This window comes from Anoplophora glabripennis, unplaced genomic scaffold, assembly GCF_000390285.2.
Source record: "Anoplophora glabripennis isolate ALB-LARVAE unplaced genomic scaffold, Agla_2.0 scaffold877, whole genome shotgun sequence".
Taxonomy (NCBI): domain Eukaryota; kingdom Metazoa; phylum Arthropoda; class Insecta; order Coleoptera; family Cerambycidae; genus Anoplophora; species Anoplophora glabripennis.
In genome coordinates, this window is record NW_019416987.1 from 41,767 (window position 1) to 105,883 (window position 64,117).

The 64,117-nt window shown below is 31.5% G+C and overlaps 2 protein-coding genes across 3 annotated transcripts; both read left to right on the forward strand.

Moving 5' to 3' along the window:
* Window positions 1–17,470: 17,470 nt before the first annotated feature.
* On the forward strand, window positions 17,471–55,004 carry LOC108914272 (peptidoglycan recognition protein). Its single transcript, XM_018720046.2, has 2 exons — window positions 17,471–17,624; window positions 54,032–55,004. Exons 1-2 carry the CDS (start codon window positions 17,558–17,560, stop codon window positions 54,739–54,741), a joined length of 777 nt encoding a protein of 258 aa, XP_018575562.1. The 5' UTR covers window positions 17,471–17,557; the 3' UTR covers window positions 54,742–55,004.
* Window positions 25,129–41,026, forward strand: LOC108914271 (peptidoglycan-recognition protein SA-like). 2 transcript variants are annotated; one of them, XM_018720044.2, is made up of 3 exons: window positions 25,129–25,374; window positions 30,485–31,195; window positions 39,649–41,026. In XM_018720044.2, the coding sequence occupies exons 1-3, from the start codon at window positions 25,164–25,166 to the stop codon at window positions 40,329–40,331; spliced, it is 1,605 nt and encodes a 534-aa protein (XP_018575560.1). In that variant the 5' UTR covers window positions 25,129–25,163; the 3' UTR covers window positions 40,332–41,026. The 2 variants fall into 2 exon arrangements, with proteins under 2 accessions (XP_018575560.1, XP_018575561.1); XM_018720045.2 differs by having other exon boundaries at window positions 30,485–31,206; window positions 39,649–39,769.
* Window positions 55,005–64,117: the final 9,113 nt, after the last annotated feature.

Below are 64,117 nucleotides of genomic sequence, written 5' to 3' on the forward strand. Positions count from 1 at the left end.
TCAGTAACGTAAACATAGGAAATTCGTGACCTGTTTCACTCTGTAACTTTTGTCAGTGAAAATCATTTCAATTGTTTGTTATATTCTGAATTCTTAAACGATTTTAATAAAAAGGAACGTCCTTATATTTACGCTGCCAGCGTAAATTTTAAGGATATTAACCGCAGCGTTATCGTCAAAATGTAAACTAAACAATATCCGCTGTTGCGACAAATGCAATAGTTTCATTGTGTAAATCATTCATCGGATTACGGCCATCACTCGGCTGATATTCTGCTCGGCTACGGCGCGGTAAGTGTGCTCCAGCCTTTACAGGTGCGGCCAATATTATAATTATTTTAACTGTAATCTCCAGTGCCTCGTTGTACATCAAAAACAGACATCACATAACAACAGAATTTGCTTTGCAATAGATTTATCTTCCAACATAACGGATACTTATTTCTGATTAATTTATTCATCATTATTTCTAAGTAACATTCACAGATCGCAACTTATGAGGCAGTTGTCAGTTTGCGTGGTGAATATGTGGTTTACGTGTGAATATACACTATGTGCCATAATGATGGAACAAACTTCATATTTTTTTCAGTTAAAATTTAAAAAAATCGCTGAAACAGCTCTATTTTATAATCGCTCTATATTTTATAGTATAAATGAATTCTAAAGATGAAATCAGCGATTAAGGTTATAGGTATCTACTTTTTTGTCATAGTTAAAAAATGTAAAAAACTGTTTTCTATGTCATACTGAAGACTATTTCAAACAATTATAGCTTCTTCTGTACTTCAAAAAACATACCTACTCTTTATTATCTTTTTCTACCTTCTTTAAAGCTTTTTTTTCTCAAAAAAAAACACATCGATAAACACATAAAATTCATCAGAGTACTTTAGGTATGACGTGAATCGTTTTAGCTCCAATTTATTCCTTCTTAAATTATTTTAAAAAATTGTTGTCCGTTTAAGCGAATAAAAGAACATTGAAGTTTTAATCATGATTGGGTGCGGAGATAAAATCCGTAGTAAACAGGAAGTATGCGACTTATTTCACCATAAGTATCCAGACCAGAGAATTAAGCGAGCTATAATAAGTAAAGTTTCCAAAAAGAAATCAGAAATATAAAAGATTTACCTGGATCAATAAGGCGAAGAACCGTAAGCGAAAATGACCGTCAAAATGTGATGCTCGCCGTTACTGAAAATCCTCACTCATGCATTAGATATATCTCAGCCAACTTCAACTTGTCGAAGTCCTACAGAACTCTGAAGTCTCAAAAGTGGTATCCTTGCAAAGTTAACGTCTTACAAGAACTATGGGCAGATGACAGAAGACAAAAGACAGAAGATTACAGTTTTACAAGGAAATTATGAATTTATTTGAAAGGCAACCTAACTTAAAAAATTACATAATTTTCACTGACGAAGCAACTTTTTGCTTAAACGGAACCTTGAACAGGTAAAACATTAGGTTAATTATATGCCAATGTAAGAGAACTAGTGACGTTTTTCTTGTAAATAACGTTTATATTTATGCTTGAATTCTGCAATAGTACGCGACGATTTGATATACTGAGGGATATGATTAAAAATATTAACTGCGGTATAAGAAAACGAATGTTGAAATTGACTGGTAGAGTGCCTGGGTATAGGTAACATAAAGAGTGGTATGTCTTGTAGAGCGAATATGTACATCACACATTTTGATTAGCTTCTCGCACAGGTAGGATGGTAACTCCGATTTATTTATTTTATAAATTAAAGACCCCACATGTAACAAAAATCTCCCTACTAAATTTAGCCAATTACTTTCTCGAAATTTTAGAGATATGATCATATTTACGTAAATTGTAACAAAACCTCAAACAAGAATTCTGTATCTTTTGTAATGTCTGTTTGTTATTTTTTGTCAAAGCCGGCCAAAATATTTAATTACAATAGGAGAGATAAGGATGAATCAGAGTATCACAGAGACGAAATTTTATGTCTGTATTTAAGTAATTTCTATGAATGTACAACTGTTTTAATTTCATATAAGAACATTTTACCAATTTATTAACGTGACTAGTAAATCTTAAGTCATCATCTATGTATAACACTAAATTTTTACAAGAATTAGTAATGCTTAATGGTTTATTATTAATACGCAAATCAAAAAACTCGTTACCAGCCACTTCCTTACGGTGATCACCAAAAAGCATAACTTGAGTCTTATCTTCGTTAAGAAAAAGAGAGTGACCACGAGATATATTATAAATAATATTTAAATCCTCATTTATTAGATTGTTTGCAAGTAGAATTTGATTTAAGTTGAGAGAAAAATATAACTGCGAATTATCTGCATAACAATGAATATTACACGACGTCAATTTGGTATGAAAGTCAGATGTATACAAAATATAAAGTAGCGGGCCCAAAATACTGCCTTGTGGAACACCACTGGCTTTTAATCTGACTTGCGAATAATCTGAATTATTTAAAACAACTCTATGATAACGATTATCTAAATAGTTACGAAAAAAATTAATCGATGGATAGTTAGAAGAGGGATGCTTGAATGACCACCCCGCTCTTCTGACTTAACCCCACTGGTTTATTTTTGTGGGGTGATCTAAAAAGCAAAGTGTATGTGAACAGACCAGACACTATCGAAGGATTGAAAAATCGTATCAGAGAAGAAGGACATAACACCAAATGTTATTCAAAATGTAATTGATAACTTTGAAAACCGATCTGGGCATTGTGCATTGGTTAATGGGGGCCACTTTGAACATTTAAAATAAAAAGTAGTAATAAATTATTGATTAGTGACAATTTCTATTTACTTATTGACCTGTTTCAGCGATTTGTTTAAATTTCAACTGGAAAAAAATATGAATTTTGTTCTATTATTTTGAGACACAGTGTGTACATTTTTAAACTATAAACTGGTTAATACTTTCTGTATATAAATTCGGACAGAACATTTCTAGTTGTATAGTGAGAGATATTTCATATTTCGCTGTAGTAACTTAGCTGCGTTAATAATACCATGCGTTTTGCACAACCTTGAATCTGTTCTTAGAAATGATAATTATACATATATACACCGGGTATTAAATATGCTTCAAGCTAACAATAAAAATTTCGGAATTTAACATCAGAGCAATTTGCATATGTATATGTTTTGTAATACTTCATCTGTATCAGTGATAAATTTATTGTTTATCTGAATATTTTAAAATCAACTCTTGATAAAATAATCTTGTACCAAAAAGATATAGATTTTCTTTGTAAACAAAGTCTCGAAAGATATTTTCGTTAAATGTTAAAGTAAAATGGGTATGTAGATATAGAGGGTGTGTCCTAAATAATCTAAAATATTTCACAGGGTGATTTTACAAATCATTTTATGAAAAATGAAAAACTACTAACGAACTTCATTTGTCAGATAACACACAAAGAAAGTCCAAACTCAAGAGGCCCATATATCATTTCTGAAGGAATTGAAGGAATTCGATGCGCTGAACACGATCTTGTAGTAAAAATTCACGACTTCACTACAAATTTCGGAGAGAAATGAAATTTTTAGGTGAAACTGTTCCAAATATGGGTCAAAACTGATTTTTTAAATTGTTGTGGAGGCCATTTACCCGATATGCTGTTTCATACATGACTGTACTATTCTGTATACTTTATGAATCAATAAAAACTTACCTTTCCTTAAAAATTTTTGTTATGAATCATAACGACTGAAGGAAGGATGAAATAAAATATTTTTCGTAGGTAGTTCTCTATCTACACGTCTATTATATTGTAATCAACATACGTATAAGAAATACCAAATAATAAAATAAGTCTAAATTGCATACGAACAGATTTTCAAGTTTATTTGGTTGTGAGAAGAGCAAATTTAAACCGGTTTACCTTGGTATATGTACACGTACTGTAGACGGCTTTCTTGATCAAGAATAACACCAGATATTAAAATAATATCAAAATACTACAGTATGTTCAACTTGTTTTAGAACTGTTACAAACGTAGGACCAGTTTAGCATTCACGTAGTTCCAGGAGAAGCAAAGAAGCTGTGTCTAAATTCCTAATAGTTTAAATTAGTGTGACTGGTTTCTCCTATAATCGAAAAAGTATGGATTTCGTAATACCCGTAGATTACTGATAATTGAATTAAAATATTTCAATATTTCCTTGACGAATAAACTGACGAATAAATTGTTTTTCAAAGTAACTTAACCAAGAAAGGAACCAAACAAATATTATACAAGGTGTTAACGAAATAAGTACTCAAAATTGGAGAGTATGTAAAACATGTCTAAATACAATGAAAACCTTAGTGGAGTTTTTGTCAGTGGCGGCCCCTAAGGGAGATACAGCCCCTTGAAGAGATAACTCAGGAAACAATTTTTATTGCATAACTTCAAAACGGTTTAATATTAAATCGCGAAATTTATATGCTTAATAATCGGCATAATACACAAATCAAAATTTGCTACAGGGGCATAAGAAAATGCGAGACGATGGGTAACATTTTACAATTTTTTTTGTAGGCAATTTTTTCTACTACCTGAACCGACATTATGAAAATTTATCATATTTTACATAAAAAGTTACTCTTGTTAGATTTTAATAGCACGAGCCGTTTTCTAGTAAAATCCATTTCAATAATTCATTACTAGTGCTCAAAAATTCCTGCTGAAAATAAATGTATCAAATTGTGCCATGAGAAAATTACTATTTATGATACTCAACAGAGGTATCAAATATGTCAATTACTGATTAGATTAATATTAAACTGTTTTGAAGTTATGAACTAAAAACTGTTTCCTGAGTTACCCCTTTAAGAGGCTGTATCTCCGTTAGGGACCGCCACTGACAAAAACCCTACTAAGGTTTTCATCATATTTCGACATGTTTTACATACTCTCCAATTTTGATTACTTATTTCGTTAACACCTTGTCTATAATCACATAACTACTTTTGGTACTATTTTACATGCTGCAATGTTGCCGACCTAACTAATATAAATATCCCAAAATTAACCATATTAAAGAGGAAAGTAAGCATCCTTAGTAACGGAACCAATCTTTTGCATCAGTACAAAATAAATAAATAAAATGAACAAAAATAAATGGAATCTGAATTTTACCACTGTATAAATTATTTTATCTGAGACAATGTCAATTCCTGTATAAACACATTAGTTACATTATTTATCTTAAGATTAAAACTTTTAAAAATACCAATTACGTTTGTCTGCTATGTTATCATCTCACACAAGAGTGCCGTAGGTACCTACTACAATAAAATTAGATTCTGAAATTGGATGTCGATATGAAATACCTATATTCCATAAAATACTGGAATATTATTTGATTATTTGATAACTATTAAATGATAGTAATAAAATTAATAATACACGTTTATTATTAAAAGTAACGTCACAGTTTATTTATGGCTTCATTTTTATTGTCGGTTTATAAATTACAGGTACCTAATCAAGTAGGCAATTATGAGGATGCTACTAATATGTCATTGGTTTTTAAATTAATGGAATTTAAAAAAAACTGTTCACTTTTTACACATTGGTAACAAATATATTTCTTCTTGTTCAATATTGTCATTTAATTTTTTATCGTCTCTGGTTTTTTGGCTTATTTTTAATTTCTTAATCTAGCATCTTTTGAAATTGCTTGCTTTAGATTTTTATCCGTTCATTTCTTGTTATTTCAGTCAGCAAATAGTTTTGATGAATGTCTAATGTGATATCAATTTTTAAAACAGTCCAATTTTATCTTACAGATAAATTGACGGATAATTCAGAAAATGACGCCACTACAAATTTATAAAGATTAGAGAGGATTTTATTAAAAATTGGCATCCCATGTAGATATCAGTTTTATACAAATTTACCTAGTACTAGGAAAATATTACTTTCGTTATTCTTCAATTACTAATATTGTTTTTATTAAAAAATGTTGCATATTTATATAAAAAAATATATATCATCTTTGTTATTGTATTATTTATGTTATTTACTGAATGTTTAAATTCATATGCAATCGAAATATCAAAAAAGAAGTAACAAAAATAGATAGACACTATAATTTAACTTTTCGCTATTTACAAATGAAATGTTAATTAATTCTTCCTCTACAATAGACTCCAGTAAAAACTGCGTGAACATATTTCAAATGTAGAAATTTGTCAGCTTAATGTCTAGTATAGAGGGTGTTCCAATTAAAACTTCCCAACTGGAAAATATCGGAATTAAAAAAAAAACAAAAAAAAAACTAGGACACATCGATTTTCTTTCCAAGGGGGACACGTCATTGCGTAAGTTTTGGTGTTTTGGAAGCTACCCCTTAAACTTTAAATGAAGTGTCATTTAAGTTAAGTGACACCTCATTTTAACGCTTTTTCAATTTTGCTCACGACGACATACGACTTTTTAAATTTTGGCTTGGATATGACAATAAAATCATCACATTAAGGCAAAATATCAAGGAATGAAGGAATGTTATTTCATTAAATGTTCAAACTGGTTTCCCTCTGCTTCCATATAATAATAAAATGTTTGCTCCACTTCCGAAAGAACATTTTCGACATTAAGTGTCCCCATAAAAAAAAAAGTATAAGGACGTTATAACTGTCGATCTGGGAGGCTACTCAATTGAACCTTTGGATCCTATTCATTGATTTGGAAAGTTCCGATTAAAAAAATCACGCATAGCTACGGCATAGTGTGGTAGAGCACCATCCTGCTGAAACAACTGATCCTCTTCAAAGCGTTGTCATTTTCCAATATTTCTACAATCATCGGGCAGATATTCGTTTCCAGTAGATTCAGATACATGTTTCCATCCAGATTTCCTGGTAGGGAGAAAGGCCATATGAGGTGGTCTCCCAGTATGCCCGCCCAAACATACAATTTCCTCGGATGCTGCATATGAGTCATGAAAAATGCGTGGATTTTCATCACTCCAGTAACGGCAATTATGGCGGTTGACACGACCATCCAGTCGGAATATACATTAATCGGAAAAACAGATTAAGTACAAAAAATTTTGATTCCTTCGAGCACGATCATTCATTTCTTCACAGAACTACAAGCGGCGCACTATCGGTCAAACGGCGTTTTTTTATGTTAAAATCAAATATCTCGAAGAAGAATTAACGAATCGTTTTACTTTTTTTTTAAATTAAAGCTTATTTGATGCAGATTTAGGGAAAATTATTGCGAATGTCATCATCTCCTATTTTGGGGGTGGAAATGAAGGGTGAATAGGTGAAAAAAGTGAAACTCGATTTTCAGTTTTTGTTATCGCTGAACACGAATAAAAGTATCACTAAAACGAAAAAACTCCTTTTCTAGAACTGTTTTCATCATCCCCTGATTTAGGGGAAGAACTGAGGGGTGGGGTATTGAATAATAAAATTCATCTGAAATATTACCATATGCAACAAATATTGTAGTCGTACGCAGTATCCATATTACAAATTATATAATAGCACTAATTGTATGAGTTCATGACAGTGCACGAACACGTTCAGATGCATAACGTTGCAAGTGAACGACACACAACGAAATAGTTGGGTCAAAAAATATAAGTCACTTAAACAATTGGTGAACTCATATTTCGTAGAAATATAGCGGAACGAATCAACATAACAAATGTAAAATCGTAATAAGTATTCAGTTCCACTTGTCTAAGCATTTTTTTTAGAAAACGGTTAAGGAAATTACAGATCTAAAATTCTCTAAAGCAAGCTGGTAGGTAATAACCAGGTCAGACAAAAGACGTAGTGGAGTTCTAAGAAAATACCAAATTTTTCATGGTACAAGGTACCATTATTACAAAACATTGTAAAATTACTCATTGCGGTTTAAATTAAATTCTAAAGTTGTGATCAAACATTGAGGAGAGGAAAGGTAGGAAACGCATACATAAGGTCATCATGGAAATAACCACTATAAAATTGTTAATGAATAAACATCTCTTACGTTACGAGGATGCTACGTAAGTCGGTAGAATCGGTATCAAGCCCATCGGTTCAAGATTATTAACATCTAAATCACCAGAGGGAATAACAGATGATTTAAACTTAAATCTATAAAATAAGAAATAATTAATTTATTCCTTTCATTTGCATCATACTGTACTTATTTAAGGGCTTCATAGAATGAAATAAATTATTTTATCCACAGTCACCTTATAATCGGACTTTTATCCACACATTTGAACCGTCTAAAGTGATACTTTATCCACTAGCGGAATAAGGTAACTTTATTTCACTAATAGAATAATGAAAAAATAATAAACCTATAATAAATCAAATTTAATTTATTTACTTATAAATATTAACTTTTACATTTATATTAAAAAACATTTCGTTTTTTGTTTTAACGCATTTAATTTTCTTTCCGTTAATAACAACCCTTGTAGCACTACTACCATCATTTTCGGAACGCATAACATCTGTCGAAATTTGTGAAGAATTTCCACAAGTTATGGACGTTTCTTCTTGTAAGGAACATCTATATTTTCCTTGGATCTTCCTTGCAATATCAAGTTTGTTAGATACAGACTCCTCAATATAACTTTCTGATACAGAGGAGCTCTTCCATCCACCATGCCGTTTGATGGTTGTAAGATCAGCACCTTTATTGGTCAATAAAGTTGTTGAAGTGCGCCTCATACAATGGTCAGTAGGTATATGTTTCTGGATTTGCGATATTCAGGAATGAATTAACTATTGAGGGTACCTTCGCCAATGTGTTGATTCCAACAAGTTGAGAGAGAAGTACATTTTTGATTGACGTATTTTAAAAAGAATATGTCTTGTGTTTGGCGAAGTTGGAGCAGAGAAATATATTTTCTGCAAATTTCAACAGCATTCATGCAAAATCCTTCTTCTATAATTGAAAATTTTCTTGAAATGCCCGTCTTGGTGTCATATTGAAACAAGTAGGTAACTGCCAACGTCCTATACGTCACTAATGTTCAAATTTGTCTTCACAGCATCGACAGGCACCAGAGACCCCCCATTATTAGTGCAACATAAAATAATTCATATTCACTATTTATATACCTAACAACATGTAAAAGGTAAAGAGACCTTAATTATTAAATATTCTTTATTGGAAGCCCCTGTAAAAAATTCTTTAATGCTCTTTCCACTACTGCAGATTTTTTTGCTTTCTATCCTCTCGATTCACTCTTCAAATAAGCAGTAAGCTCGTTATATTTTCTAATATCTATATTTTTGTAGACCTTATAGCCTTCAACATCGAATACTTCGATCACATAGATGAAATTGCATATTTTTTCTTCAAATTTAAAAAATACGATAGAATGACTTCTTCATTTATTTATTGTCATTACTCTCCATTCGTTAAATTCGAAGAACACTTTTTCGTAATGTTCCCTGGATTTCACTGGCAATAAATTTAAAATTGCTTCTTGAGCTTCTTCAGAAACAGCCACAGGAATAATAATAAAATTACTTTCTTGCATTCTTACCAAATTCAGATAAAACTGTTTATTAAATAACAAGTAGGTATAACAAAACCTATCACTTTTCATTGAGTACTAGTAAGAAATGACTCCACAAATATAATTGTGATGTGATTATGGATAACTCTTATAATGTAAAATTAATTTGACAGAAACTTATTTCTGTCTTGCCTTTTTAAGTTTCGGAAAAGATGAATATAACCTTCAACAGAGACGTACATTCAAGGGGCTGTAACTCCCTTAAAAATTATTTTTGGACATAATAATATGTTCATTGGAACTTTTTCTTGTTTTTTAACATACAATTTAATTACGAATATTGATGGGCTAATTATGGAACGCCCCGTATAGAGGAAAAATATATTTAAAGATTAAATGTCTTTATGACTATAATTTTGTTATTGCTCCTCCTAAAATAATTAATAATAAATATGACAAGGAAAATTTGTATATTTTATAATATTTTAAGTACTATAATGCTACGGTAAGATAAGTTTTGAGTGATATAAAGACGAGTTATCAGACGTTTACATTTTATCTAAATACAGTATTTGCGGCTTCCGGTAAATGTGGCTAAATTGAGTGTAGGGCTACATTATTACGTACGTAGTAGATGTGATCAATTTATTTCACAATAATTATCTCAATGACAAATTGACCAAAAGCAGATTGCCTAAATCCTGGAATACTATTGCTGAAATGTCGTTTATTAGGTACTATTGACGCGCAATATTCGCGTATACAGTGTGGAACAGCCAAATGGAATAAATTCAGTATCTCAGTTATTGTGCACATTTGTAAAAAATCCCGAGACACGTCGATTGCGGATTCTGAAAAGACATCTTGCAACCTAAAAATTTCATTCCCGAATTCAACCCTCTACAAGTGGCAGTTACAACCCCCTAAATTATTAAATGGGAAGTAGGAGCTTGTAGGCGAACGGTTCTCCCCTAAAAAAAAGACATGAACCAACTAAGTTTTTAAAACAAAAACCTACAGCAAGAAACTTTTTTATTTTATAACGTGTATTTTCTGATAATTTACATTTTTTTTATATATTTCGGCGTGGTTGGTCAATTGTTATAAACAAAAAAGTTGTAAAAAAAATTACACGAATTATGCCATGAAAGTGGCGTTTTTAAGCATTTTGATCTATTTTCTGTTTTTGAATGAAATTGGACCAGCTTGTCTGACTCTATGATGATAAATTGGAATTAAACGAGTGAAAAATCATCCGTCTAGTGAGCTGGTAGAATAATTTCATTTTTTTTAACTTTCGTCGATCGTAAATGACGTTTTTTGTGAATTTTGACTTGTTTTTTGAATTTTCCCGAAAATTGAGACTCGTTTACAATGAACAGTAACAAACCGTTACGCCGACGCTTACAAAATTACTAACCACGTAGCCTATAACCATTTACGAAATCTCTACAGTATTCTGGGGTTAACCAAATTACTGTGGTTTATTATTGGTGATATTTTATGTTTTAATAAAATGTCTAATATTTGTAGACAAATTATTTACATACAATTTGTGATATCGTTATCATGTTTTCTAATTAATAACAGAAAACATTTATTTTCAAAAACATCACGCGATCTGTTCTAGACTTTAGCTGCTACATGTTTTTTTGCGCACCAGTGCATCCATGCTTTCCACGAATTTTCTGATAATGTTTAATACCAGTTTGTTAAACAGCTTCACATATGTTCTAATATCCCACAAAATTTGACAATTTCACTTCTATTGAAAAATGGAATCATAATAATTTTTTTAATATAATTATTATTACATTATTGTAAGAAATTTGACTGCCATTACTTCAGCATGAGATAGAGTAATCATAAATGAACAAAAAGTTTATTACAGGGAAGTAAGATTATCAGTTTTCAAAATACAGCGAGCATTAATATTCACAACGTGACAACAGTGCTTAACTTAACGCTACACAGCTGATCAGGCCACGTGTGCACGCGGCAGACTTCTCCTGGAATAACAAAAATATAAACAACTATTATTGTGAAACATTTAGTAAATTTGAAGACAATTGTTTTGCAGTTTTTAAATAAAAAAAAATTTATCGATTTTGTAATACGAAGATAGTGTTGTGCTTAAATTTTATTTAGAATTTTAGTAATTATGAATCTCTTAAAACAGAAACTTAATATTTAATTAAATTATGAATTTGAAAAACATATAATTAAAGTACCCAAAGATTCACGTCGTCCAAATAATCATACGTATTAAAAATATTGAGGTATTGAGCAAAATTCAGTAACTTTTAAATGCACAAGTACGAAACAAACCACAGCATATGCTCAAAATGTCCACCACCATTTTCGATGCACGCACGACACCTTTCAATCGCATACTCGCTGGATAATTATCACGTATGATAAACATTTTTAAACCGCAAGGAGAAACAGCTCAAGAAAAGGAAATAGTGGTCCGCAAAAAACACTCAGACACGGTCCAATTCCAGATACCAACTGAATTGCGTATTGCTTGACAGCTTAGTACCTCGTATTATCCGCCTCGCCGTTGTCACATTGCTCGATATGAACTTTATCGAATTTTAAATTTATTACAACGCTAATAATTTTTTAGAATTAAGCATAAAGAAGTTAAAAAAGTGATAAACATTGTATTGTATGGTATTCTATGCACGCAGTTATGTCAATATTCCCTAATTAATCGAACTATTGTACATCAAGTTGGAGATTTTGATAATTTTTTCCTCAGAAATGGTTGAGTTTAGGACCCATGTCATATAAGTTTTTTTTGTTTATTTTAATGTATTCTATCGTCTATTCAATTATTATTACTTGTACATTTTAACAAGCGTAAAAAAATAAATTAACTATTTTTTTTTAATATACGATAGTGAGACGTTTTTATGGTTTCCTGAAAAAGTTTTCCAATGTGGAATGTGTCATATTAGAACGGGGGTATCGATATGTAACAGATAGAACAAATAAATAATTAAAATAAAATTTGAATTCGGCAAATGTACTTGTATAGGTATGTCGTCATGTGCTTTAACAACAAAAACCGAACCTTCATCTAACACTGTGTTGAGGATTTTTATCTTTATGTTTTTCAATTTCAATTGACACAAAATACTTAAGGAAAAATATTTTTTTTATTAACAATTAATATTGTTTTATGAAATTTTTTTTTTATATTCAATGTGCTGAGATGTACATATACAGGGTGATCCTTAAGTAGTTGTACATAGAAGTATGATAGATTTGTGACTTTAAAATATTACGATTTGAGCCAACTTGCCTTAATAAAATATTGATAATAACAAAGATACAGGGTGTTAAAAGTGAAATTTCAAAATTTATTTTTCGCAATAACTTGAACATTTTTGGACATTTATACGAAAAAAAATTATCTTGGGTTTTTTTTGTATGAGAAATCATAATTTGGTATCTAATTTAATGTATCTTTTAGAGGGCGCCACATAAGCCACATGTGTGGCATAAAGGTACGCTAAATTTTTTTGCCCATCAAGGTAGCCCTCTTTTGAGGGAAAAATATTAAAGGTACGGCATTGTAAGAACAAAAATGTATACTTGTAAACAACCTCTAAACTTAACGGTTTTCGAGATAATCGAATTTTAAAAATCGGCTGCATAATTCTTTAATTCATTACGAGAAATAGTAACGTAGTAGACGGAAGTCACGAATGATTTTAACAGCTAAACATTTTTGTTTTCATAATCTATGACGTTTGAAAATGTTTTAATTGAATATTTCAGATAATTAAGGAATAGCAAAAAATGCTTACTATTTACTGCCAGCAATATTTCAACGAACGTGCTGCGAAATGGGAATATTTCAGAAGATATCCAAACAGGCTGCAACCTAATCACCACACATTTGAAAATCTATTTAGGAATTTAGGAGAAAGTGGTTCATTTCGTCCCAAACGTTATAATTTAGGCCGACCGAGAATCATTACGCCTGATCAAGAAGATGAAATAATTGGTTCACGTTGCAGATGATCTTCAAGTTAGTACAAGAAGGTTATCTTCAGCTTTAGGAGTCAATAAAACTTCAGTTTTAAAAACTGTTGTACCAGAAGTATCAAATTATCAGATTTATGTGATTCGTTTGCTGCAACAAATTTGCAAGATTTTTTCCTTATTATGCTAGGCAAATTTCTCGTCGTATTCGTTTTATTACACTGCTAGTCAAACCTAAATATAACCATTATCGTGTATCTGATATATGACACTTTAACTACAAACATGAAAAGATAATCGTTAACAAATCACCTATAAAACTTTATGGAAAAAAATATATGAACTAAAAAGTTCACACGTAACCCACGTGCTGAAGTTTATTTGTCAACAAACCATCAATTTCAAATTACAAATTTTGATTGTTGTTAAAGGTACTAAAAGGTCTACTACCGCTACACAGTGACATACTGACAAAGATCAGAGCAAGGTTGCTGGCATATTCTTGACGCAACCAAATTTCCGCAATCGATTTTTAATTACTATAACAATTTTGTTCAAATTTCCGCTTAGATAAAAGAACTTGGATTGAACTAAAGGTAACCATAAAGATAAACTTCGTGCTTTAATAATTACATGATTCCAATTAGTGCAAATTGTTATCTGTGGTCTGCTGCTGATGAATTCCTAACATTGTTACAAATTTCTTTAATTGTATGAGTAGAATTTGACTATTTTTATCTACTTTATTTGATATTACTCTTTAATGTGTAATTAAATTAAACTACGATGTTTGTTGAGACAGAATTTCAAGAAAAGAATAAGTCCATAAAGTTCTGTTATCGGAACTACTGTAACAATTTGCCACTGCAAGGGCGTGCCATGAAATTTTCATTTGGAGAAATTGTCTTCAAATAATTATATACGTTAAAAACGATACACTTAGAGTGGGGATTAAATTCCTTTCTTTTATTTTTCACATGCATTGATTTATTTTAATAAGAAATTGCACTGAAAATGCACAAGACTATACACTTATGAAGAAACACGCCTCCGAAGCTGTAGAACACAGTATGCACTGCAAGCTGCTACGGTCAACGCCACGCCGCCAATGTCATTATACCACGGATGTCGAATGCGGTTAATTCCAAGAAAGTGACGCAGAGGTCTTCCTGGAATTCTATCTCAACAAATATTGTACGAACTGTACCTACATAAATTAATAAAGCAGCAGGTAAACATTTGCTGATAACACTGTTATTTTTCTCAAATTACGGTTAATTTATACCGACGTATAAAAATAGTTCTTTAAACACTTATTAGCAATGTAATGATGTCCTCTAACTCATCTGCAATTTAAATAAAATAAGTTATATTCAAAATCATGCACGTAACTATATAGGATGTATTTTAAATCCATGTCATAAATTAAGGAGGGAATTCCTTGGGTCATTTTAGGTTCAAAAGTCTTAAAAATCAGGGGCCTAAAGTTACTGGTTTTCAAGACAAAGGGTGTTGAAGTTTTTGAAAAATATCACATTTTTTCAATGGTCTTTTTGACGTAGATTGATGTAACTTGAAGAAATGATGTAACTAATGAAAGGGAAAATTTTGGTATACATATTTCTACGGGGTGTAAGAAGTTTGACTGTCAGCATGAGATAGAATAATCACACACAAAAGTTGTATAATACAGGGGCGTAAGATTAACAGTTTTCAAAATACAGCGAGTTTTAATATTGGGGAGTTTCATCACAACGTGACAACATCGCTTAATCTGCTGATGCACACCACGTGTACGAGCAGCAGACTTGTCCTACGGAAAAAATGTAAACAACTATTATTGTGAAACATTTAGTAAATTTCAAGACAATTGTTTTCCAGTTTTTAAATAAATAAAATAAAATATATCGATTTTGTAGCACGAAGATAGTGCTGTGCTTAAATTTTAAACAGGAACTTAACTTTTAATCAAATTACGTATTTAAAATGTATATAATTAAAGTACCCAAAGATTCACGTCATGCAAATAATCATACGTATTAAAAATGATTTAGGTACTTACCAAAAAGCAAAATTCAGTCATTTTTAAACGCACAAGTACAAAACAATCTACAACATATGCTCAAAATGTCCACCACCATTTTAGATGCACGCACGATACCTTCGAATCCAATTTTCGCGCATTTGCTGGGAACCACCTCAAAAAAAGCAAATAGTGGTACGAAAAAAACACTCCGACACGGTCGAATCCAGATACCAACTGAATTGCGTATTGGTAGTTGCTGAACACCTTAGTACCTTCTGTTAATAAACCGCCGCGCCGTTGTCGCATTGCTCGATATGAATTTTATCGAATTTTAAATTTATTACAACGCTAATTATTTTTTAGAATTAAGCATAAAGAAGTCAAAAAGTTATGTCAATATTCCTTAATTAATCGAACTTTTGTACGTCAAGTTGGAGATTTTGATCATTTTTTTCTCGGAAATGGTTGAGTTTAGGACCCATGTCATATAAGATTTTTTGTTTATTTTAATGTATTCCATCATCTGTTAAAATTAAGACAGTCAAACTACTAACACCCTGTGTATAAAACTGCCAATTTATGGCGTAGATTCAAGGGGAGGCTTCCCATTAAAACACCTAGAAAAACAAAGCCAATGTCTTTTCAGAAAGATTAATAGGAGTATGTCGTATCGCTAATAAAAAAGGTCTCTTGCCTTTTCTCTCTGAAATGCAGTATTATTTATTAATTTTTATTACACATTAGTTTTAAAATGAATTTTATAAAATATCCCAAAAATAACTAACAGTAACAATACAAATTAAAAACATCTTAGGTATCAGAAGAAACAAAAAATATATGTTTTTAGAAGGTGCTGAAAGGGTACATTTTCAATTCTGGCATTTGTCTGCCTTGCTGGCATCATCTACATTCATTTTCTTAAATCCGCCACATTCTCTACTGGTGTTTCATAAACCGTGGCCTAGAGATGGTTCTATAAAAATAAATGAAGCGGATTTAAGTCAGGAGATCGAGCAGGCCAAAGTTTGGGTCCATTTCGTCCAACCTATCGATTGAAGAGATTCTCATTCAACAAGTTCCTGGCAACTCTAATGAAATGAGCTGGGGCTCGACGGAGCAGATATTTCAATTGCAGTCACAGACAATAGTATCTATCTACGACGGCATTCGCACCATTTTTATGGTAATTTAAAATAGCTTGTCCCAAATAGTTGCAACTGGCTTAAAAAGTAAGGATTTTGGTTTAAATGTTTTCCACCAATCGATATACTTTATATTATTCGGCGGGGAAAATTATCAGGATTAAGTTTGTGCGCCATTTTCAGTCCGATGAGACAAAATGGAGCGATATATGACGGATGGGCGAGTGAAGATTGTGAAAATTCGTTACAAGTACGGAGAGTGTGTAGCTGAGACTGTGAGGGAATTACGTGGAATTTCAGAAAGGAAAGGCAAGAGACTTTTTTGTTAGAGGTACGACATACGCCTATTAAATTTTCTGAAAACTCAGTGGCATAGTCTTTCCGCGGGTTGTAATGATAAGGCTCCCCCGAATCTGGGTCACCAGGTGACAATTTTATACAGAAATACATTGAATTATCCCCTTTAATTAGTTATTACATCGCTTCCCCAAGTTTCGTCAATCTACGTCAAACAACTTCAGAGTAATTACAAAAAAGGTTTTTTTGTTTAAACTTTAACGCCCCCTATCTTGGAAATCAATAACCTTAGGCCTCTGGTTGATTAAGGCTTTCGTGTCTGTAATGACCCCTTATTTTATTACATTGGTCATAAAATACACCCTGTACAAATATAACCCACGTTTATAAGTGGGTTCAATTTTAACTGTCTTAAGTGGCGGATATAAAACACTGCCATAAATATGTCTGTACACGAGAGGGAATAACAGCAAGCAGCGGTATGAAAACATGGAACGAATATAGAAATTGTTTACACTGTGCCAGTGTGGTTTAACGCGAAGTACGCTTATCCCACAGTTAAATTCGTACTCTAATAAGATGACTGTGACTACTTAGAAAAAAATGAAATTAATAAGAGTGAATTCGCGTCATCGACAAGCAGTTAATGTCGTTGCAAGGAACCAGAAAGGTGAGTCTGGAGTTTCTTTCCCCAACCGATAAATTAAAAAATGTGTTGCCGAAATATGTTGAGATGTATCGACCTCATTTTAATTTTTTGATAACTTATGTGCTATAGAGATTAACTTGTCATAAAAATATGTCTTGCTGATAACCTCATACTTATCAATGAAGTGAAAGCAAGGATCAAAATGTAAGTAGATAAGTCGTGTTTGACACGTATTTAATACATTTGAAATTAAATATATTTCAAATCATGATGCTAATAAATATTTTTCAATTGATATCTCCTTGTTCGAGCAGTGATGAAGTGCTTATTTACATTTTATTTACATCAAGTTGCTAGTCCATTTAAATAATATATTTGTATGATAATAATATAGAATAGCATTTAATTGTAACAGACGCTGGTTAGACTTTATTTAAAAACATGCATTCCAAATTAGACATTATTAAATGTTAAACAGTTAAATAAAAATAGTACATTTTAAAAAAATATAATAAATACACAGAGATGACCAAGAAACTGTATAATAATAACAGACTTTGATATTCATTTTGTTTTCAAGTGTAAAGTGCAACAAAGACCTTCCAAACCAAAGATCTTTCAAAACTGACTTATCTCATTAAAACCATTGAAATTATTCGCAAACATCAAACGGTGACTAAAAGTGAAACCTCGTATTCTTGGTGAATTTTAATGGGCCATTTATTATTTTAAATTTAATTTTTTTTAAATAATTTAAGAACTAATAAGTGAAGTAATTTGAAATTGGGTACATGTATTTATGTAAACATTGTCCAAAATCTGAGGTCTTTTCCGAAAATGTAGATGCTCCAGTGGCGGAGATACAGGATATCGGTGGCATACTTTTCTAATTAAAATAGTACTCCACTGTTTTACGGTCATGATATTTTCGGATTCGTCTTTCAAATTACTGCTCTCTTATGTTTTTCGAAAAATGACTGATTTTCGAGTAAAACTTAAAGAACGAACTGAAAACACACTTCGATATTCGAATAAAATTCGGTTTAAAATTACATAGTACATACGCTGCGATAGCAACTTAGACATTCTGAGCAGGTAGAAGAAAGAATAAATAAAGTCAGATTCAAGCAACAATAAATTTTGAACTAATTACATTTTCGCTACTAAAAACATGTCGCGCCTATGCTCATTGAAATGGAGATATGGTTGAGCATTTATTCAAGTAAATTCATTAAAATGATGATTAATATTAATTTCACTATTCGATTAAATAACCGAATGATTAGTGTTTGTCATGTTATTTAAGTAAAGTGTTTTCAGTTAGTTTTTTAAGTTTTACTCGAAAATCATGCTTTTTTCGAAAATTTAAAAACGAATCCGAAAATATCATGATTGTTACCGTATAGCAGTGGCGTACTATTTTACTTATACATATTAAAGCATACTAAAAATATGCTGCCGATACCCTGTATCTCCGCCACTGGAGCATCTAAATTTTAGAAAAAGGCCTCAGACTTTAGACAATGTTTACATAAATACATGTGCCCAATTTGAAATTATTTCACTTACTAGTTTTTAAGTTAGTTAAAAAAATTTAAAATATTTCTTTTAAATTGTTGGGTAGAAGATTACATTAAGTAGATTATAATTAAAACAATGTGCGTAGAATATTTTGTTATGACTATTAAGCCGAAAACAAATGAAAATCGGTTAACATTTGTTTCTATTCATTATCTTTTTATACCCTTGCAGCTTGGTGCGTTCTTTATGACTGACTCTATATGAAATGATAATTAATTGCGAAAATTATAAAAATTAATACTAACGGTAATATATGAATTTAATTAAGAAACTGACGGTAATTAGTACATATTCTTGAAATATATTAATTGATGAATAATTTTTGGGTTGGCATATGCTTTTTTTCTATACAAATAATTATTATTTAGATTTCTAGGGTTTCAATAATATATTCGTAGAATATTGAGTGACGTTACCTGAGACGCATAAACATGATTGTATCAAATTAAAAAAACATTATAAAAGTTAATGATTAAACATACACGACTTCTAAGTAACGCAGGATGCTGGAATCATTATTATTATCCCACTTGTTTTTATGATAATTTAGATTGAAGCTGACAGATTAAGTTCAAAATAGCGCAATAATCTTTTCCATAGGACTGTCGTGACAAAATAATTTAAATATATCCCAAATAATTACGCGCAGAATATCAAAAAGCCCAGTATTAAAAATAAGTTAAAATTACTCATTTATTTACTTATTCGAGAAGGTAATCAAAAATAAAATTTATTTCTCCAGTTCAGAATAGAATTAATTCAAAAGTTTGGCCAAAGAAATCATATACTCGTATTTTAAAATAATAGCACTTATACAGGGTGTCCCATTAATATTGCGAAAAAATTCAGGGGGAGTTTCCTTGACCAGAAATAAGAAAGGAAGTTCCTATAAACCTATGTCCGAAAATGCTTCGTTTCGGAGATACTGGGTGTTGAAATTTAAGGAAAATACAAGGTTTTTACTAATATCTGGAGAATACTAATTCCGATTTTTTTAAAATTTGATATGTTTGTTAATAAAAACGTAGACGTCTTCTGAAGTAATTTGATTTATTTTATCTATTCCAGCGGTGTCCAGGGACTCATTCCTGTTGATATTAATACGTGAACATATGAGACGTCACTGCTTTTTCTTAGGTGTAATATATGTTTCTAATTATACGATTAAAAGTACAACTTTTTGTCTCTTTACTTTTTTTGATATCTTGCTTCGTTTTCGAGTAAAAAATTAATATCCTTTCATATGCACATTCTTAAGGGAAGTAGAAAACAAAAATAGAAATTCAATGTTTTAGTTATTTACTAATCAACTTTAACAATACATTTGAAGGAAAAACAATGTAACAAGCTGAGAAACAATAACTCACTAAATAATATATTTTTAAATAACTAATATTAATAGACACAAGAAAAAATATTTAACAAACAGCAATGATATGAAAAATACTTTACATACACAGCCGTTACCACAGTTGTTGAAAATGTGCACCTTCAACTCTAATACCGGCATCTATCCTACGACACATTGATTGACGAACCCGTTCAAATATTCCGGCTGTGTATCTAATTGTTTCACAGGATGCGACAATGCGGTTTCTTAATTCGTCTATGGTTTGCACTGGAGTCATATAATCAAATGTTTGAGGTGACCCCAAAGGAAAAAATCCAATGAATTTAAGTCGGGACACCTGAGGGGCCAGGGTTGAGTGCCTCCTCGACCTATCCAACGATTTGGGTAGATACTGTTCAAATATTCACGTGCAGCTAAACTGAAATGGGGTGGAGCACCATCGTGCATAAAATTCATTTGCAACCTTAATGGCAATGGGATCTCTTCTAAATGTGCCGGCAATTCATCCTCAAGAAAACGGCGAGTAAGCCTCGGTGGTAAAAAAATTGGCCTATTAAGTAGTCTCCCACAATTCCGACATATGCATTAAGTGAAAACTGGTGTTGATGATGGCCTTCTAATATTGCATTTGGGTTCTCGTCCGCCCATATATGATTATTATGGAAGTTCATTGTGGTTTTTCTAGAAAAATTCGCCTCATCCGTGAATAGTATTTCTGATAAAAATTACGGATTTTCCCCAATTTTTTGTCGTATCCATCGACATAAATCTAATCTTAACGGAAAATCAGTCGGTAAAAGTGCCTGAACCCATTGGATGTGATAAGGGTATAGAAGATTATTTTTTAAAATCCTGAAAATTGTAGAACGACTTGCATTTAAGTTTCTAGCAATCTGTCGGGTACTTGTTGTTGGAGTGTCCTCAATTTAATGAAGTACATCCTCCTGTAATTATTGGGTTATTGCTGTGCGGGGTCGCCCGTTTCCTGCGGTAAGTTTTCGAAAACTTCCAGTTTCACTAAGACGTTGATGAAGACGGGTGAAGATAGTATGATGAGGAATTATACGATTAGGGTATTTCTGCTCATAGAGGCGCCTGGCAGCTAATGCATTACCGTTGGTAAGGCCATAAAGAAAATGCATATCGGACATTTCACTATTTGTGTAATTCATTTTGACAAGAAGGAATTGACACTGTTCAAGTACTATTAAAATCACACACTTAAGCTATTAATTTTTTGCTCGAAAACGAAGCAAGATATCAAAAAAGTAAAGAGACAAAAAAGTTGTATTTTTAATCGTATAATTAGAAAAAAAATATGACACCTAAGAAAAAGCAGCGACGTCTCATATGTTTACTTATTATTATCAACAGGAGTAAATCCCCGGACGCCGCTGGAATAAATAAAATAAATCAACGACTTAAAATAAATCAAATTACGTCAGAAGACGTCTACCGATTTTATAAACAAACATACCAAATTTCAAAAAAAAATCGGAATTAGGGTTCTCCAGATATTAGTAAAAACCTTGTATTTTCTCTAAATTTCAACACCCTATAACTCCGAAACGAAGCATTTTCGGACATAGGTTTATGGAACTAACTATCTTTCTTATATTTGGTCAAGGAAAGTCCCCCTGAATTTTTTCACAATATTAATGGAACACCCTGTATATCTAAGTCACTTGACGTCCATCTCCTTGAGAAACTGTACGTCCTTCTGTTATAAATTTCATTATAAAATGTTAAATCATTAATACCGAAAATAGAACTTATAATGATAGATGATGCAAATATATTTCATATTTTTATTAAAAGTAATTCCGCAATCTGAAAATAATTTTAAGTATATAATTAGAACAAATAAATCCATGCACTCACTGTTGGTTTGTTGATAATAAAAATTTTTCGCGGCCATGCAATTTAGACCAACCGGCATCGGATAATACATTTACATTTTTTTTGTTAAATTCAGTTTTCCTATTATAGATCCTCTAAAAATAAGTGTATGAAGGTAAACTAAATGGTAAGATATAAACGTAATCTTTTGGTAGAATTGATTATTTTGTTAAATCTCTATATGGTTGTGCAGGTATTTGAGTAATTGGCCACAATAATAAGAATTAATGTAAATCTAATGTACAATAATATGATAAATAGAACTGTACTGATATTTCTCCAATATCGTATGTCTATTTTTGTATTCCAAAGAATTAATTCCAAAGTCTGGTCATTAATGACTAGAGCTGTCACAATCGGTCCGCTAGCCATTGTCGCCGATTTCCCCGTTATCGAACGATTTCCTTTATGATTTTAGTTGTCTTTTGATGTATAATTGTATCTAATTATGTCGAGCGTAGTTGGTGCTAAAAAACAGCAAACAATTCATTCATATAATGAGTAGAAAAAATAAGAAAATTTACCGGTAAGTTGCTATAAAACTATTAAAATCTAAAAACTATTCAGGCGGAAAACAAAACACAGATATATTTGTTGGAATAGAAAAGAATTTTATGAAATTAAAGAAAAATAATGAGGTCTATAATAAATAATAAAACATTTTATTCCAACTGGAATAAAACAACCCCGAATGGAAATTACCATGTCGGCGCAACTTAGTAAATTAGATATTTAATTAAGCTGAAAGAAGGATAGAAATATACCTGATGATGCGATCTATAACAGATCTCATCCAGATTGTGAAACCGATGGCAACGATGCGTATAACAATTTACGTGTCTGACAATGATAAATGACATAAATCTCATAATTATTGTTCACTTTGTTTTATCTATAGTAACAGAAATTATGTCAATATTGATACAAAAACTTTTACAATGTTTATAACAGTTCTAGGTATATTGACAGTAAATATCCTAATCTAAAAAAAAATAATGTTTTAAATCAATTAAAGCTTTGTTACATTAGTTTATTGCAAAATCATAATAATCGTTATTGATAGTAATTGTTTTTCTTGTTGTCCATTGTAACAATGGACATGCTTTCATTAAGATCTTTTCCTTCTCTTCAGTCTCAAACATGATTTCCTCCACTACCTAAAAATAGACTAATCTTTGTTAGTAGTGAGTAAAATTGCAAAATAATAAAGATAAATGTTGTTACCTAATTGTTTACAGATGAAATTGGTACGCAATCAGGCTTTGTCCTTTCTTGGAAAGAGTCATTCATTTAATTGCTTGTTTCCTACTTTTTAAAGTATATTAGAGACGAACTTAATCGCAGATCTCACAATCAATGAATCGGTTTATCTTAAATATTTTAGATAGTTATAGTATCACTTGTTCTAGAATTTCGAAAAGAATGGGGATAATCGGAATAATATACATTCTATTAACAAACATTCGTATGCACATGGAGAAAATATTAATTCGTTTACTTAAATTGAATGCAAAATAAAACTTTTAAATGTCATTTGGAAAGGTCATTGCACTACTTAGAATGTCTGAAGAAAATAGGCAGTATTGAAATGACTTTTGGTCCTATTTTTTAATTTGATAATAGACAGGTTTCAAATTAAAAATGTGTGATCAAGTAGATTTAAGTTTTTAATTACCTTTATTTTTCAGGCGATTAGCCTGTGAATATACTATTATAAAATAGATCAGTATATGTACAGTCTAATCATATGCTTATTTAACCAAGGCTAAACCGAGACAAGTACCGGGCCTTAATAATCTACAATTAAAATAATTATCCACAATTCAATCCACAGTCGGACTTTTATCCACACATATGAACCGTCTAAGGTGATACTTTATCCATTAGTGGAATAAAGTAACTGAATTTCACTAGTAGAATAATGAAAAAATAATAAAGCTATAATAAATCAAATATAATTTATTTATTTATTAACATTAACATTTACATTTATAGTAATAGCCATTTTGTTTTTTGTTTTATCACATTTAACCTCTTTTCCGTTAATAACAACCCTTGTAGCATTGTTGCCATCATTTTCGGAACGCATACCATCTGCCGAAGTTTGTGAAGGATTTGCACAAGTTACGGATGTCTCTTCTTGTAACGAACAGCTATATTTTCCTTGGATTTTCCTTGCAATATCAAGTTTGTTAAATATGCACTCCTCAGCATAACTTTCTATCTTGACTCCACTAATTCTTCCTTCTCCATTTCCGCTGTAAATACATATATTTAATTGCTAGATATTATCTACGCGTTTATGAAAAAAATATATAAAGAGAAAAATAGAGTTAAAAAGGAGTAAACCTCTAGTAAAATTCCAAATTACTGTTGCGAAATCAATCAAGTTAATTGACGTAAAATATCATTAACATAGTTGTTTAACACTATTTAATAAAAATCCCCGTTTTTTGCCCCAAGTATATATAATATATAAAAAAAATATTTATTTTATATTAGCAGTAATCATTTTATCTCCTCAGAGGTTAACATTAATTATTTTTTACATCGCTAATATATCTACGTTCTAAAAATTATTATTTTGTAGTAAACAACAAATTCTTGCACAACCAAGGGACTTCCCAAACCCCTACCAAATACAAAATTGGCTTTAAAAGTAACAGTTATGCTCAGTTCTGTGAATTGTGTAGCGCAGTATATAAGAAATACATTAGACTGCACAAATCATGTCAAATAACAACGATTTCGAAAACCGAATGCATTTCATGCTTAAAAACAATAACGGGAAACCTTTTAGTGAAAAAAAATATCCAAAAGGCCAGCACGTGGGTTTTCTAAACGAGGAATTCGGAAACTACTCGACAGAATGTGATAAATTGATTGTATATCAGAGAAATCTCATCCAGCAGCAGCAGTGTTTAATAGACATTTTATCAGGTATGTTTTCTATTAAGACTTGAATTCTTTACATAAAAAAAAGGAAAAATAAATATGTAAGATGTGTCTGCTTCCCTTCTGTAACATAAAAGCGTGTTTAATTTCATGGAGAAAGATTATGTACTTTCAGACAAGGAAGAATAATTATTTACGTAAGGTTTGGGCAGCTGAATTTGGCTGATTTATTGCTCGTGTATAATAATCTAGACACAATTTCGTGTTTTCTCTGCCATCCCGAGAAGGAAAATTAAAAATGTATATATCCAAATTTTCCTGAAAGGAGAAGGATCACGATTTATTTTTTTCTGCGCAACTGTAAAACTGCAGTGATTATTATCTTTCATAAAAATATTGTGGTGAAAGTTTTTGTTGTTTTACTCAGACTGTGGTTGCTACTAACGATCAGGTGGATGCTGCATTTACGGTATTTGTTAAAGTAATCACGACAAACTACCGAAAAAACTTTATGAAATTGGTTTTTTAATTAATTTACTACAATTATATGTGTCATTTTATGAAATCGATAGCAGCATGTCGTGTATAGAAGCTCAGATTCTGTTAACTTTTTTCGTTAGGAGTTCCACAAGGGTCCAATTTGGGACAATACTTTTATGTATGGTAGATGACTTGCCAGTGCTGCAGTATCCACACTATAAGCTATTTGCAGATCAAATTGTGAAGAATTTGCACAAGTTAGGGATGTCTCTTTTTGTAAGGGTATATTTTCCTTAGATTTTCCTTACAATTTCAAGTTTATTAGATGTAAACTCCTCAACATAACTTTTCTGCTACAAAGAAGCTCTTCCATCCACCATGGCGTTTCATGGTTGTAAGATCAGCATCTTTATTGGCCAATAAAGTTGTTGAAGTGCGCCTCATACAATGGCCAATATATGCTTCTGGATTTGCGATATTCAAGAATGAAACAACTATTGAGGGTACCTTTGTCAATGTGTTGATTCCAACAGACATTTTTGATTGATGTATCTTAAAAGAAACTTGTGTTAGGCGAATTGGGCGCAGAGAAATATATTTTCTGCATATTTCAACAGCATTCACGCAATACATTCTAGAATTATAAATTTTCTTGGTGTCATGTATTGAAACAAGTAAGTAACTGCCAATGTCCTGTACGTCACTAATTTTCAAATTTGTCAATTCGCTGCATCGACAGGCACCAGAAACCCCCATTATTAGTGCAACCTAAAATAATTCAAAGTTCTCTATATACCTAACATTGTAAAAGGTAAAGAGATATTACCTTAATCATTAAATATTCTTTATCGGAAGCCCCCGTCCAAAAATTCTTCAATATGTGCTCTTTCCAATACTGCAGATTTTTTTGTTTTGTATCTTCTCGATTCACTCTTCAAATAAGCAGTAAGCTAGTTATATTTTCCAATATCTCTATGTTTGTAGACATTTATAGTAGCTTTCAACATCGAATACTTCGACCACATAGATGAAATTGCATATTTTTTATTCAAATTTAAAAAATACAATAGCATTACTTCTTCATTTATTGTCATTACTCTCCGTTTTTTCCTCGATGCGTTAAATTCGGCGAACACTTTTTCCTAATGTTCCCTGGATTTCGTTGGCAATAAATGGAAAATAGCTTCTCGAGCTTCTTCAAAAACAGCCACAGGAACACAATTACTTTCTTGCAGTTTTACCAAATTCAAATAGAACTGTTTATTAAATAATTGATAATAAACAATGTAACATAGCAATCAGTAGGTATAATAAAACCTACCACATTTTATTGAGTACTAGTAAGAAATATCAAGTCGTGCGAATATTTTTTTAATAAATTCCAATAATTCCGACTCCACAAATATGATTGTGATGTGATTATGGATAAAACGTTGTATTGCATTCGTGTTTTAATTGCCTTTTAATAATTCCCTTAAGAATATTAAATGCTCGAACTACGTTCTTGCGTTTAAACATTCTTGCATGGATAAAATGCTACTTAAAACACTTATACAATAAAAAATAATGTTGCAAATACTTACTTACATAAACGGTTCTGAAAATAGTTCTTGTCTGGTTCGAACTTTATGATATACCTACCTACATATACTACATAGTAAGATGTTTTAGGAAAACAAGGAATACTTTGTGAAAAAAGGAGTAATGTAATGTTAGATTGGCAAATATAATGTACATAGTTGGTTGAATTCGTTGGGATTTCAGGATCACGGGAATTGATAAAGACAAAAAAAATACATATTTAATAAGTATCTTGTTTTGTATTTATTACCAGGTAAAAGAAAGTGCCTATCTAGCTACACATTACTAGTTATTTCTAATAAATTCTGAGAAAAATATATAAACTTTATTAATTCATAAACTAATGCAGTACCTACATTTCATTAAGTACCTACCTATATTGACGATTAGCATCAGTAAACTTTAAAGCATAAAAAATTGCGGTTCTTTGTTAAATAATTATTGAAAACTGTTTAACCCACAATAGAAAAAAATTATTACTACTAATTCGTTTTTGGTACTAACATGACACAACGTGATCCAAGTTTTTTATATTGGGGCACATCTGATTTAATAAATGTGGATACAAATATTAATTGCTATAGTTTACTATATAATTTTCGTAGTGTAAGTATCTATATTTTGAAATAAAATTGAAATAGTTATACGGTACCAGAAGTGTTTAATATGATTGTTTCACAGAAGATTAATGCAACAAAGAGTATGTTTCACATATAATGTTATTTCGTAACCTTTTTATTTTTATGTACAAGGTGATTCACTCTATTTTGACCCCCGCCTCCATTACCTCTTTTTTTTAGAGTAATAATAAATTGTGACATACAAAAGTTGCACGATTTTTTATGAAAGTAATAGTAGAAAAGCAAATTAAGTCCACCAAAATGGATGTTAATTTTGTTAAATTAAATTAAACACCCTGTATATTTTTACATGTTTGGATAGAACGTTTCCTGTCAAGCGTAGTCATATAGGGTTTGTTGGATCCATCTCTAACAATAAGCGAGATAGGTACTATTAAAAAAGATTAAGAAAATAAGATATCTTGTAATTAGACCTCTTTCAGATATTTCTGGACTCATGGACAACGTTATATGGTAGGCTGTGACAGGTAATGCCATGACAACATTGTTATTGTTTCACATTTCGTATTATAATTTCATAAAAATGAGTAACAGAGAAGTAGAAAATTGAAATATTATAGTCAATAAAATAGAGCATGGAGAAGAACATTAATAATTTATAATATTAAAATCACAACGACAATTTTAGAGTTAACAACTATACAGAGTGTCCCACCGGAAATTGCATCGATCGATATCTAAGAAAGTACTTCTCCGAAAAATTTGAAGGTTTGGCAATATGGCAATGTCCCTAGGGTGAACACAACTAAAATATCTAGAACTCTTCCTTTCCTTTCAAGCCATATAAGCATTTGACTTTACTACTTTTAGGGATATTTGCAATTTTCAATTTTTTGGACACTTTTTCTCGTATCAGGCCTGTTGTCAAATTGGCCATGACCAGAAACACTGCAAAAACAATTGATATAACATGACATTTGTCAAATTAGTTATCAAATTATTGTTTTGTCTGTAATAATTTTTGCTGAAAATTTAAATAAAAATGCCTGGGGTTCGTTTAAATTATACTTATGAGGATTATTTTAACTTGTTTGTTATTTAGGAAAAAAGCAGCAGATTCTCTACATGTTCTTGAAATTATTTTGTCTCATTTTCCATAAATAACAAACAATAATCCTCATTAGTATAATTTAAGCGATCCCCAGGCATTTTTATTTAAATTTTCGGCAAACACTATTCAGATACAACAATAATTTGACTACTATCTTGACAAATGTCATGTTATTTCAATTGTTTTGGAGTGATTCTGGTACAAGAAAAACTGTCCAAAAAATTGCAAATATCTCTTACAGTAGTAACGGCAATCCTAATAATGATATATGGCTTGAAAGGAAATTTTAATCTGCATACGAAATCTGTTTGATTTCACGATCCTGAAAAGAGTTACATCTCCGCGAACCTTTGCATCTGTCAAATTTTTTCTTTAAAAATTAAAATCTACAACTCCTAGGTATAGGGAATATTTAATAAAGCGACCCTCAAATTTCACGTAGAATCCTTACCTAATTAGAAAAAAGGCAGAATGCCTGAATGAGGTCTAACAATTGCAGGATATTTTATTTTCTTAATAAAAAACCTTATTTTGTTCTTTTAATAGTATTTCGCTTATTGTTAGGGATGTACCCAACAAACCCTATATGACTGTGTTCGACAGGGAACGCGTTCTATTCAAATATATAAAAATATACAGGACGTTCCATTTAAATTAACAAAGTTAACATCCGCGGCCATTTTGTTTAAACTTTATTTGTTTTTCTAGTATCATTTTCGAAAACTTCATGAAAAAATCGGATTTCAAAATTTTTTTTATAACTAAAAACAAAAAAGTTAATTAGGGGTGGTCAAAATAGAGTGAATCACTTACATACTTTTCATTATCTTATATTTTTAATTTTAGGCAGTTTTACTACCCATGATTTATCTGTTTGTTCTGTTATTTTAATGAACTATTACTTTATTCAAACTTTATTTTGATTTTTTGTTAGGTGTTACATTTAGAAATTAAATTTTTATTTAAAAGCCATCTAACTATATTTGTTTATTAGAAAAAAAAAAATAAAAATTGAAAAGTGATTTGGAAAACCTTTTTTGTTATTGATGTATGATGGTTTAGAAAGAGTAATCATTTGAAATTATTTTTTCATTAAACTTTCTCGTTCTAATTTGAAACGGGGTTTCTTGCCGGTGTTTTTTTTTCATTCTTGGAAGAGAAATAACTAATTTCTTCACAATATTCGACTGACCTGGAAAAAACAATATCAAAAAAGCAAAAAGTTGTCTAATATTAACTTTTCAGAAAATATTTTTCTGACCTAAAATTAAAAATTTTAACATTCGCGTTGAAAATCAAAATCCAAACATTTTTGGGTAACGTATAACATATTAATATTAAGTGGCAGACAACTCGACCAAATATTCGGCGACAATGTTAAAACATGTTTGTTTATTTGTAGTTAAACTGGGAAAATGTGAAAAATCAGATTCCGAGGAGCAAGACTTAAACCTCAGTAAACAAAAACAAATTATCAGAATATTCGTATCGATCTCATTCGCCTTATTGGTAACAATAGGAGTTGTTGTTCTTATACTACATTACACAAACAGTGCATTGAAAGACAACTCAGACTTTACTACAACTGTGCCTTCCAGCAAAGATAACGAAAATCTAGGAACTCATCAAGTATTGGATAGAACTCAATGGAACGGAAGAGCCGCACTAAGTGTCGAAAATATGACGTCCCCGGTACCAATAGTTATAATAAAACACACTGGAGGAGGACCATGCCTCACATTTCAAGAGTGCGCTGGAAAGGTACAGACTATTCAAAGTAACAGCGTCACTGACGGACTGTCGGACATCAGGTATAGTTTTTTAATTGGTGGGGATGGAAACATTTACGTAGGAAGGGGATGGAACGTACAGCCTGCTCAGATTCCTGACACAATTGATATAGCTTTCATGGGAAGCTTTAGCTTCGACTTGCTAAGCGATACTATGATCGAAGCGGCACAGCTACTGTTAAAGGATGGAGTTGAGCGCGAAAAATTAGATAAAGAATATAAACTTGTTTCGCATAATCAAACTACGAGTACGGAAAGTCCAGGGAAGAACGTCTACGAACTAATCACGAAATGGCCCCATTATGACGGACAACTAAAGATCGGTAAAGATTTGGTAAGATATTTTTCGCATTACTACCACTACTAACTACGTAGATTAAGTGCATGTGGTTCTACATTCTGTACTAACAATTAGAATTACTATTATTACCTGGTGGTGGGTTTTGTATCTGAAATAACACAGTATTTGCACCTACGGAAATATACACCGATAATGGCATTCACAAATTATTGCTATTTAAGGAGGTATATCGGGTTTACTCAAATGCACAGATGTATTTGAAATTTATATAGCGTATTACCCAGTGCTTCCTCTGTGCGTCATATTTTTTTGAAAATTTTTTTAATCTAGATTTTGAGATATTGTTGTTGAAAGTTGTTCATTTATAGGTCAGGTTTATATTGCGAAGATGGTGCGGCTCTTTTTTTGCCCATAACTGAGAAAAAAATGTAGAAATTGTGAAACTAAACTTTTCCATAGATTACCACAGTATTATCTTATTTTTGATGTAAAACTAATGTAAGTTTTGAACATAGTACAGCTGTATTAATTAGAAACAGAAACCAATAATTGCATTTCTGCTTGAGGATTAATGTGGCAACGTCGCAATCAGCTGACAGCAAGGAGGGAATACATTTGAAAGACTTGATAAAAACGAAATTGATTTCAAACATATACATTTTTCCTAAATCCCATGTACATTGTTATCAACAATAAATTATCCACAACAGATGATTTTTTGTAATGTTTTTAAAAAACTAGATTAATTAAAAAAGACTAGGAGAAGCTGTGATATATTATTGGAATAAAAAATATAGTTGATAAATCCTTTTAATATATTTAATGGTTTATAAAAACATCGTAATCCGTACCCAGCAATATTTAGGGTTACATAAAGTTTTCTTTACTTGATTAATATAGTAATACTTGAGATAAAAGCATTTGTACAGAATAACAAAGGAAGCAAACTTTACACCTAAAAAATTAGTTATAGTTGCAAAACTTTTGTAACATTACTAAAATAGAGATGAAAAACACGAACAGTGAGTAATAATGTAATTTCTATCACAGAACCTTCAAAATTGCATCCAACATTTTCTACGACTTGGACGAGAGATGGGCGCGAGTCATTTCATTTCTTTAGAACCAAATTAACATAATTCTCGTTGTTTTATCAGTTCATATGATATACGGATTTTAAATAAAGGATACAAATCTTCGCGAGGATAATACGATATATTTGATATATATAATAATTATATTGTACGCGTACGCATCTTTACCCGAATTTGACGCGCAATATCTCCGATGTCCGAGGTCTGTAGGTTCGCAGTGTGTACAACTGCTAGTCAATTATTAGCGCTGTTGCCACATCTACATAGTCTTTATGCGTTCATTAAATATAATTTAAAACTACTTAAATATGATATTTTTATGTTGTTAATTAGTCAATATGTATGCTATGTGCATGAGTAGATTTCCTTGCTATATAGATAATGTTTATCGCAAATAACTTCAATAGAATTTAATTTGTTCAAATTGGCAGCGGGCTTTAGTCCCATGAGAAAAGCATAGGACCCCCCCTACGTTCCTCACTTCCCTAGGACCCCGATATACCTCCTTAAACAAGGTTATATTTAATTATATTTATTTAAGATTATACAGAGTGTCCCAGAATAACGTGTAAAACGAAAGACGGACAGACTCAAAATATGCAGATTTAAGCTAATTCACCTATATCCAAAATCGCTTCGTGAAATTTTTTTGAATTTTGTAAATAACTAATAACGTATTAATCGATTTTGATTAGTTTTCTTCTACACGTGTTGGTGCTATACAGAACTCCTACAAAATTGATGTACAGTGATAATATACCGTTCATAACTTTTTTCTCTTTCCGACAATAATGACAACTATTTTTTATTTAATAGGTCATTTGGAAGTTTTTGGGCCTCTTGTGAAATAACCACTATCTATAACAAAGGTTAATTCGGCGAAGAAAGTTAAACGACACCTTTTACAGTTCTTAAGGGTTATTTTTTAAAACACTTAAAGCATTTTGGATATGCCTCCACAACGTTTCTTCAGTGTTAGATATGGAAGCATGCATTGTTGTTTTTAGAATGCCCCAAAAATAATAGTCGCAAAGTGTTAAGTCTGGTGAATGCACAGGCCAATTAACAAGAACATTATCACCTCTACTGATGCATCGACGAGGGTATCCTTGATTCATATACTGCCGGACATTTACAGTGAAATGTAGTGGAGCGACATCATACATAAACCACATATTAGCTTTTGAGTAATAATGGTACATCCAATATCTCGGGCTTTGCAAAAATTCTAAATAAAATTTCCCATTCAGTAGAATGGGGTAGAATAACAAGGACGACAATAATGTTATCAATGATCGCAAACCAAACATTGATGCGAAATTCATGCTGATAGTGTTTCACGTTGACAGCATGTGGTTTTCTTGAACATTTTTCATTGTGAATATTTGTTATTCCGCTTCTAGTAAATCAGAATTAGCAGGTACAATGGTTTAAAGATCAAACTGAAATTACAGTCAACCTACAAAATCAGAGCCTACTGACACTGTGTTAAGTATTGTATGAGCAGCAAGATAATGTATGCATTTAAAAAATATTTTTTTGTACCCAAACCGCTCATTTGATCAAAATTCTATAAGAGGCCCAAAAACTTCCAAATAGTATCACTTATCAAATAAAAAATAGTTGTCATTATTATCCGAAAGAGGAAAAGGTTATGAATGGATATTATCATCATATATCAATTTTGTAGGATAGTTCAAGTTTTAAAAAACACTCTGTATAACTTCAAAATGTTTAGATTGAAAGCAAAAGTCCATACCCCAAAATCGAAGTTATTTACAAAATTCACCAAATTTTCACGAACTTTGAGGCCATCTAGCGGCCAAATGAAGCGATTTGGGATATAGGTGAATTAACCTAAACCTGCCTGTTTTTAGTCCACGAACCTGTGGTCTTCCGTTGTACACGTTATTCTGGGACATCCTGTATTTAATTCTCGACGAAATAATTTGTTTCTTGCAGACACAAGTTTGAAATTTATATAAGTGTCACGAATATTTCTCTGAATGTTTTTAAATCATATTTGCTATAAACTAACATAGAGCTCAACAATTTGTTTATTCTCGACAACATTCCTGTTATTTATGTATATTTACTCAACAATAGGCGTCCGGAGGGGGGAGGGATAGTGGGTGTCCTCAAATTAGAAAATTAAATCACATTTTTTTAAAGTTTTGAAAAGGTTTCAAGCACTCTCCTCACGAAAAAATTAAATAATTTTTGTTAGTTTTTATCACTTGCATTTATTCTCGGATCAAACATTCTTATGGGATAACGCCATTCTAGATGCTGGAAGAAAGGTGATTTTCAGGAAATTTCAAGGAAAACTGTTTAGATTCAAACTGGTGACTGTAAGCGATGGTAAGCAACGACACTTTTTTTCAGAATATGGCAGAATATGGCTGAAAAGGTTTCTGGTGGTCTTGGAACAAAAAAAAAACAAATATTTTCTCATATTATATACTTAAAGGCAGGGAACATCGTAGGGAAATGAAAAAATATTAATAAAATTGTTGGTTTAGTGAAAAGAAAGTATCGAAAAGAGACGAAAAATTTTGCATTCAATTGTTAATAATAATGAAAATTGTTAATCAATCGAAAAGCCCCTACGATGTTTTCTGAGATATTATGAAGCTCTTTACAAAATTTCAAGTCGATTCGTTGAAAACATTTTGAATTTATCCAAAAATCCAAAATCCATTGCTTAACTGATGTCCTTAGTTTATATATTACTAAAGTTTCTTATACACATTGTAAGTCTTAATAATTTTAAACAAATTGAAAGGAATATCGAATGAAATGATTAAATCAGTTAAGGAAAACGCGTCCACTGTTTGAGAATTGAAATGTTTTTCTAGCTAAAAAAATGAACTGCCTATGTGATAATATTATTAAAATATTCAGACAAACATAAAACACCAGAATTAATCTCACTGTTTACGGAAATGATTTCGTTCTATTGACAGTTCTTAATGAACCTAAAGAATTACCAAGTTCCTAAACGATGGTGCAAATCTCTCTGGTAATCACATGTAGAGGTGTAACTTTTTGGAAAAATTTTTGCTCGCTTGTCTGTTACAATTTTGACACAAAACAAATTTAAATTAAAAGCGATTTTTCCCACAGCTACACAAGAGTGCATGAACTCAAATAGGTGACAGTAGCAATTGTTTGTTTTCAATTATTTAGCCTTAGTCTTCAAGTACAGATATATTTCACCGAAATACAATTAGAAGTGACACAAAAAAATTGCGTTATAATGATAGAAAACAAGTAATATCAAAAAATAAAAATGTATCAGTAATAAATTTATTTTTGTACTAAAAATATTGAAATTATTGTCCACCAAATATTGATAGATAGCTTGAAATTGAGGGAAACAATTTTTACGGAAGCACTATTAGATACACTAGTAGATTAGAACACTATCCTTCTCTACACAGTGGTACAGCAGTGACACAATATACCCTAACTTAAAATAGAAATAATTAGATGCTTCATACAGTATGTGGCATACCTATAACTTGACAAATAAATTAAAAACATTTGGTTATCGATACTTCTTTCCAGTTCTGAGAAATTTTGATACTGTGAATAGATGTTTATAGATATGTTAATCACAAAAGTTCTTAATAAAAATATAAACAGAAATCCGTGATTTTATTATTAATCTTTTAAGTAGGTATTCATAAAATATGGTTCTCAACTACCACACAGGTATTTTTTATTCATATTTTTACTAACCGCTTTTTACTAACAAAGAACTAACATTTGTAGTTGAAAATCAAACAGTACAATGTTATTTTTGATTTTTTACTTCTGTACTTTTAATCTAAAGAGGAATCTAAATTCTGTACAAACGTATTATGGTACACATTTCTCAATAACAATGATTTATAATAAGAAACTAAATAAAATAAGTTTTGTTACCTTTTTATAGATGATCTATCATTAACTTTAAAGAATTTGGTAAAATATTTGATCTTCACAAAAAAAAGTCTCAGATTCGAATATGTCGGAAACTAGTGAATAGTAGGAAGATGTTTTAATTATAAAAGTTACTCAAATATACTCAATGGTTTTTCACTTTCTTGTAATGGAAAAACTGCCTTATTTCACTTCACATGAAGCTTCCTACCATTTGTATTCCGAACTGAAATTATTTATAGGTATACACTATAAAACATTTTTTACAGAATTTAAATATCCCCTTGTTTTCGAGATATCAGGCAGAGGGATAAAATACTTTGTATACTAAACCTCTAATTATAAAATGTTTTAGATTTTCTCGTAATATAACGTAATAATTATTCCATTATCACTATAGAAAGTTGAAATTTAAAAGCTTTAATATACTTTTTTTATTATGATTGCACCTTATGCTAACACTATCACGACCTTTGTTCAGTGAAGTCATTTCCAAGTGACGAAAAAGTAATTACTTAGTTTTGCTATATGTTTCGCTGCTAATACGGATACTTTTTGGTTTATTATATACTTCGTATATAAAATGAGAGCTTGCCAGCAAAAAAAAGAATAAAACTAAGCCACTATTACCCAGCACAACAACTTCTTTCATTTGTTGTTAACGTCATACCACAGATTTTCAGCGTCAAAATATACATCTTTTAATTAATACCTACATTTATTGCAAATTGTTTTGTCTAGTCGCTAGAGCGAACTAAAATGGTTAAAGAGGCTTTAGATTTTTCAAATAACTTTGAAATGTTCTACTCGTGCAAGTATAGATGAAATTTGACAGGCTCTACTTGAATACATATACGTATATTATGTATTTGATGACTGACTATAACCGAACTAGTTGCATTTTCAGCAATAATACCCCCACCCCTAAGCAAACATACATTTGTTGTCACTAACCTTACAGCTTGTTTTGTCACAAAGAACACACATTTCTAGTTTTTTTCACAATTGTAATTGTTTATATGTTTTTATATTTCTATTAATTTTGGTTTATTAAATTGTTTTATTAGAATATCGCTATTGTTTTCGATATTAAAGATAAGATGACTTATTAAATTATTATAAAAAATTTACTTCGCTTATTTAATAATAACACTTAGATATCCTTCACAAAAATTGTTACACGTTTTACAATAACACATAACTCATTAAAATATAAACAATAAATCCCACTCAACTCAAATTTCTATACAATAAATCGATTTTTTTTCTAGTACAACAGTTATCTCTCGGAATTGCAAAGGGAACGTATCTTACCCATTATGCATGCCCTGCTACGTGGCAAAGTGCCCCCAGATATTTGTCATTTCTTACCGTTAAACAGACAAAAGATAAAGAAAATGCACATATACAGGATGATTTCACTTTAAATACATAAATTGCAGGACTAGATTCATTACCAAAAATAAGTAGAGTTTGGTTTATAAACTTTTTTCCTGCGGGGATCGGTATTCGAGATACAGGGTGTTAAATGTTAAAAAACATCAAAAACTAAATAATACAATAACGTTAGCAAATAGGCCAAATAAGTAATTAAGTAACGAGTCCTACAACAATTGTCCAAAACTAAGTCCTTCCGCATCGATATACCTTTGACTTCTCCTAATCTATGTATAGAAAAACTGCCAGTGGCGTATTGTAATTTTTTTTTTTGAAAACGGAGCGGCACCTTCAGTAGCACAGCAATGGTTAATGCCACGAGAATTACATTCAATAAAATGTCCAATTAAGTGAATACGCTGTAATAAATTTCATTCAAATCGTTCAGCGTAATATGAAGATATGACCGAAAATATATTTTTTTTTGGAAACTTGAACATCCTGTATTTCGAATACCACGTCCCCCAGGAAAAAAATTATAGAGCAAACTCTTCTTATTTTTTGGAAACTAATATATTCCTGCAGTTTCTGTATTTAAAATGAAATCACCCTGTATAGAATTTGGCTCTTTATAAGAAGCCTGGCCTATTGCATATCAGATTCTCCCGACTATTTATCTGCTGACGTTTTTTATCCAATTTCCATTCTGGTAGACGAAGTGCTAATTCTGACCACATAAAATGATTCCTTGACATCTTGACCAAGAAATCAGATGAGCGTCACACGATTGTAGGACAAAAATTCGCGTAAAACCAACTGACTATATGTGCATATTTGAATAGGTTTTTTATGTGAACAAGCCGAAATAACAAATCCTTCAATCTGGAAAGTATGGCATACATACCAGAATAATGTTCCATTGTAGCCAAAGTAATGTTTCTTTCTAACTGCGTCCAATTCAATCCAAAATGATAGTCCAATTAACTAAGCCTTTAAATCGAAATTTTGCCAACTTGGCTGAATTTTTGATATGAGTTAGTTTAAGGTATATTATAACAATAAGTGAGAGTAATTTTTTGTTCAACCCCCGGGCAAGGGTGGAAAAAGATAAAACAAAGGGCTTTTTCAAGATAACTCAAAAAGGGTAAGAGCTAGAAAAAAAAGTTTTTCATGAAAGTTGTAAAGCAGACAATTCTACATAAAAATGATCACTTAACTTTTTCTTGTACTATTACAATTAACAGAGTTATGGAGGCTAGAAGTTAAGGGAGGATTTCTGAAATTTAAAAAAAATCATAACAAACAGAAAAATGATTGAATTTTGTAATTTTTTTTTCAATCTGCTCTAAAATATGTAACTTTTCTTTTCTGAGAAATAGATATATTTTTTAATTTTTAATAAGAAAGTTATAACAAAAAATCAAATTTTTAATCGTTAATTTTAACGATTTAACAAAATTAAATTTCTGAAATCTTCCCTTAACTTCTAGCCTCCCTAACTCTGTTAATTTTAATAGTATAAGAAAAAGCTAAGAGACCATTTTTATGTAGAATTTTCTGCTTTACAACTTTCATGCAAAACTTTTTTTTCTAGCTCTTACCCTTTTTGAGTTATCTTGAAAAAGCCCTTTGTTTTATCTTTTTCCACCCTTGGCCGGGGGTTGAACAAAAAATTACTCTCACTTATTGTTCTCATATATGTTTGGTTAACTCATATCAAAAATTCAGCCAAGTTGACAAAATTTCGATTTAAAGGCTTAGTTAATTGGACTATGAACAGTACAAAGAAATAATTGTTTTTGTTGCTTCCATAGCAACACAAACACAATATCAAAATGTAACATCAGTACGCAAACACGCCGCAGGTGTTAGCCCAGTCAAATATTTAAGTCCATAAAAACTAAATGTTCCTTAGCGACTAAATTGAATTAATATCTAAATCTGTTAAATCTGTGGTAGCTTCATATACTCAAAAGGTACCCTGTTTCCTGTAGCTTGTGCTTCTACATCTTTCTGTTTATTCTAACACTTATTCACAAGAAATATTTATTTAAACGCGATTATTTGTTTGTTTTAGGATGGCGGCAAAAAGGATTAATATGGCATAACACCCCGCCGAAGAGCAAGTCAACTTGGTACAAAAACAAATATGTAATAATTATCGGTGGAACATTAATACTTACAATAAGTGCCATAATCGTGTTTGTGATATTATATAATACATCTGAGGATGAAGATGACGTAGAACGCCTAGGAGACCACAGAGTATACAACAGGAGGCATTGGGGAGCACAACCACCTAGGGCAACCGTAGATTTGGTACATCCAACAACCTTCGTGATAATTTCCCACAGTGTAAGTCCTTGGTGTGATTCGTTTTCAAGCTGTTCTGGTCTCGTTAGGTCATTCCAAAACCATCACTTTACCCTAGGTAATTATGATGTCGGTTATAATTTTATAATTGGTGGCGACGCAAACATATACGTAGGGAGAGGATGGGATGTGAGGAATTTCCACAATTCGATCAGCATTGGTATTTGCTTTATTGGTGACTTTCGCAGCGACGAGTTGAACGATGGTATGATCAGCGCTGCTAAGCTCTTAATAGAGCAAGGCTTTAATGCGGGCAAAATCTCAACGGAGTATATTTTGGTTGGTCAAAACCAGACCGACAGAGGTCTGCCAGAAAGTCCAGGTGAGAATGTTTACAGGGTGATAAAGAGCTGGCCCCATTTTTCTGGTGAATCATATTTTGATTGATAGAAATGAAATATTCAAGAGGTCTACAATTGAGACACCAGATTACAAAAGCTTCTATTTATTAGATTAGTTTCCAATTAATATTAATTCATAAAAAATCGGGATGGGTTGTGTCCCACTGACAGAACAGATAACATCTAAACTGTAACCAAGATCTGGTCTTTACAGGAATAATGTATTTTCGAACGAAACAACTAACTTTGGTAAAAACGGGTTCCTCAAATTCAAATGCTTCTGAAATTTCATAAATCTCTGCATTTCTATTATTTCGGAAGCTGGTAAATCTTCTCGAGACGACTCTAGACTTCATCCATTTTCCTATGATTTCCGATTACAAGGGATATAAGTCACCAAAGTTGGTCGAAGAACTAATTTCGAGTCATTCGCTTTCTCGTTCACAATTGAAGCTACAAAATCCGTTCGCATTAATCCTGCGAACTTTGTCTTCATTTTATTTGATCAGGAAGATTTTTTCATATTTTCGTTAATGTCGTTTTTCGCCCATTTTTCTATCTTAGGAGTTTTTCTTCATCTATTCCCTGAATAATTTCTTAAATTACTTTTATCCCGACTGCAAATAACAGTTGTAGAACTTATTGTAGCTTGTCTCGTCTCTTGATCCTAGACCTCTGAATAAAATCTAGTCAAATTTTTTATTAAATAAATATATCTACAGTCACAAGCAAGAATATGCCTCATATATATATAGAACAACTTGTATTACTAAGTTTTGATAACTTTTCTACATATCAGAAGCTCTAATAAAACATCAAACGTCGTCGTAAGTGGTTTGCCGGGAAATTTCAAAAAAGTAAAAAGTTACAAAATGTTATCAAGAAAAGTTATTCACAACAAAATTTTATATCGGAGGGGCTATTTTGGTAATGCATATATTGAGATCTCAGATAGTACAAGAGATAGAGAAAATAGTTATGAGTTTTAAACCTATTTTTACTAATTTAATTGTGTTAGCAAACCGTACTGTAAATACATCTATTATAGCATCTTTTTGTAAAGAACTATTACTTTTCTTCGGCACATTATTGGTATTTTCTGTACTTTTCGTTCAACATAAATAAGGCGGCCGAAAGGGAAATAAATTTGAAATGTAACTGATGATGACTTGACTGAAACATTGAATAAAAAATTCTTAAAAAGAATCGTTTTAGGAAATTTTTTACAAATTTAAAAATCCGTAAAAATAACAAACATTAAATCTAGTTTTTTTCAAAATTTATCGAAAATCCAAACATATGTCTGTGGACACCATTAAATGAGGGAAAAAAATATCTGAAACTTTTCTCACTTGCTAAAATGACCCATCCTGTATTTATATACCAAATTGGAAATGATTGACGGGAAAATAAATTATCCATTTTTATTAAAAATATTTTAATTAAAAAAAAATATGCCACTGGATACGCAATAACCAAAGGTTTTTATTATTTTTGGGAAAATGAACCTAATACTGTTCATTTTTTTAAACTGTGTGATTTACGCGAATTTATTTTTGTGTAACTAATATCTCTCAGCAGTAAATCTTCCTCTAAAAAAAAATGAAAATAATTTACTTAAAAAGATTAGTAATTATTACATTTGTCTTGCAATCGCCTTCAAATTTGACACAAGATCATGAAATTTTCCTTTCTATAGAAATGTTCCAATATATTTTCATATCAAGCAACTTTTGCTACGTCTATTTTAATTCCTTTTAATTGGTTAACGCAAACAGCATCGTTTAACAATTATTGTTTAGTTTTGCCAACTATCTACATACTTTTTACCTGGTCACTATACATAAAATATTGAGAATATTATCCGCAACTGATTAAACGATCTTAAAAATAATCATTGATATATATTTATAGCGACGCAACAGGATCTCTGTTATCATTCCTCAAATTATTTAAAGGGATTTGCATATCTGGTGATCGTCCTATTTAACTTCAATAAGTCTCTGTCATATTTTGCTAACAGGTAATCAAAACAAAGTTTAGACCTGTTGCGATCATATGAAACATGTTAAAAATAAATATGTTCATATTCACATTTCTAGATATTTTTATAGCCTGTTTATATTAATTCTTGTACTTATACTCACATAGTAATATAGCATCCAATTCGTTCAGAATATATATGTACAAATATACTTGTACCAATAAGCAAATAATCATCCTAATGGTTCAAATACATGGCATATATAATTAGCTCCCGTATCAACAAAGTATGCAATTTGAACCTTTCCCTAAATATGTGACTTCTGAGTTCATTTAGTTTTATAAACATATCCACTTTTCTGCTAACAGTTAAAAAACAATGTATATAATAAATTGTCTAAAAATAAGTTGAATTTTTGATGTTGAATTGATTTTTTATATGATGTGCAATTACTAAATGAACTCACTTTGTGTATATCGCCATTGAAACGACAAAAAAAATGTATAAAAACCAACAGTCACGATTTATGTTATACTGTGATATTTTAAGCTTAGATTGTACTTGATTATATTTTTAAATGATTTTCAAGAGTAGATTGTTTTTATACCACTTAGTTTAGCTTTACAGTAAGTTTTTATGAAACTAATCAAAATTTTATATGTTGATAGAAACAGTTATTTAAGAATTAATTTATTACTATGTAATAATTGTACCAAATAAAAATATAAGTAAGGATAGTATAATTATTATAGTGTAAATATATATTACATTTGAAATTTGAAACAATATATGTATATATTATTAGAATATGACTTACTTTCATAACTATAGCTTCAGCTGCTTCTTTCTACGAGTACAACATTGTTAATTTTTTTAATAAAAATGTAATAGTTTGTTAATATTTTTATTGTTAACCCTTCCCCTAATTATTTTTGTTCAAGAAAGAAATTAATTTTGATATAGAAAATGATTCGAAGTATTTAAAAAAATATATATGAACTTTTAATGGCCTTTATTTTCCAAGAAAAAGTATTCCATGTCATTTCCACTTAAAATCGGTAAGAGATTTAAAGCATTCAATTTTCCTGGACAAGCAAAGTAGGATTTTCTACCACAAATTATTGTTATTAATTCTAATACATTGTATTTTTAATGATGTCGTTTTTCTGTTAATATATTATACAGGCTGTCTTACGGTGACATTAGAATATTTCAAAGACTACTTCGATTTGAATTTTGAAAATTTGGGAATGCTCTCGTTAAATAAAAGAATGCCATTGTTGTACCGGTAGTCGTCATCTTCTTGCTTATTTTAAATGGAACACCCTGTATATTATTGCATCATCGACAAGATAAATTAAAAATAAGTCAAAATTGTTAATGCTTTCCTGTACTTAAATCTACCCGTTTTCGAGATAATCGACATTTTATAAAAATTCAAGCGTTTCGAAAATTTGTTATATCTTTATTTGTTCTGGAATCACTTGGTCTTCGGAACACACGAAGAGTATAAGATGTACTACTTTCGACTATCAAAATTACCCGAAGAAAATTATACTAAGTATCCTATTTTTTTCGTTACATTTTAAAAACTTAAAACCTACAAAACCTTTTAAATTCAAATGGAACACCCTGTCTTTTCACCGATATAAGCATTGTAAGGGTTCCAGTTTCGATTTTCTCAGATATTTGAGGTTTTCTTTCATTCTCAAGAATATTACATTAAAAATAGAATCAAATGTGCATCGAAAGACAAATATTGGTATATTTATGGAACATTCATCTAGAATCAGAAGTAGGTATTAGATGAATTTCTGTGACCATCGTGATGACCCATGGTTTCGGGATACCCTATGTAAGAAAACATACTTACAGTTGGAAGAAGAAATTGATCCTTCATTTTTGACACACCGTGTTGTATTGAAATGGACAACAAATTTTGAAGATAAGTAGTAAAAGAAATAGTTTGATTCACTATTATTGTTCTCCGCATACAATACCTATTGAGTGAACGAAATATCTGAAGATATGATATAACCTCAAAAAAATGTCAATAGCTTTTTTGTACTTTTAAGTTTGGATACTTCCAAATCATGACCTTATGGAGCAAGCCAGATTCGTATTCAGGAACAAAAATTAGTTGTGCTGTGTAACTAATCCAAAATTACTCCATATACAGGGTTAGTCACGATAATCTGGCAATTTATTGTGAGTTTATTATTGAAATTACAAAAAAAAATTTAATACAAATGTTTTAGCTATCTTTATGAATTTTTATAATACAGTATTAGAAAAACTAATTGAATAATGGAAATCACTAAATTAAATAATTTTTTTTAATGGAACACCCTATATACTCGTATTAGTGCATACTTAGCTTCGTTAAATTTTTGTCTTTTCAAAAATATATAATATGTTACTGTTTGAATCAGGACTTGTCGACATATTTCAGTTTAAAAATATTTTTGAAAAAACAACAGGGAAATTTATGTCTGACGGATCGTAATGGCTATGCATATGGACGAGGCACACGGAACAAACAAATGACTTTGATAGAAGTTTATTATTTCTCATCATTAATTTATTTCCTATAACAAACTATTTTAACAAAGAAATAATGTTTAGTGAGAACGAAAAATTTAAAGTTATCCGTTTATTGTATGATAATAACAAAAATCATTCTTAACTTTAACAAGTCTTTACGTTAACAGAATTTTAATACCCAATTAACAAAAACCAAATAAAACACAAATGGTCACAGATGTTCCATGTGACCGCCATTATTATTGATGCACTTCCTATAATCCTCATTAATTTTTAGAACTGCGTTTAGTATGAAATAGGAATTAAATTCACTTAAATTTTGAACACATTGCAATGATCAACTATATGTCTTATTTCATCTAAGTTTGTACTAGTTTCCTTATAAACCTCGTTTTTTAAGTAACCCCACAGAAAACTGTCCAAAGGTGTAAAGTCTGGGTTATTTGAAGGCCATTGAATATTTCCTCCATTACCAATCCACAAATCAAACCTATTATTTAAATAATTTCGTACTGCTCTGGTTCTATGCGGAGGCGTTCTTGCGTCTTGGTGCCAAATTAAATTGGTCAATCAGCGGCAGGTCTTCCAATTTGTTCTCTATTTGATTTTCAAGAAAATGCAGGTATCTTTCCCCAGACAAGGCATCTTCATGAAATAGTGGGCCAATGATTTAATTTCTCATCCTTGCTTCTTTGCTTTGTTCCAAAGAAAGGAATCAGCCCAAAGAGTCTATTGCAACGTGGCTTTCAGTCTTTAAAACTGACTAAATAATAGGTTCGTTTTGGTTCTATCAGCGGACTATCCTAAAACAGTTTAGAAGAGCTACCTAACTATTTTGCCAGTATGTCTTGGCTTAGTGTTTTTATGAATGGAATGGTAAAAAAGTAACGGAAATTTTCAAATTGCGGGTTCTTTTTTGTGAAGCACTGTCAGTGATGTGTCTGTCAATTTTTAGGCAGCTGCCACGCTTAATTTGTGTTTAGCGAGCAAATGATAAGAGTTATCTCTGTGTTTTTGGCATTTTTTTGTGTGGTGAAATGTGAAATATTTAGAAGTTTTGCGCATTTCCTTCTAAGAAAATTAACAATTAACATAACTTTTTGGTTAAACATCGTATTTGCTGCAGGACCATCCATATTCTCAAGGATCATGATGGTGTAGCCGAATAACTTTTATAATACAATATACAATAACAAGACTTCAAGGTCGATATCCACAATTACTGATTAATCATTGGCGATAACTAGTATGTACAACATCAAAGTAGTCAAATAATTGACGCTTATTAATGAGATTGCATTTAATAAACACGAACTTTTCACATTCATAAAATAAATTATAGTCCTCAAAATTAAATGATAATGAACCACCGCACAACAATGTCTTCGCGACAGCCGCATGTAAATTATTATGAAAAGTAGTTACCTACCTACAAGTGTTTACAAACAATGACCCGTTTGTCCAGTTTTTGAAATAGTTCCAGGAAGACGTAACAGTTAGATTTTTAATACTTGCCAAGGTTCAAGCTGTGACATTTTAGGCAATAAAAAAAATAAGCCTTGGAATACAATAAATTATTAGAAACCAAGTTATCTTCCTGTCTTGAAACCTTGGACACAGCATACGAGGAAGAGCAAAATATAAATACCATACTTTTCTATTTTAATACTATAAATAGGTATAAATAAATATTGTACATACGAAAACAGTTTGGATATTTTTGGTTCATTTAAAACAAAAAAATAAAATATAAGATTTCAAAGGTATGTATAAGTGAGTATATTATATTAGTTTTCAAATTTCGGAAATATGAAAATCAGAAAGTATAGTGCGATATAAAGTTTAGTTCTACCATCTCTGCAAAAAATTTTATTTTTTAACTAATTTATTTTTAAAGGGCACTGTAACACATATAGAGTAAATAAATTAAATTTAAAATGTCAGGAAAGTCAATATTAAATACATACTTTTATCCAACACTTCTTGTATATAATGATACTATAATTACTTTAGTTTTAAAGGAATAATGTGGCCTATTAGTCACTAGTGAGACTATAAGTCATAAGTCACTAGTAAGTTATGACTTATAACACACTAGTGACTTATAGAAATCATAAAAAGACAAATGTTTGGTTTATTTTACTAGTTTTTATTAGAAAACTAATTTGAAACAGTAATAAGTCAACAAATAACCTAAAATGCTACAAGCTTACAATCTACCTACTTATTAATATTAATATTAACATTTATGGTAAAGCCGTAATTTGATGCCAGAGGATTATTGGAATCATTTTGTGATTATGGCAAGTTTATAGAACAGGTTGCCCCTTTGCTTGTGCTTGCTTCAGGAGTCTGCACCCCTTATATCTTTTAGCAATATCAATTTTGCTGGAAATTGACTCTTCTACCTTCTGCCACGGTAGATGATTTCCATCCACCGTGGCGTTTGAGTGTTGTAATATCCCCTCCAGCATTGACCAAGAGAGTTAGTTGCTCTGTATACAAATTAGAATCTGTCAAGCCCAAAAATCGCGCAACAGCTTTAGGAAATTTACAAACACATTGACGTGTACATTTTCCCTTTTGAAAACTGCAAAAGTACCTTTTATGCTCCACATTTTGAGGCCTTAGCTTAGAATATTTTCTAATTAATTCAATTGGATTAACATATAATTCTTCATTTAAAACAGCGAAGCTTATTAGTTTGTTCGTTTTAGTATTAGAAATCATGATTTAAATATACTGCCCTTTGTCCTCAATATTGTCTATGCTTAGATGGGTCAATTCCTCGCAACTTCAAACGCCAAAAACTCTTAATATCGACGCCACCTAAACACAACAAATTTAATAAATATAACACAGTTAGGCCCGGTACTTTGAGTCTCGGCTTGATTAACTAATCAAGCGATTAGACTGTGATTATCCTTTATAAAATAAATCAGTATATGTACAGTCTAATCGCCTGATCAGTTAATCAAGCTTTAACCGACACTCAAAGTACCGGGCCTTAAACTAGTAGAACCTACCTTAATCATAAGATGATCTTCGTCTAGGGCTTCATTTGCAAAAAGGTAAAAATTGTTCTCTTTCTAAGACCTTGGATTTTTTTGGTTGAAAATGTTTGTGCTTAGACTTTAGAAATGCCACTAGTCTTTCGAATTTAGATATTTCAATGTTCTTGTAAACCCTCAAAATTGATTTCAGCCTGGAATATTTAGTCCACAATGTGGATGGAGCTAATTTCTCACGTAAATTAAAAAATAAGTCAGCAAGACTTCTTCATTTACGCCTTTCACCCCTCCTTTGATTTTCCAATCTTGAAATTCCTTCAGTTCTTTGTTGTATATAGATCTTGATTTGATTGGCCTGGAGTAGCCACATTAGCTTTTTCTAAATTTTCAGATGGAATTTCCACATTTTCAGTCTTGGTTTTAGGATTTCAACGTGATTTCAACTCAAAAAATATTGTTTGTTTACTGACAACCCTTGGTTATAGACACAATTTAGACACTCGCATCCTTCGCAATATTTAAAAATACATTCATTTCGTTAGATTACTTTTTGTGACATTGACAACTTGAAATTTTAAGTTACTTTTATTCATTATTAAAATGGAATTCTATGAAGGTGTTGGATAAAATTTTGTATGGCACTCGTGTATTACATCATATAAGTTACTTGGTGTGACATATATATACAGGGTAGCCCATCGAAAACGTACCGCAAGACATTACAGGTAGTAAAGAACTTTTCGGGAAAATCCAAAAGCAGGTCAAATTTTTTTCTGAGGGGGACAACTTTTGGCTCAAAAAGCATACCAAAATCTTCAACCCCATAAGTGGGGGTGCTATCCCCTAAATTTTTTCAAATGGGAATGGGGGTCAAGTGGGGGGTCATTAGAAAGGGCTTTTAATTCTCTATACATCGATTCTTACTTTTTGAAAATCGATTCATTATTTTAGAAAATATGCAGCTTTGAAAATACGAACAATATTTTTGACGAGAAATGCGAAAATCGATTTAATTTTACTTCAAAACTTACGGTATTAGTCAAGTAAATGCTGAAAATGTTGTCCGCCAACTTGCATACAATGATACAGGTTGTCTTCAAACCGTTGTCGAACATTCTGGAGCACTTGCGGTGTTACTTCGCGACATACATTAATGATTCGTCCTCGCAGATCTTCCAAGGTATCAGGTGGAGTGCTGTAAACTTTGCTTTTAATGTGCCCCCAGAGAAAGAAATCTAAAGGATTTAAGTCGGGTGACCGAGGGGGCCACTCAATTGCACCTCTTCGTCCTATCCAGCGTCCTGGAAACGTCTCATTTAGGTAATTGCGCACATTGAGCGAGTAATGTGGAGGAGCTCCGTCTTGCTGGAAAATCAGTTCGTGTTCATTGTAAGCAGGGTCGTCCTCTATGATATTTGTTAGAGCTGGGTCGATGACATTTTGTAGTAAATCCAAGTACATATCGCCTGTCAAATTTCCAGGAAGGAAAAAAGGACCTACAATGGAATTTCCAAAAATACCTGCCCATACATTCAACTTCTGGGGGTGTTGGGAGTGTGTCTCATGGAAAATCCTTGGATTGGTATCAGCCCAGTAACGACAATTATGGCGATTCACTAAACCATTCAAGAAGAACGTACACTCGTCCGAAAAACACACATTAAAGAGGAAATTATCGTTTATCGCTCGTTCAGTCATTATTTCGCAAAATTGCAAACGACGATCAAAATCGTCTTCATTTAGCTCTTGCACTAGCCGAATCTTATAAGGATGGAATTTGTATTTTTTTAATATTCGTTGGACACTTGTACGACTCACTCCTGTCGCAGTAGCCAATTGCATTGTACTCAGCGTACTATCCATTGCCACTTGCCCCAATACCGCTATTTCCGTAGGTTCATTTAGTACCGGATTTTCAACCTGCCTCTTTTTGTTATGAACGGAGCCAGTTTCGCGAAATTTGGCCACCAATTCGCGAACAATTTTTCCAGACGCATGTTTCTCAGGATGCCGTTGGTTGAACAGTTCGGCGACCCGATTTCCGCATTCATTGTTTTTGAAAAAAAGCTCAATAATTTCTACTCTTTCTGGAATTGAGTACACCATAATTAATCAATTTAAAAGACTCGGCAGTATTGGTACTCTTCAACTACAAGTCACAAGACAGTTATCTAGCAACTTCTTGTGGCCTATCTAAATACGAAACAAAAAGCGGACAATTTTTTGCTCACCAAAATCAGGCTAAAGAATTCGCAAATCAGAAAAAAAAAAAGCGAATTCTTTTGAAGGAATTTACCAAGCTAATACCGTAAGTTTTGAAGTAAAATTAAATCGATTTTCGCATTTCTCGTCAAAAATATTGTTCGTATTTTCAAAGCTGCATATTTTCTAAAATAATGGATCGATTTTCAAAAAGTAAGAATCGATGTATAGAGAATTAAAAGCCCTTTCTAATGACCCCCCACTTGACCCCCATTCCCATTTAAAAAAATTTGGGGGATGGCACCCCCACTTAGGGGGTTGAAGATTTTGCTATGCTTTTTGCGCCAAAAGTTGTCCTCCTCAGAAGCAAAGTTTACCTGTTCTTGGATTTTGCCGAAAAGTTCATTACCTGTATACCGTAACACACTAGTACCATAAATAACTATTAAATTAATTGTAAAAGTCAAGAATTAAAAAAAAAGAAAATACATTAAGATAATCAAGGACTCAGGAGTTACATCAATATCTCTGTATCCAAAAATATGATGTAACCAATTACGAATGAGACGAGTTGATTGAGAAGGGTAATAACACATTGAAAATAAATTTTTGAGAGAAATTTCATTAGATGAAAGGATTCACAAATTTATTTTCAATATGATTATGCCTTTGCCACTGAATTTTTTTCATTCATAATAATTAATTACATTAAGCTTTTGACAATAATGTTGACATAATGCTATTTTTAAAAGGCTTATTTCAGACAATGTCTGTTTATAGATACAAATTTCGGAAATTATGTATATTGAATTATTGAAAAATAAAATTAAATACAGTAAGTGTCGCCAATACTTTACTATATGATATATATTGTATTTAAAAAACGATTCGAACTTTCAATGGAATGACGTTTATATGCTTTTTTAGTTCCGTTTTCAATATTAATTATTTAAAAATAAAATTATTAACCTGTCGAACTTGAATCTTTTTCTTTTATTTTTTAATTAGACAATTCTTCAGTATATTTTGTTTCATATTATTCAAAATAAAGCTTCTTCCTACTTCAACTATTTCACATTTTCCTGTTTTCTGAGTATGTACTCTATAACTATACCTACTATCTTGTCTGCGGTAATGTAATTATTTTGAGAAGCAAAAATATTGAAAAAATGGAATAGTTTTTTCTCCTACCAATATCTTTCTATTATGTGTTCATCAAACTACAACTGTTGGTCTATCATAAAATATATGTATATAATTATTATAAACGTCATAATGTAGGATCAAGATCAAAGTGATATTATTTTGTGTAAAAAAATATGTTAAAAGTAATGCACGTATCTCAATTTCATATGACTCATTTCCCGGTATTAGATTTAGTTCTATTTGCAGCGGTTGCAAATTAAACGCTAAATTTAGTTGCTATAATTCATATATAAATGACTAATTTTGACCGTGTTGGAATTTTGTTAAAAACGGAAGTGATACGTAGATACCGATTAAAATAAAGCATAAAAAGTAAATTTGTTGGAACAATATTAAGAACGATAAAGTGTAAAGTAGTACAGAGAAAAATATACAGGACATCCTCGATCGGTTGAGATAAGGATGAATAGAAAACCGTAATATCTCAAGAAAGTATAATCATATCATTAGGTTTTCTTTGTCTGTCGGCTTTTTGTGCAACGTGTATTTTATTCACACTTGTATGTGCTTGTGTTCATAAAGAAAACGTGCTAGTCAAGTCAGCCTCCTTAGTGACACAGAGTCTACGTTTTCCCAAAAGCGACCAAATTAAACCCGATTCTAGTAATTTCGCTATTTGGTGATTCCCAACCTACTTGATCTATAATATTTGAAGAGAGCTCCGAAGGGTTTTGGTAGCATGGCATCCCCTGATACTTGTTTTTCTAATAATATCCTTTATTATTTATTACAATTATTGTTTCACCCATTAAATTTAAAAAATACAAAATTTGAAATAAGTTTTAATAACGAAACTACAGTACTTAATTATTTAACTCACTTCAATTTATTCAATATATTTAAAAAAAATACACATCCACAGGCGATGCCCAATAAAAGGATATCTTAAGAGGGCTCTATAGCAAATAGGCAACCAGTAATACATTTTTATAGATTTTATTACATAGTTTGTCTAAATATGAATTAATGCACAAATAACAGACTTTTCTACATTCTAACGCAGATTTTCTATAAAATGGAGTTATTTGAATCTCAAATTACTTTTTGTTGTAAAGAAATTTGTAATTTGCAGCTTTTGAACAAGCGGCATCGTAAATTACAAGTTTCGTTACACCAAAAAGTAATTTGAAGTTTCAAACTAACTCCAATTTATAGAAAATCTGCGTTACAATGGGGGAAAGTCTGTTACTTGTGCATTAATTCATATTTACACAAACTGTTTAATAAATTCTATAAAAATGTAATGCTGGTTGCCTATTTGCTGTAGAGCACTCTTGGCTATTATTAAAATATAACTAAGAGAAAAGAGAAGAGAAATGGAAATATGATTTTATTACGTCCCTTGCATGAATTATAGTTTACAAGATATTAATTCTGCAGCAAATAGAGAACCAGGATGTGATAGCAAAACATATAACGAAATAACTAAACTGCACTTTTAACCCCAGTGTTATGGAGTTCAAAATCAAATACTCAAAAAATTTTTAAATTTAAATTTTGTATCAGTAAAAAGCATAAAAGCACGATTATACAGAGTGTCCCGAATTTCATAAGTTATACTTTCCTTGCTCATAGAACACTTCAAAATAAGAAAAAAGTTTCCATAAACATGGATCGGGAAATGATTACACAGGTCAACATTTAGTTTGAAAACATTTATCTTCCTGTCTAAATTACTAAATGTTTCTATCTGTCTGTTTTACTGCCACCAAACAAATGTAGGCAGGTAAAAAATTTTTACAATTTTTTCACCTCCTGTTCTTACTTTTACCTTTAAACGACCTTGAACAGGAGGTAACCAACCTCGGTATCGAAATCAGCGACCCTTGGGTTCGTAGGTAAAATCCGGTGTTTTCTTTTCAAACTAAATGTTGACATATTTTCGAAGAAATCAATTTTTATAGGTGTCGCTGAAGAGGATTTTTTTTTATTTGTAAATTTATGAGAAAATGTATGTCATTGTTTATAAATCGAATTGATCCAGTTGGAAATATTGCCAACAGTTACAGGGGGCACTAAGGAACGTCTTAGAGGTCCACCATTGTCTAAGGGGCTCTGATAACGTTCCGCCCCCACAGAGTCTAGCCCTAGAACAACAAGGACCGGTCTAAGATTTCCAGCTACGCCTAAGGAAGTGTACTGTAAGCTTACAGCTGGTGGCGACAAGGTACACAGAACTGGAAACTAGTAACAATGTCTTTTAGTAACGCTTTTCGAGATTTCAAGATATTGAAGCACTTTGCTTGGGTTATTTTTCAAACAATAACACATTTTTACCAGTTTGAGGACTGGCAGAAAGTTTTATAAAGAATTACATTTTCTCATAATTTCACAAATAAAATCATTTTTCTTCTTCGGTACACAATCATGGAACACTCTCCTGCAAGCAATAACATTTTGCTTACATTCGCCATAGTATATGTTGTAGGACGAAATGACAAAACAAACAACAAAATCAGTCAGGGACCGAAGTAAAATTTGGTGGTACATTCTTTTTTCATATTTAATAAATACACAACATTAGGATCCACTTACACAAAAAATCTTTTGAATGGGGGCAAAAAAAACAATAATGTAATCAGTATTTATTTTCCTGATCTAAAGGAGTGTTTCACTTTACTTTAACGATATTAAGCAATACAAATTAGTTCCAAAAATGTTTCCAAAGAAAATCTGATCAAGTTAAACATGAGGTTATTTTTGTTTCTGAAAAGTTCTACCAACAAGTAAAGTTTGGCTTATGTGATTAGAGAGCAAATTTATCGATTTATACTAATACTATTTTTTTTTATTTTTTAGATTCGAAGAAGGACAACTTAACCATTTACTGTTTCCGCCTCCTTTACGTCAACAAGGATATTATACGAAATGCGACAATAGCTCTAGCGATTTGCCTGGCATGTCTCATTATAACGCTGATTTTAACGCAAAACTTAAAACACGTAATAGATGATCACGACTATAACTACACGGAACACAACTACGGAACGCAACTAGGCAAGCACAAAGTTTACTACAGATCAGCCTGGGGTGGGAAAACGCCCAAAATTAATACCAAACCTCTACAACACCCTGTCCATATAATTATAATTTCTCACACCTCTACATACAACTGCAACACCACCGAAAAATGTTGTATGTTAATCAGAGAGGTTCAAATGAAACACTTTGCGATGCCATTTCGTAGCGTTGACATAGGATACAACTTTATGATTGGAGGAGATGGGAATATCTATGTTGGAAGAGGATGGGACATTCAGAACTTCCACAGGAAAATCAGTATAGGCATTAACTTTATTGGAGATTTTAATTATGACGATTTTACGGAGGATATGAGACAGGCAGCAAAGGAACTTATCAAACAGGGACTAGAACTGAAGAAACTTTCTGAAGATTACATTATAGTCGGAGAGAATCAGACAAATTCTAGAATGTATGTTAGTCCAGGAGCAAATGTTTACAAAGTGATAAAACATTGGCCGCATTTTTACAACAGAACATTATTTTAAAACTGATTAGAATTCTCAAAAATCTTGAATATTTACATACCTAGGGAAATTTACTACATACACTCGTAGTATATTTAATTTGTTTTTGTCTTTGTAAAAATTGTTAATAAACGTGTGTATATTTTTGTTAATTTTTGTAACATTCTCAAATGTCTCGAATGTTTACGTGCCTAGGGAAATTTATAAGTACATGTACTCGTAATATATTTAATGTGTTTTTATCTTTGTAAAATTGTTAATAAACTTATATATATTTTTGTTAATTTTGCTAATCTGTGCTCAACAAGACTATTTACTGTCCATAATGTGTTCATTTAGCAATCTTTTTAACCTTATAGTGGTAATTTCTTTTTTATTCTTCTTCAAATATGCTTCATTTTATTATCCTGGTGCGATAACTTGATATATTTATATAGAAATTTTTTAAATCGAGTGGGAACCGATCAGCCTCAACACCAAAGATTCGGTACCTATTTAAAAATAAAATGAAAATTTTTGTAATATTGAATAAAAATTAGAAATAGAAAAAACAAAAACAAACAAAAAAACAAAGAGGAAAAACAAAAAATAAAAAATAAATAAAAATAAAAAACAGAAAAACAACCCTTTTAAAGATTGCTGCCTTGACGGCAAAAGGACTTAAGTCTTATATAAACGAAGATAACGAAATACAGTTCATCGAATAATTTCGGTAAAAAATACAGATTTTGAGTCTGAGTGTTTTTAGCTGAAATTGTTGGAATTTTTATAACTTATCTAGTAAAATTTTATCTATCTATAAGTTTCAAGGGTTTGAGTTTATGGACGTGGCATAGGTTTAAGACTTCAGAAATACAAAATATTAACTCCTGAATAGAGTTTTCAAAGAGTCACATTCTTTGATTTGGAAAATATCCTTCGTCTAGCTCAGATTTCTTAGATTTGAGGTTAAATATTTAAGAATAATGGTTAGGGGCTTCAAAAATAATAAATACCTATAAGTTTCAGAAAATAGTTTTCAAGTTTTTCAATAGTTTTCTTTGGTATACATTTAGTACAGTAATTGAAGCTTTTCACCTCTGAATTCTTTGAAACTGAACGGATCGACTTGAAATATAACAGATAGTTGGAGAAAAGGTCAATGAACTTTAGTGACATAGCGCTGATTGACGCTTCCACCCTGTTGGGGGTTGACATTTTTTTTTTCAAAAATAACGCTGGAAATCGAGAGAATTTTAAACAAAAAATATTCGCAGAATTTTTTCGAGAAATAGATAGTTTTTTTAGTTATTCACGATTGAAAATTTAGAATTTTGAGTGGAAAAAAAAACACTTTTTCAAAGAATTTTAAGCGAATAACTCAAAAACTACGCATTTTATGAATAAAAGTGTAATAAACAAATATGTAGCTTATAAATAAACAAAGAAAATCGTTTTTTAAAAAGTGTTGTACCCTATACAAAGCGAAATATGGTTAGTGGAAGGGGACTTGTTTTGGGGGGAATACTGGAATCGATGTATTCAACGTCAAATAACGGAAAAAGGATTAATTTTACGTGTATAACGCTCCTGAAGTTTTTCGTAGTACTCAAAAAGACCTTCAAAATGAGCACTTACAAAAGTTAATTAGAGCAAAATTGAAGGAGTTATCGTCAAAAACAGATGGGTTGCTCATATTTTTTAAGGAAAAATGACCAGTAAACGCTGTACCATTTCCTTCTGAACTAAAATTAATCGTAGACCCTTTACAATTAGTTTTGTTTCAGTGTTTTTCATACGATCCTGAAGATAGACTGGTTTAGAATGCATATTTTTTAAATAATGTAGGGTTAAAGTTGAAAACGTATTTTTCATTATTCAAAAAAAAAAATTGCCTTATTTATATAATAACTCTGAAACTATGAAAGATACGTAAAAAATTAACCAAAATGTAGCTTTCCTTTCAACAAATTTTTATTAACGTTATTTAATCTTTGTGCTTGAACAAGATTTTTATCAATAAAATGCTCAAAATTTATTTTTTCAATTCTTTTCACTTATTTTCACTTTTACCCCTAAAAACAAAAAACGTCAATCGGCTTATGTCACTTTTGAACTTGAGTCTAAGATGAGCCTTATTCTAAATTTTCATGCAAATCCATGCAGTTTCAAAGAATTTGGAGGTTACAACTGATTTTCAGCTTTAATGACTAATGTACTAATTCTATGAATTTCTAGCTCAAGTTTTTGGATTTTGAGGGATTAGGGTTAGGTTTTGAAGAGTTTAAGGTTATGTTATTATGGGTGTAGGTTTATGGCTTTAGAATTAGGAAATATAAGCCCAAAAATATAGTTTTCTAGTAATAATACCCATAGATTTAGAAAAGACCTAGTGTATTATTTTGAGGTTAGGTTTGATGAATTTGAGGTTATGTTTCTGGGTTCAGGTTTAAGGTTGAAATATATTGTGAAGCTATATGATTATTTTTGTTGTTTAATCAACCTCAGATACGAAATTTTTTATTATTTTATTTTTAAATAGGTACAATGAACGCGTTTCCATTTTTGGTAACATTGAACTGTCGCTGGCAACACTTTACCGCACAAATGGCGCAAAATTCAGACTTTGCGCGAAATTTGGGACACCCGATAAATGGTAATAATTTTAAAAGCGAAGGAAGTTGTGTACCAGATTAATAATTTAAGGTAAGTTGTCCCACATCCTATGAAAAATATCACCCTTACAGCTTGGGGATTACGCCTTCAAAACAAAAATTAAAAAGACTTTTTTTAAATCAGTTAGGTTAGACATTTTACTCACTCAGCAACAGTAATGAATTATTTATTAAATTTGTCCTTTGCAATACGATGGGAATTTCCAATACTTAATAATGTTGTCATGAAATTTTTCATTCCGCGCAGGTCTGCAAAACCAGTCATGTGTGTTACAAACCTGTGTAAACAAATAATATTTGTTCGGTTAAGTTGCTTTAAAATACGAAGGTTTGCACTCTGTTTAAAAGGTAAGACATTTCTCATTTTAGGTAAGGTGCAAGTTAAAAAATTTTAACGTTCTGGATGAGTTTCCGAGATAATGCAGGTTTGGTTAATAAAAAGCTTAAATATCATGGACGTTTAACTTTCATCAGGTAGGTACTACTATCATAATTTACATAAAATATAAAATAAAATTTATAACTCCGTTCATAGGCGCCGAACCCTGGGTTATCGACTACGGTTTTAGTTTTGCTCATTGTCTTTCTCTGTCACTCTTGAAGTACAAAAATATAATAATCAATTGCAAATAGTGCAAAAGTGAAATATACAAAGAACTTATTTCTATAGAATTGCTTATGATTCTGACCAATATATTTATCGATAATTTATACAGGTTGTTTCTAAAATAGGGTTCCAAACTTCTGCTGCGTTTATAACTCATTAAAATAAGCCAAAAAATTCCTATTAACATGTGCCCAAAAACGCACCCTTAGGAAGTTATATGCCCTTAAAAGGGCTCAAACAAAAACTGTTTTTTTTTCTGTTATTGACAAAACGGTCGAAAATAAATAGAAAAAAATGTATGGGTCTTACATAACTTTTTACGTTAAATAACATGGGCTACTCCGTTTTTCGACATGCAAATCATGTGCGTCCCATTTAGGTTGGTGAAGGGGGTTTCGGCCGGTAATGTTTTTTATTTCAATTATTTTACAATTTTCTTTACAGATTTACAAAATCTTAACAATTTTACGTAAAACATATTATCTTTGTCCAAATTGATATTTCCAATGGTTTTCGAGTAAATTGAGTTTAAAAATTCAGTAACATTATTTAAATAAGTTGCAGTTATGAAGGATCCGATCATTTAATAAATAATTTAGGACATAAACTAAGACTATTTAAATTTAGAGTTACACTTACTAATTAAAGAACTAATTACTACTGCAGACAATAGCTAAATGTGAAATAGAAAATAATGGGATTAAAATTAGTAATAATAAGTTAAATTACAAGAACTGCTCGAAGTGACCACCTTGCATTTCGATGCATAATCTAGCTCGACGCTTCAATGATTTGCGAACTCTTTGGAAAATTCTAGGTGTTTGCCTTATTTCCATGCACGCGGTTTCAATTTCCTCCCGTAGTTGCTGAATGGTCTCAATTGGAATTTTATAAACCTTTGCCTTAAGTTGACCCCACAAAAAATAGTCCAGGGGGTTAAGGTCAGGGGAACGTGGAGGCCAGGGAACAGGACCTCCTCGGCCTATCCATTTTTCTCCATACAACTCATTTAAGTGTTGTCTTACATTATGTAGGTAATGAGGTGGCGCCCCGTCCTGCATAAACCATATGCTTTGGCGTTCAATTAAAGGGACATCTTCCAAAAGTCCTGGCAAGTCGTTAACTAAAAAATTGTAATAATCCTCACCATTCAATCGATTAGGCAACACAAACGGTCCGATTAGCCGATCGCCTAAAATGCCTGCCCAAACGTTGACGGAAAACCGAATCTGATGTCTGGACTGAAATATGCTGTGTGGGTTTTCATCAGCCCATTCATGAGCGTTATGAAAATTGACATAACCATCTTTACTGAAGCTTGCCTCATCCGTAAACAAAATAAGAGATGCAAAATTCGGAATCCGCCTCGATTTTCGCAAAAACCATTGGCAGAACTGCCGATGTGGTTCGTAGTCATTCGGATTTAAAGCTTGAACACGCTGGATATGAAAAGGATGAAGTAGTATAGAAAGAAAAGCAAAGAATTCGCCAAACTACGGAAAAACTTATGTTGTGCATACGTGCGACACTTCTTACACTAACCCTTGGATTGTCCTGCACAGCTCTCAATACATTTTCTTCCATCACCGGTGTTCTTACAAATCTGTCTCTGCCACGATCATTTACTCTTGGTTGGAACGAACCAGTTTCTCTTAAACGATGATGGATCCTCTGAAATACCTGCCTCGATTCTGATGCATTTCCAGCCGCACGGCCGTACATAAAGTGCATATCTGCCATTTCGGTTTGAATATGACTCCATTTTATGAGTTGCAATAATGTTGTATACTTAAATTTTCCACACACCACTTTTACTAATTAAACACTGCAAAGCTCAATTGACAGTTTAACAATAACTTAAATTGTTAAGTGTTGTGGCAACGTCAGTCTTTTATTTGCCACGGTAAACAGATTTTTGTAATTTTTGGCCTAATAACTTAAAGAGCAGAGTAATTTTCAAACTCAATTTATTCGAAAACCACTGGAAATATCGATTTGGACAAAGATAATATTTTTTAAGTAAAATTGTTAAGATTTTATAAATCTGCAGAGAAAATTGTAAACAAAGTGAAATAAAAAAAATTTCGGGCCGAAAACCCCCTTCACCAACCTAAATGGGACGCATATGATTTACATGTCGAAAAACGGAGTAGCCCATGTTATTTAACGCAAAAAGTTATGTAAGACCCATAAATTTTGTTCTATTTATTCGCGACCGTTTTGTCAATAACAGAAAAAAACCAGTTTTGTTTGAGCCCTTTTTTAATAGGAACTTTTTGGCTTATTTTAATGAGTTATAAACGCAGCAGAAGTTTGGAACCCTATTGTAGAAACACCCTGTATTTTATCATTTAAACTCCTTGCAGTCTCAGAATTTAATGATTTTTTTTTCCTAAGTGACTGCATTAACTGAAGAAAAATATAGAAACATATTAATTTACAAAGAAAGAAGAATAAAAAATAACGAATAAATTAAAAAGGAAATAACAGAAAGGAAAAACAAAAAGTTTATGAGTAGTGGGTTGCTTTTTACAGTTTACTATACAGGGTGTCTCACGGTGACGGCCCATTAGAATTATTTCAGACTACTTCGATTTGAATTTTGAAAATTTGGGATACCGGGTTTTCGGGTATGCCCTCCTCAACTAAAATAATGACGTCCACATACCACTTCCGGTTATATCGGAAGTCGCCATTGCTTATTTTAAATGGAACACCCTATATATTATTGCAATTCTGGATTCTACGAGTTATTTTAAGTGGACTTTTATGAAGTTTCCCTGTTCCTAAAATTAACCGTTTTCGAGATATTTAATTTCTTTCCAAAAAAATGGAGAGAAACAGTGACTAGCTTCAAACTCTGTGTATTTTATAGTAACCTTCCCATCCATATTTTCAAAATGGCTTAATTGCATATAGGGTGCTAGAAATTTAATGTCGAGTTTGGTTAACTACAAACCGGTTTTTTTTAATGGAACACCCTGTATGTTTTTCCATATTCTGATACACAATTTTATTCTCTTTCGAGCGGTGTCGGGGTTCCCTATACCTATATCTTCTAGTTTTTAAGTCTACTATTTTTTGTGTAATTACCTAAAATCATGTAATTTCTTGCGAGGATTGCTGTGGAATTTTTAGCAAAACTTCAAAACAAACTACTAAACTGTCAATTTGTTGTTAGTCTAACGACAGTTTAATTTAGTGTTTATAAGAAATGGAAAACAATACATATTCAAATGCTGATATTTTAAATTTATTATTCATTCCGGGACGTTGCAATGGGATTATAAGCAGAACATGTACAGATATCTCAATATACTCCCCAAATAGTGTTGATTCTTTATTATTTATCCACCTGCAAATGGTGTTGACAACACCACGCTCCTCCACAGATGTTTGGAAGAAGGTTGGATCAAATGCCCATTCAGTTCAAGAGGTGCTGTTAGAGTCAAGATTTTCATTCCAACAGAATATGAATTTCAAAAATAATAGAAAATATTATTCTCTTCCAGTGGAGTGCCGTAATTCTTTATGGAAATGTAACCAGAGTATTTTATATCTACGCCATTTGCTTGAATCAAGGCTCTATTTTTTATTATTACAAGTTTTTATTTAACTTGTCTTGTTAGTATGGGTTAAATCTTGCAACTGAATTGTTAAACAGTTATCTTAGTTTGGATGACAATACATGGTTAGCTATGTGACGTCATTCTAAATCCAATATGGCGGACTCCCAAAGATGGCGGGTCAGATATTTTGTATGCACCCCATGATCAAATTAAAGGGTTTGCTTAGAAAAATACGAAAATAAAATGACGTCACTAAAAGCTTGTGTTTAAAAAAAAATTATACATGAACTTAATCAAGCAATATGTCACTTTTTTCAATTATTGTACAATTATCGTCATTTGTTCAGAATATATTTACATGAGATATAACTTTTTTTTAATATCTAATATCCTTACTTTATAGATTCCTCAATTTTCAAGGTTAAAATTCGAGATACTCTGTTTATAAACGTATTTAAGTCATTGTATTATTAATACATTAAAGTAATATTTTTTTTCTGAACGCGTTGTTGGCTAGGACAGTTATACACAAATAATTGCATAATATACAAAATGTTTCAGGAAATTCTCAACGCTGCCTACTAAACACTACTTTATAAATTTACCTTACATTAAATAATTAGTAGTTTGATAGGGAAAGAGTTGGAATTTACATTAAAAAATATAATAAAATATTAAACAGTTGTAAGATAAAAGACGATTTCTATTAAGAAATTTACGTACTGTGACTGTATACAGGGTAGCCCATCGAAAACGTACCGCAAGGCATTACAGGGTAGTAAAGAATTTTTCGGCAAAATCCAAAAACAGGTCAAATTTGTTTCTGAGGGGGACAACTTTTGGCTCAAAAAGCATACCAAAATCTTCAACCCCCTAAGTGGGGGTGCTATCCCCTAAATTTTTTCAAATGGGAATGGGGGTCAAGTGGGGGGTCATTAGAAAGGGCTTTTAATTCTCTATACATCGATTCTTACTTTTTGAAAATCGATTCATTATTTTAGAAAATATGCAGCTTTGAAAATACGAACAATATTTTTGACGAGAAATGCGAAAATCGATTTAATTTTACTTCAAAACTTACGGTATTAGTCAAGTAAATGCTGAAAATGTTGTCCGCCAACTTGCATACAATGATACAGGTTGTCTTCAAACCGTTGTCGAACATTCTGGAGCACTTGCGGTGTTACTTCGCGACATACATTAATGATTCGTCCTCGCAGATCTTCCAAGGTATCAGGTGGAGTGCTGTAAACTTTGCTTTTAATGTGCCCCCAGAGAAAGAAATCTAAAGGATTTAAGTCGGGTGACCGAGGGGGCCACTCAATTGCACCTCTTCGTCCTATCCAGCGTCCTGGAAACGTCTCATTTAGGTAATTGCGCACATTGAGCGAGTAATGTGGAGGAGCTCCGTCTTGCTGGAAAATCAGTTCGTGTTCATTGTAAGCAGGGTCGTCCTCTATGATATTTGTTAGAGCTGGGTCGATGACATTTTGTAGTAAATCCAAGTACATATCGCCTGTCAAATTTCCAGGAAGGAAAAAAGGACCTACAATGGAATTTCCAAAAATACCTGCCCATACATTCAACTTCTGGGGGTGTTGGGAGTGTGTCTCATGGAAAATCCTTGGATTGGTATCAGCCCAGTAACGACAATTATGGCGATTCACTAAACCATTCAAGAAGAACGTACACTCGTCCGAAAAACACACATTAAAGAGGAAATTATCGTTTATCGCTCGTTCAGTCATTATTTCGCAAAATTGCAAACGACGATCAAAATCGTCTTCATTTAGCTCTTGCACTAGCCGAATCTTATAAGGATGGAATTTGTATTTTTTTAATATTCGTTGGACACTTGTACGACTCACTCCTGTCGCAGTAGCCAATTGCATTGTACTCAGCGTACTATCCATTGCCACTTGCCCCAATACCGCTATTTCCGTAGGTTCATTTAGTACCGGATTTTCAACCTGCCTCTTTTTGTTATGAACGGAGCCAGTTTCGCGAAATTTGGCCACCAATTCGCGAACAATTTTTCCAGACGCATGTTTCTCAGGATGCCGTTGGTTGAACAGTTCGGCGACCCGATTTCCGCATTCATTGTTTTTGAAAAAAAGCTCAATAATTTCTACTCTTTCTGGAATTGAGTACACCATAATTAATCAATTTAAAAGACTCGGCAGTATTGGTACTCTTCAACTACAAGTCACAAGACAGTTATCTAGCAACTTCTTGTGGCCTATCTAAATACGAAACAAAAAGCGGACAATTTTTTGCTCACCAAAATCAGGCTAAAGAATTCGCAAATCAGAAAAAAAAAACAGCGAATTCTTTTGAAGGAATTTACCAAGCTAATACCGTAAGTTTTGAAGTAAAATTAAATCGATTTTCGCATTTCTCGTCAAAAATATTGTTCGTATTTTCAAAGCTGCATATTTTCTAAAATAATGGATCGATTTTCAAAAAGTAAGAATCGATGTATAGAGAATTAAAAGCCCTTTCTAATGACCCCCCACTTGACCCCCATTCCCATTTAAAAAAATTTGGGGGATGGCACCCCCACTTAG

Coding starts and splice junctions, on each gene's coding strand:
- LOC108914271 (XM_018720044.2), top strand. CDS start 25,164: ATGTCAAATAACAACGATTTCGAAAACCGAATGCATTTCATGCTTAAA. Junction 25,375..30,484: donor TTTAATAGACATTTTATCAG/GTATGTTTTCTA, acceptor GTTTATTTGTAG/TTAAACTGGGAAAATGTGAA. Junction 31,196..39,648: donor TGACGGACAACTAAAGATCG/GTAAAGATTTGG, acceptor TGTTTGTTTTAG/GATGGCGGCAAAAAGGATTA.
- LOC108914272 (XM_018720046.2), top strand. CDS start 17,558: ATGAAATTAATAAGAGTGAATTCGCGTCATCGACAAGCAGTTAATGTC. Junction 17,625..54,031: donor CGTTGCAAGGAACCAGAAAG/GTGAGTCTGGAG, acceptor TTTATTTTTTAG/ATTCGAAGAAGGACAACTTA.